Source organism: Empidonax traillii, unplaced genomic scaffold (assembly GCF_003031625.1).
Source record: "Empidonax traillii isolate 1590-97213 ecotype Southwest subspecies unplaced genomic scaffold, ASM303162v1 scaffold275:size1536655, whole genome shotgun sequence".
Taxonomy (NCBI): domain Eukaryota; kingdom Metazoa; phylum Chordata; class Aves; order Passeriformes; family Tyrannidae; genus Empidonax; species Empidonax traillii.
In genome coordinates, this window is record NW_020955468.1 from 964,132 (window position 1) to 1,036,220 (window position 72,089).

The window sequence follows — 72,089 nt, forward strand, 5'->3', positions numbered from 1 at the left end:
GAAGTGTCAGAACCTGACCCCAACATCTTTCCTCGGGAATTACATCCCGCTAAAGTCTTCTGCCTTGGAAATTCAGGCCTGATGTCAAAAGTGTATTTATGGTCTCCCATAAACAACAGAGTCTTCTGCCTCCCCTCAGGACACATCCAACCTCTTAGCAGAGGGGACCAGAGGATCAATACTTCCTGTTTTCCAAAAATGCCAGGAAATTATAAATACTTTCCAATTTCTCTATTTTCTACATACTCCCAAATGAGTCCTTCAGACTCTCACGTACTCCTGCACAACAGTCAATAAAACCTTTTCCCCATGTAGCTTCTACATTAGCCCTTCCTAATGGTTTTCAAGTGGGAAGGGTATTCATTTCTCATATCTCCTTTTCAAAGTCAGCATGTCTAAACAGAGATCAGATTTTTTCTTTGTTGAGACAAGTGTATACACTTTCAAGACAAGTCTGTTCTTCTCCAGAAAATTCTATCACTTTCTCTTCCTCCAAAATAATTCCATGCAATAGAATTCAAGCTTCAGTGAAACACTGAAACTGAAATTTAGAAGTCCTTAATATAATTTGACTTTAATGAATAGCATATAGAAAATGGATTAGAAGTATTAAAATTATCAGTACTGTAAATACAACTTGAAGAGCACTTCACATACAGTATTATATATTGCTACAGGCAGTTATTAAACTCATTCAACATTTTACAATGCTAACAAATTCAGTTTACATTGCTGACTATATTTAAGTTGATCTTAACATGATTTGCAATATATTACCCTTTGTATAAAATGTTTACTGTCTATGACTATTTTGTCAAAACTGAAACCTGTCAGTTCATGCCTGGCTAAAACAAAATATAACTGGAGACAGAAGAATACTTGTTTTTAGACTTATATTAGCTCTTTGTTCTACTAGTTTGCCTTTTATTTTAGCAAGCACTTTCAGCAGAAGTTCATCTTAACTGAGAATTACTATTGTGTTTTGGTTTGAAAAAGCAAATTCCTTTCCTCCTCCTATTTAATAAATTAATTTTTCACTTAGCTCAACTGCTATTTAAAATTTATAAGCTTTGTATATTCACTATTTAAATAATATATATTTACTACATATAAATTGGTTATAGAAATTTAGCATATTTTTGTGAGAAATTGAATGCATGTTGGATTCAGGTGCTCTTGATCTCCTGGGCTAGATCGATAATCCAAGAGAAACTTTTCCTGCCTACTTCTTTGGGCTAAAAATAAACCAGACTTTCCAGACTTCAAAAGAAACCTTTGGTACAGTTGATTTGCCCCTCCCAGGGTGTATATTTTCTGTCCAGCCCTGCTTATGCTATATTCAATTTGAAAGTCGCTAAATGGAAGTACATTATAGGTGTTCCTTATGCCAAAGGCTGCAGTTAATGAAACTGCCCTGAAGTTCTCAGTTCAGACTTCTTTAACCTCATAACTTCATTAAAATAATCTTTCCTGGATAAAATATTCTGCATTTACAATTTCAGCACAAACTGAAATCTTTTAAGCTGGAGAAAAAAGAAATTTGAAGTTTTAGTGGGAGGGCAGAAAAGGATGAAGACTCTCTTTGTAGTAGAAAGGGGAGTGTGTGGAGATTTGAGGTGTTCTCATATTTATTTAAGAAGCAAAGAATGTTATACAGAGAAAGTCTCCAAGAAGCTACATTTCACCACAGATTGAGTTCCAAGTCAATTCATCAAAGAATCCATAGTGCTAAAAAAAACCTGGAAATTACCTAGACTCTTAAATTTTGTGGGTTTAACTTTTCTCAGGACCAAGCTGTGTTGTTTATGGGAGACCACAAGGACAATTTTGACAGCAGGCCTGGATTTCAAAGGTTTCTTCATTAGTTAAGACCTCATCAGCTTATAAAGCTTCAAGCTCCCAGGGTGAATTAGACTTAAACTCAGTACAGATAAATCATGATCTTTCCTGTACCTTTGCTGTTTCACAAATAAGAAGTTTTTAACTGGAATTCTTTTAGGGCTCTTAACATGCAAATTAGGCCCAACAAGAATCACATTTCTCCTGCAGCAGCTCAGCTGTGTAACCTCAGCATTGCAGCAATACAAGTGTTTGCTTCTGTAAGAAGCTGAGTGAATTAGCATTGACATGCCTAAAGCTGCCTACACACAGAGCAGAGGCAGATAATGAAAACTGCCCCGGGCAAGTTTCCATGTGGTTTAGTACACAGCCCCAGTCAACCAGTAAACCTGGTTTACAAAGGTCCCCAAAAGCTCTTCTCTGTCCCCGTCTGTAACCAAGCCAGCAGTTCCGCACACACAATTACAGTTGAAGCAAGTTTCTGACTCTCTGATTAGAAGAAATCTTCAGGAATTCAGGCAAACATGGCCCCTTCTAAACAAACATGGTTTTAATTCACAGCTGAGCAATTCTGCAAGTAGTAACAGAGGCAGAAAATGCAGAATAAGACAGAACAAGCATTCTTAATCGAGCGGCATCCAGCCTTTGTGGGAGGAAATAATCAGACCTCTGGCAACAATTACCTTTTTTTACTGCACTAAGCTTTATTTTTATTATGACCCTGCTGTTGCTACGACAGTGCTCTCAAATTACTTTACATACAGACTGTATTGAATAACAGGTTTGCCCAGGTTACAGGGCCAGATGGTTTTCCGAACTTTAATATATCAGTGGATTTATATTATTACAAAACCCCACAGCCTTCACATTGCTCACCTAACCCAGTAAATAACTTCTCCAGTCTAGGCAATATGTGGATACAAAATTTATTTCCTTTCCTGTTTGCAACTGATGCTTTGTATGTCCAAGCAAATCTGTTCTTTGGAGTCCTAGTGAACACTGTTAAACAGTGTGATCACTGTGTCCAAAGTCAGCATCCAGAAAACATGCTGGGCCAAACACCTTCACACCAAAACTTCAACTCATCTGTCAGTGAGGGAAGGCAGAGTACGTGGAGCAGTATCATCACAAGTACAAGAAATGGAGCTGGCTTGGGAAAAAGAGAAAATAATCCAGATAAACAGACAGAGTATTTCAACAAAGATGGGAAAACCAAATACTTCAATCTCAACACTGATGCTGCTTGTAGTGCTGCTAGATCAAATCCATCGTGAAGATCCCCTCCACTATTACTGAAATGTTGAGCTGGTTCTGAATGAATCTGAAGGAAGTAACAAAAGACACGACAAACACCACCATTTTTAAACCCACACTTTAGATGATCGCTGTTCAAATCACAGATGAATAACTACGTAACAAAATAAGCACATGATTGTTTAAACGGCAATGAGATGAGGCCCTTACACAGCTTACAATGTCAGACTAAGAGTCCTCTTTTAGAATTTAATCTTTCAGGCAGGGAAACCTCTGATCTGTAAGAGCTTAAGGTCTTTAAAAATAGCCAATGTATTTGGTGCTTCTTGGGTATTTTCATGACTCACGAAGCAGAAGCTCTTAAAAGGGCAATTCTGAAGTTGAACTCATTCGTGATTATAGCAAATATTTACTTTGAGCACACAGAATAGTTACTGGGGATGTGTTTTCAGAAATCTAGGATAGCTGAACATGTTAAAATCTTTAAATATGTTAGTATAGCTTCAAAAACAAAGTTCAGAGAGAACTTCTGAATATCCAGTTATTAAAACCATTAAAGTAATGATGTTTTCTGAATTATTCACTTATGCATGAGTGTGAGACATTACTCATGAGGTGCCCAACATTATGCAGACATGAATTAAACACTCTAAAGCTTTTAAAACTTGTGTATTACAGTGAACTGTCCATTAAAAAAGTTAACTGCCATTAGGGTCTTTCTTTTACCTTAGCTTTACACTGTAATGTTCTAAATTCTTTTCCAGTTTGCAACATTTTGTCATTAATTTCCCAATTAATAAACTAGTAAGACAAGCATTCACACTGTACACTTTAGAGGATTAATTTCAGTATTAGTAACATTTCTTTGCCTAAATTTTGTACATTCCATGATAATCTGCACATGCTATTTCATATACACAAAGTAGCTCAAATTCCTATTTCTGGACAACTTTGCCTCAAAGATGAATTCTTCACTGCCATAATGAGTCAGACTTCAGTTGCAATAGTGTGCAGTAGCAATTGAAACATTTAACAGCATTTGAGCTATTTAGAAACAGATTCAGAATCACCTGGTTAGCAGATAATAAGCACAAGCTAGTTGGGCATTTCCACTTGATCCAGTTTCTAAGGCCACTGAGTTAAATGTAACGTACTATGTCCCTTTACAACATTACTATAACAGTATCCAAAATAGTTTTCAATTTTTTTTCCAGATTCTGTTTTTGAGTATTGGTAGTTTACAGTTGTCTAGAGCTTAACTCAAAACATTTTCTTGAAAAACTCAAGGGAGCTTGAGTGATCAAAATCATCTCTCCCTAAGCAAGTTTACTGCTGTTCGGTGAGTGGCACACACAAATACATTCCAAAATAATATTGCAAAGAAAAAATGCTGATAAAACTAATGAGCATTTGAATTGTACCTAAATGCCTATATATTCTGTATGAATTCCAGTTTGGATGTTGAGATATACTCTGTTGTAAAACAAGTTTGATGTAACATTTTATGCAAACTCTAAACACACTATCTTCAAAGCATATGTTTTAATTAGACATGCCAAAAATGCCTGAGCAAAACCTTTTTCTGAATGCAGCCACCTATGAAAAGTAGCATCAGTAACACATCCAGTAATTCGATTCAGAGAATTAAAATAACTGAATTAGCACCTTCACTGCAAAAGTCCTCAGACAAGGCAGCTTCAAAAGAATTGGAAGGAAGCACCTTCCAACCCTAAATGAAACAGGAGAAGCTGTTATCTGCTTCCATAAAATGGTCTGAGAGAAAGCAAACACTTCCCAACCCTCGTTAGCACCAGTATGGAGTTTTAAATTCAACACTGTGCTCACAATAAACCCTGCAGGCTCTCCTCATCTCCTCTCCCTTTTCCTAACCACATCTATTTTCCATTTCTAAAAAGGAAAAAACAACAGAACAGTTCCACAGTGGTGATCAGGCAGATCAGGTGAGTTGTACTCTCTACAGCTACCTGAGAGGAGGTTGTAGCCAGGTGGGGGTCAGACTCTTCTCCCAGGCAACCAGCAAAAGGACAAGGGGGCACAGGCTTAAGCTGTGCCAGGGGAGGTTTAGGTTGGATATTAGGAAGAAGTTCTTTACAGAGAGAGTGATCAGGCATTGGAATGGCCTGCCCAGAGAGGTGGTGGATTCACCCTCCCTGGAGGTTTTTAAGACGAGGCTGGATGTGGCACTGAGTGCCATGATCTGGTAATCACAGTGGGGCTGGATCAAGGGTTGGACTTGATGATCTCGGAGGTCTCTTCGAACCCAGTTAATTCTACGATTCTATGAAATGCTAATGTGGGCTCGATATACTCTGCACACACAGCAGCACCAGGTACAGAAATGCAGCCTGGCCTAAAGAGGAGCACTATTAAGAGTAACTGGACTGATGTAATTACCTCAGCTCACCTCACCAGCAAAGGCTGTTTACACCCCACCACAATACCACAGCGTGCAACCTGGGCACAGCCAGAATTAAGAAAAAAGTCAGGCTGGTTTCATGTAGTTGATTTTATTAATACATACTGATAATACATATCAACACTTTCGATATCAGAGTAAACCCTTAGGGGAAAGTAAGTGCCAAATGCAAATTATGGAACAGCAGATCAGTGAAAAGTGTGGAGCAGCACAGCATCTGATTTCAAAAAAACAAAACAGAAAACCCCAACCAACAGACCAATGCTGTGAAAACTTGTGGTATTAAACTTCACTTAAGAAAAAAAAAAAAAGTCCTAGGAGAGGCCAAAAGTTCACAAACTTCTGAGAACACAAGAAAAGCCATGTACATCCCCTCAGTGAATCCATCAGGACTTAATCCCATGAAGACCTTTTGCAAATTCAGTGTTTAAATCTTTTACATATTTTGTATTCTTCTTTACTGTAAGAGAGCACAGTAAGCTGATCTATTCTACACACGCTGTTTCACTCTTTTGGGGTAAATGACAATCACAGTTTCCTCTAGCTTTAAACAGCTGTTTCAACCAATATATATATACATATATGTGTAAACAAAATCTTATTGTAAGGGCTTAAAGCAGTTTCATAGAAGTATCCCAATTCAGCTGTTTGTGCTCTTTATTTCAATATCCAAAGTGCCAAATGCAAGCAGGAAAAGTTTCCACTGTTGCAGTCTAAAATAATGATCCCATTTACTTGAGTGAATTCATAAAAATCCTTTCAAGCCACAATTCCAATAATTCAAAAGGGGTGAGAATATGAATAATACACTTACTGTAACTGCACAGCTTGCATGGCCAAAAAAATTCTCAAAACTCATTTTTAAACTGTTATTAACAAGTAATGGAATGTACACATGTTGACAATGAAATGTATAACTCAAAAATAGACAACTACTGCACGGATCCAAATTTGTTAATACAGACACATATTTGAAAATATACAAAATCTGAAGTTATTACATGAAATCAAAACCTGGTTTTAAAAAGTGCACAGTAAAAACTGAAGGTAATTACTATATAAATTATCTACAGAGTGTGTATTTCCTGGTTTAGAGCCAGCATTAAGTTCTGTTTTATCTGTTACAAGTTCTAAATATTTTAAAGCCATTTACAGCACCAATTCAGTTTTTACTAGACCCAATACCACCCTCTGCTTCCTGGAACAAACAGGAACTGGATAATGAATGGTCACTCTCTGCATCCTGTGCAGCAGCAGCTTCCAGAGACTCAGCTGTAAACTATCGACTTTTGTTCTTTTTAGAATTTCCCTGCAACAAGAAACAAGTGAATAGAACATGTAACTCAGATAAGAAAATTTAGACAGGTAACATACAAAACCTGGTGTCTGATAATTTGTGCCCACAGCAAGCAAAGTCAAGCTGAAAACAGACTACAGACTTCTAATATGGGCAGCTCGTAGCTGCTTGCTCTGAAAATCCCACTATTTCTCTAAGCATAACAGAGGCAAACACCAGATATTTCAAATGAAGTAAGGTACTTCAACTGAAACCTGTGAAAGAAACACTTGAGGCACGTCTCAAGACACTCAACTGTATTAACACCAATATTGTAAGGGCAGTGAAGGCAAGCCAAATCACAATTCACCTTTAAGTCTTATTTCAAATATATCCTATAAGGATAATTGCCTCAAATGGAAAAATCAATCCCCCATCCTATAAGTTTTCTCCATAACAAATGTTATTTTAATTTGGTCTGTGCAAATATAGAAAAGAAATTGTTCCACAGCTAAACAACTCACATTTGACTTGCAATAATTTCTTAAAGGAAACATGTAGCTTAAAATAAAACTTTACTGCAATAGTTACTTGCTGGCAATTCTCCACCTTCCTATTTCCTTAAGATAACATTTGTTTTTAATCTAACCAACAACTCTCTCCAAGTGATAAAGGTTTTAACTGCATCATTTTGATTTCAACTGAATCGCCTTCTACGTTGGGTAACATTTGAAAACCTGTGTGGCTTCTGTTGTGAGATTCTGAGGTACTTCCTTACAGACAGAGTACTATTTCAAGTCCTAGAAGTATAGCAAGTGAAAAATTCCAGAAAATGTTTTATAAAAACATGAAGTGCTGTGGCCAGTATGCAGCCAACAGCCTCCTTCAAAAACACAAGAGCTTATTACATCAAGAAGTAATTTTAAAGAATACAATGCCAAGTTAAAACACTTAGATATATGAAGAAAAACATTTCTATAAAAGGGGGAGGAAGAGCTTACTCTAAAAAAACAAAAATCACCATCATGGGATCTTTAACCAAAACATGGATTTTTTATTCATTTTTTTGACCCTTCAGTAAAACCTCCTTCCATGCATTCCATGATTAAGGAGAATAATGCTAATTTATTCATTTCACAGCCAGGCAAGTGAAGGGCAAAGGCCTTCACAACATCTGTCCACCCCTAGAAGCACCAGAGTAAGATATACCATGGTTTAATCACTGATTGCTCAAAACAGCAGACCTCTGTATTTTTCATCACTAAGATAAGTCAGAAATTTATTTCTGATAAGTGGGTAGACTCCTTGCTTGGAAAAGGATTTAAGTGTGCACTTCAAGCTCACAGAAGAATGTAAGCAGCAACTTTCTCATTCCTCCATGAGAGACAGACAGGCTGGAATATGGAAATAAAACAGAGAAAGAGACTAGCTGCCAAAACTAGAGTGTGCTGTGACCAACAGAAGTGCAAAAGGGATGCTCCAACCCAGAAGTTAATCATAACCACCTGGTGTCACCAGCTGGATTTACAAATAGTTCTATTTTCACCACGTTTAAACAAAAAAAGTGCTGATCTGCCATCAGAGGGTACACTTTGAAAGCCTAATCTGAAGCAGTGACACGAAGGGTTTGTTCTTTCCCATATATATGTTTTGCAAGAATTTTTTCTTCGCTGCAAAGTGCAGGGGCAGGTTTGGAGTTTCCTTCCCAAGCTGTAGTTATTACTCTCAGCCAAGTGGAAACTGGATGGTTAAAGGGCAGCACTGCAGGAACACCAAATGCAACCAATGCCTAAGGCCAGCACTATCAACTTACCTTACTAGCCATCTTTAGAGTATCAATTTCTTCCCTTTGTTTAGTTAAGGTTTCATTCATGCTGCAGAGATGGTCACTCATCATACTTAACTGATCCTCATAACTTCTCTTTGTTGTCATCAATTCATCCTAAGAGAAAAATAAAACAACCAGAAGCTTTTGCTAAATATTAGTGACAACTGGCAAAGCAGCCAACTTCTACTTCCACTTGTGATGCTGAATGTGTGCAATTCAACTAAAAAAAAAAATTGCTTTATGGAAGAAAGTCAATAGCTATTTTTCTTTTACCTGAAGTCTCATGCATGGTTTGTTCCCCTTACTGCTGTTTCTGTTAGATTTTTTTCCCCACTTTTTATGGCTTACATAAAAGAGTAACAGCCAAGTTTTCCAACACTGCCTCCAGCCAGGAAACAAGTAACATTTATAGGGTTAAAGCATGGCCTGTACATGAACACACATGGCATACAAAGCTGAAGGAATTCACATGCAGTTACAGAGCTATGACCTCCCTTGGATTAGAGACATGGGGGATAGTGTGCATGACTAGAACACAGCAGTGATGGGGTACACACACTTTAGGGAAGACAGGATATAGAAGGGAAGAAATCATGCTTTATGTGAAGGAGTCTCTTGAAGACAATTCAGATCTCAAAAGTAGGGATTACAGGAGAACAACAGGGTGATGTGGCAGGCATCTGCTACAAGCAGATAAAAACCTCTCATCCACAGACCCTGATCCTCATTAGGGATTTTAACTACTCTGACATCTCCTGGAAGGGCAGCAAGGTGGAACACAAGCAACTCAGGAGTTGTCTTGAGTGTGGCAAAGAACTTCTTGATACCAGTGATCAATAGGACTAAGAGATGCTCTCTGCTGGACCTGTTACTCACAAATAAGGAAAAGCTGGTCAGGGATGTGAAAGCCAGTGGTGGCCTTGGCTGCAGCAACCATGAGTTAGTGGAATTTAAGATCCTGAGGGAAGCAAGCAAGATGAATAGTAGAATTACAGCAACCCTAGATTTAAGAAGAGTAGATTTTGGCTTTTTTTCAATGTCTGCTTGGTAAGCTCCCAGGTAAAACTGCCCTGGAAATTACAGGGGCCCAGGAAAGCTGAATGATCAAGGGACAAAGCAAGCAACAGTCCAACGTTTAAGAAGTGGCACAAGGAAAGCATGGCTGCACAGGAAATATCCCATTCAACAGCTTGGCCTGAACTCTCTCTGCTCTGACCAAAGGAGGGGACCAAGTGACCTTCAGGGGACCCTTCCAGCCTAAACAGGTCTGTGATTCAGTATTAAGCAGACTAGTAAACATACAAATACTGTGACTGCTATCTTTTCTTAGCAAGTTTAATATGTACTTGGAGATTACCATCCCATGCCGAGTTAGATTTTGATTGTGGAATTTTGTAGAGGAGCAGATCACGAGAGTGTTTGAAAGAACTGTTCGTGGATACAACTGCTCAAAGTTTGTAACATTATGTTCACTGCCTGTATGGAGCAATTGCAGTATTCATCATCACAGACAGGTGAGCAATAAAGTTATGAACTAAATGTAAAGAGAACATGAGGGAATTTAGAAACTGAGTATTTATATATATACTTTATTTAATATTGGCTCCTTTCTCAGCTGTGTGGACAGGAAGGACAAAGGGATAGGACACACATAAGATCTGGCATAAAAGCTGACTATTGTTAACAACAGCTTCTTAAAAATTAGCCCAAAGTTATCATTGCTTAAGGTATCTATCTCAAAAAGGAAAAAAAAAATCAACTTGGCATCTTTTAAAACTTTTAGGCCCAGCTACAAGAAAAGATTAAGAATTTCTCATATAATCTGAAAGCAGTCACACAACCACACCTTTTGACGTTAAACCCCCTCATTTCCATGAAAATCCTTGATGTGGAATGTGCTAAAACACAGGTTTGGTTACTATAGCCTTTTCCTTGCAAGAATGTTCCACTTCAGCTTTATACCTGGGATTTAGAATGTATCATCATTTAAGGCTCTTCTCTACATGCCATTAGAGATTTTACATCCCATAACTAAGGACCTAGTAATGGCATGGCTGTGCTAGATGGCTGTAATTTTTCTCCTCCAACTTCACCTCACATGTGATTACAAAAAGCATCTATTACATTCTTACATTATACAACAATTTACTTGCCTGTAATCTGCTGATGTTTTGACTGGCTACCTTCAGCTCTTCGGTGAGCGATTCCTTGGATTTCTCTGCTAAGGACAGTCTTTTGGCAAGTGCTCGACACTGTCAAGAGGAACAGGATAGGGAGGGTAGAGGGGAGGAAACTTAGTTCCAGAGTATTGCCTTGTGGCAACTTTAGGAGACTACTTTGATTTTTCCATCTTTCTGTAACATTTAGATTTCAAGAAACTTACGCAGAGCTTGTGCACATTTTTAAATGCAAAGGTAGTGTAATAGTTAAGATGAAATGTTTCACTTTAAAGAATTACCATATTGCCAATCCTCTAAATATCATATTTTCCCCAGAATTGCTGGGAAATTTTTCGTAAGTAAAAAGCAACACAAACAACTCACTTCATACATTGCTCAAATATCACAGGAAAGATGTTTCCTCCATACTGTGTGATCTACCATTAAAAAATATTTAAGGTGATTTGCTCTGTTAACCTGGAGTTTTGTTATATTTCACATCAGTTAATTACACAAATCAAAACGGCCACTGCTTTGAAGAAAAGTTACCTCAAAATTCAAAATGAAAACAGGAAACTATGGATACAGTGAATAATTTTGTTAATTCTTGAAGTATAACTTATGCCTAAGAATCAATTTTCTCTGAAGAGAGTTGCTTTCATCATTTCATGATACACACATACACTTAAGAATGACATCAGCATCACTTTAGAATTAAGTCTAAACTATTTAGGTAACTAAAGCCAGCTACTTCAGCTTACATGAACAAACCTATACATTATACTTCTTAATATAACCAAGACAAGGCTACCAAAGAAATTATTTTAAACAAATCCCTCTACAGTATCCATTTTTATACATACTAGACAACAGTCAAAAAATAAAATACTCCAGGAATAGATTTTTAAAAACACTATGCTCCACGTATTTAAACTCACTATTACAGCACTTGCCTGGGGAAAGCTGAAAAAGAGATTTACTGTTTTCAGCAGAGCCACTGCCTGAATGCTCACCTCAGCATGGAAGTGCACTGATTTGCTGTCAGCAAGCTGCAGATGAGAGGTAAGTTCTGCTATCCTTGCCATATAGTGGCTTTTTATCAGGTCTTCACGAGACTCAACATCTGGAGCCTGGCAAAGCAAAAATTTAAGCAGACAATATTTATGCTTAATAGACTGAACACTTGCATCACAACATTGTTTTTTACAGACTTCTTCTCCCCTCCTGAGGCCTGGCTGCCTCTACCCAAAAGTATTAAATTGCCCAAACACAAGAGACACATAACAGCAGGTCACACTGCAACCTGCCACTCTGATGGTGACTCTTAACATCAGACTTCCTTGAAGGACAAATAGCTGACTGGAGAGGTAAGAATTTAGCTTGATTTAACATATCAAGTGTCTGATGAAGACAAAAATCCACTGCAGAAGTGGACTGCTTTCACCTACATAAAAACGCACTGTCCTTTACCAACAAGGAAAAATTCCTTGACATAACTAAATTTCAGAAGCTCGCAAAAGTCAAAACTATTTCTAACACTGCATGTTCCAGAAGTTTCTTTAAGCATTTGAATTTAAAAAAGAAAATAAAAAACAAAGAAGCCAAACAACTCACTAGTTAACTTAAGTGAGAGTTGCCCACTGGAGGCAGCTTTCACATGATCTGTCATTCATTATCTTCAAGTCCAGCACCATGCTGAAGCTTTTAAGAGCTTGTATGGGTTATTCCCTGCTCCCCTAACCCTTTTTAATCACACCAGAAGAAAAGGAAGTGTAAACTGAAACACACATCACTTCCTTCAGATTCAGAAAAGGGAAAGCACTGAATCTTACTCTGCCAAGTTCTTGTTGGGGCAAGTGTTACATTATAGCAGTGCTAAATAAAGTGACAGCAGGTTCCCAGTTTCTTTCAGTATGACCTCTGATTTGGGATGGCCTGTACACCAAGCACTGCAGTCAGGGACTTGTTAGCAGCTTGAGCCCTTCCTCAAGAGTTAAGAATTGAGGCTTGGAATGCAGTGTGGGCTACTGAAGCACAAACATACCAATGCTTTCCTCAAATTACAGAGAACAGATCTGGATCACAGCTTGCACTGCTCCAAAATGTTTAAATGGGTAAAATAACAGTTCAGTAACAGAAGAAGAAAATTAAGAAATACGTGGATTTCAGAAATTTGATCATATATTATATAGAGACTACACAGGTGACTCGTGCCATTATATGACAGTATTCTTGGTAATTAGACCTCTGGAATGGGTTTAACAGCATCAGAATTGAAGTATTTAGCAGATGTACTTTGATAATGCTCAAAACAGATTACCTTTTCATTAGCAGTAGTTATAGTCAACATTCCAATCTAGAACAAGGAAGAAAATACACTTAATGAGAACTGCAAAAATAGATACCGTAACTGCAAGTCATTATGGTTTCAGTCAAAGGAGAACTTTCAATTTAAAAAATCTTGCAGCAGTTCAAACTGAAACCAAATTTAAGTATTTCCACCTGTAACATAAACAAGAGTGATTATACGGATGCCTTGAACAGAATTAAAGCTGACACCAACCCTCCAGATATATCCCCTGCCTTACTATGCACAGAGGAAAAGGCAATAAAAGCAACAAGATGCAGCTGGGCTTGTATGATTATGCAACTGCTTGATCATATGAAACTAATTCAGAGGAACGTTAGTGAATTGAAACGTTACATGTCTTGTTTAAGGGCAAGGAAAGCCAACTTGGATTTATTGAGTACCTTCTGAATTCCTTCCTTTCCACTTAGACAAAACTCTATAGGAGGGGTGTATGCCAATAACTAGTTTCATGGAAGAATAGCTTCACAGAGAATCAAAGGAGTTTTTTCTCCTCCATCTCAAGAGGACTAGAGATTCAGGTTTATGGGACATATTTATACAATGTTGACCCATAATTTACATTAAGCATTGTGCCTGGAAAAATTCTCCTCAAACTCCTAACGATTCAAATAGAGAAAAACTTAAGATGCCAGTTTACTTCTAAACTGAGGACTCTGAAACAATCCACTGCTTATTTTTATCCTAGAGTGGGACAGTGGGAGGAAAAAAAAAATTCTGTTGAATGCTGAGCTGAGTAGATTGATTATTTCTTACAGATGACATTCCTGCTAATACCACTTCAGAAGTCATAGTTCAGGGGAACAGCCAACCCATTTTAAATACTTGTAGTAAACAGGAAAAAGCCATTTCCCAACACAAAAGAGCAAGGACCGAATCCACGCTATATCCAAAAGCAACTGCTGAACCCCACCCGAAGTGCAGTAAATCTTATCACCCATTTACAAACACTAGTTACCTACTTCCATTTGCTTTAACATGCCTAGAGATGAATAAAAGTATTGGGAACTCAGAGCCAAGCCAAGATATGCACCAATTGCAAGGCTTCCCAACTGCTTAGTCAGAAAAATCTAGAGGTTAAGCACCTAATACTTTCCCCTCAGTCACACAAGTACAGAGCTACAAAAATATCTCCATGATAGTTATAACAGGGAACAAAGTCTCAAAATGCAAGAAGTTCCAAACTCTGCAGAAAGTATTCACGGGCAGCTTTGCAAATACGAGGACCCCAAGCATGAAAGCTCTTCAGCACAGTCAAAAGGCTTTCATTATTAGTGTTCCACTGATCAAACAGCACTACTGCTAAAGAAAATGCATTTTTCTCTATTGAACTAAAAAGGTCACTTACCAGACTGGTACTCTTAATAGGTTCCTTCTTTTCTGTGTTTTCCTTCTTTTGTTCTGTTACATTTGGCAAAATGGAATGGTCCTGTATAGTTTCAGTTAAGTGTCCACTAAGAGAGTTCTTCAGTTTCTGGTTTTCTTTCTCTAGCTTTATTTTAGCTAGCTGGGCCTCCAACATCCAGTGTTCTTTTTCTTGTTCAAGTTTTGCAATTTTCTCCAAACTCTGCTGAACCTTTAGGAGGGAAAGTTTACAGTCCAGGTTATTGAACCCAAGGGGAAAAAAGCCACACACAGGAAATGTTTGAGGACAGTATTATTTTAAACCATTACATAACTGAGCTAACAAAGAGCAGGTAAACAACTACTGTCTCGAGCTGTACGAGTAACTGCAGTTCACTGTCAAAAATGACCATGTTTTTTAATTAGTTTGAAACTTGGATCACAAAGTTATAGCTCATAAAACTGGCAGCATTGTATGAGATGAAAAATCAAAGCAGGGAAGAATTTTATAAAAAACCTGAAAGATGTGCACCTGGCACCAGCATTATTATATATATATATATATATATACACACACAGACAAACTCTCCCCTCCAGCTGCAACACCTCACTCAGACAGAACCACCCACTTTGTCTAGTTAAGAAAACAACTATGAAACAGAACACATTCAATCATTCCATACATTTGTGCTGAAATTCATTTCACCTCTACTAACACAATTTGAATACTAGCCACTGCAAAAACAAACCCAGAAAAAAACCCACACCAAACCAACAAACAAACAAAAACAGCCCCAACAAAACACAGAAAAGAAAAACCAAAACAACAAAAAAACCCACACACAAAGTATTTTTTTAAAGTTCAATGACAATGAGTAAAGCACAGTCTGAGCATTCAAGCTAATAAAGAAGTTTCAGTATTAATCAGTCTCATTCATACGAGGAGATGTGCAAACTGTGTCGGCCTTTTAAATACCATGAAACCTCCCCCTGCTTCAGCTTCCAGAAAAAAAGAAAAGAAAAAAAATATATATGCACACTGGAAGACAGAAACTGGATTCTATTACTCTAACTGAATAGAAAAATCATGTTCTAAACCAGTGCTAATAAATCCTGCATAGCCCAAAAAAAAGGACTCAAAACAGAAATTAATCCTTCAGTACGCCTTATTTGTCTTTATTTTGCATTTATTTGAATAATTAAAGATTGTTTGACTTCTTGTACTTACAAATAAAGATACCAATGGCATAATCCTGTCTCTTTTAACTGCATGTACATACTGCAGGTACAGGAGATAATCCTGACAAGGATAAACTTTACTTTCAAAACTCCACAATACATCTACAGCCTAATTTTAAGCTCCAAATCATGCATATGTACCTACAAATGACCACAGACATAAAATATGTGGAGATTGTTTGATATTACTTTACTCCTACAAAATACACTATGATATGTTAGTAAAATTTATACCAGAATACCTGTTGTGCAAGACCTTCTCTACTTTCCGTAGAACTCAGGAGAACTCTGCGATTGGCTAAAGCCTCTTCATAAGGCACTGAATCTGCACAAGGCTGCAGAAGAATAAAAGAAACCTCAAAACACATTACACAGTGGATCTGAATATGTATTCCACATTTATTTTCCAAGTGCTTACCAGACAGCAGGAAAAAATGGTTTGAGCTCACAAGAAATACTGCCCCAAAAGTTGTTTAAAGTGCTCAGAAAACTCCAAGTGTTAATTAATCATCATATACATCTTTATAGACATCGCAGTACAGTGATTTAGTAACAACTGTTAATCACACCATCACTTAATTGTTAATTTTAACGGAGACTACAGAGAGATCTGGCAGCATTCAATCCTTTGGTTCAGCACATTTTTTCCAGTGCTTCTCCTTCTCAGCTGCCTTTTTTTTCCCCACTGCTCTCCACTGTGTTCCAGTGAATGCAAGTGTAAGAATATGATATCATTTGCTCCATATTCCTGGTGAATACGGGAAGAAAATTAAATAAGCAGCTACTCTCTTCTCCTCGGAGTCCTGGCACAGAAATAATTAGTGGAAATGGGTAATGGCAGAACTGGCACACACCCTGTGTTGTGAGGACAACTATGCTCTCTAGTTTTCAATAGCATTATTGCTCTAAGGGTTCCATTTCCTCAGCCAAAGTTCTCATTCAGAGAATCTAATCCATTCCAAATACTGAAAACCCTTAGTTTGTATTCTCTTTGGCATAACCTACTATCAACAGAACTGCCCTTTCTCTGTGCGAGCACAGTAGCTGAACAAACCTTCTTCAAAGACTTCATGTAAGCAGCTGCCTTTTTCTTGTACTGCAGCATACACTCAGCTGAGAGAGGGTTGATGAACTCTGTTCCTCCTTTAGGGCCATAGCTCAGTGAAGCAGTGAAGTGATCCAAGTTGTTGCTGAAGAATGAGGCGATCTACACACATCGAGAGAAGTCACTTTTTGAATTAAGTTGACCAGAAAGATTCATCAGAGCAATTACTCTTTCAAAAGACAAGTATTCAGTGAAACTGGATTTCGCAACAAGAATTTGAAACAAGCTACAGGCTCTTCCACATAACCTAGGCCTTACTAACACAAAGCATCCTCTTCACAGTACCTACTTTTAACACTCATTTATTAGGGTTTTTTTAACTCGCAGCCTGAAAATACCTTAAGAACAAACCTGATACTATAGATTATTAATATCAGAGGCACACACAGATTTTCCAAATCATTCAACTAAAGGTTACTTTTTTTTCTTGAAAACCTGCACAAGTTAGGGCATTACAGTGAAATCAAAATATCCAGTACCTTGCCTGCTCCATTTGTTAAAGCTGCAACAGAGGATAAAATACAGTCATTTGTAGTTATGAGTTTCTGTGTGGCAGTTGGGACATCTTGTTCTAAAGTAGCTTTCTGACTGTAGTGTTTGGAAATATCTGGAAAAGGAAAAAAAAACAAACACATTTATGTCAAATTATGATTCTGGTTTATTTCAGCAACCATTTTCAAATTCAGCTTCTGACCTCAGGCTTCAAACGCTTCTCCCCTCTCTAAGTTGTATAAAAGTTTAGTCTGGCTGCTCTTAGTTCTTCAGTATGGTGCCTTAGACAACTGTCTGTGATCATAAGGAACAGACATTATGGCTGTTACACAAGGCAGAATAAAGGTGTATATTTAAGTGTGCCAAAACTCAGAGCTATATAGGGGATCCAAGGTCACAGTGACCTAGTGTTTCATCTCACAAATACACTTTTCACTTCCACGTGTTTACATCAGGACACTCAAAAGTAGAATTTTTTGTCACATTCAATACTCAGGTGTTAAGCTCACATGACTTCTAAAGGAAGAGTATTTTAATTCTGTCAGAGCAAATCTAAAAGACTATCAGAAGTTTAGACTGTTACTTTCTAACATTCTTTCAGGTAAAACTAACAGAACTGTCTTCAAGAGGGAGTCAGGTGGGGGAGCACAGAGAGGAACACACAGAACTTTTATGAAGTCATTAACAATAACATCTTAGCCTAGATATATTGATTGATTTCAACAGAACCAAAATTTAAAAAGAATCAAATCTATATGATGCAAAAGCAAACATTCTCAACTTGGCTTAATTAAAAAAAAAAAAGTAACTGTTTGATAGGTGAACGTTTTGCAGCTATTTTACAATAAAGTACTATTGATACAGAATGAAGAAGTCCCAGCTCATCAACACCACAAGTTATAATCTTAGGCAAGCTTAAGCAGTTGGAAATTAGTATGGATCAAAAAAGAAGAGAGAAGTGGCAAATCAAGCATTCTAGAGCATGAGAGTGTGAAATGTTAAGCACAACATTTCTGTGGACAGCTAATGAGTTCCGCTGACAGTTTTCTTCAGTACTTCTATTTTCCTTATTTCTTTTAAAGTGTAAGTTGGGTTGATTTTACATTGCAGTAAACCTACTAAGAAGTAGACAGTATTTTCAATAAACTTATCTATTCTCCAAAACTCTAGGTTTAAGTTCTCATTTTGTTTGAGGTACAATCTTAAATATAATTTTTTTTAAAAAAGGACTCTGCAGAATGAGGCCATGATATTGTTGTTATTAAAAAAAATGGGTTAAAATTATAAAAGCTTAATGTTTAAACAGCTGACTAGCAATAAAACAGCTCATCTGTATGGATTATTTTCTCCTTGGGAACAGTTTCATGGTAAAGAAATTCTAGAACATACAGAAACATTAGTTTTTTAAAACTCTTGAGTTTTAACTAAACATCACTTCATTGAAAACGTAACATATTTATGTTCTTCTGAAAAAAGGAAAGTAAGCCATTTTCCAGGAGGAAATACAGTTTCAAAAAAAACCCAGACTTCTTTGTAAACTTTGGTAATGTTAAAAATAGTGACCAACCTAAAAATAGTAAGGAAAAATTCCACTTTGAAGGCAGGTACTAGGTCAATGGACTGTATGCAGGGTATACAATAGGTATATTTAACAGCCTTTCAGTCTATGCTAGTTTCAATAGAGCAGTGAAGTTCAGAAAGTAAAGTGATACCGCTCAGAAAGATGTGGTGAGCCACAATTAAATAATCCAGCAACTTCAACTAACAAAGCCAACAGAATGGAGGAATGAAAACCACATGTGAATGTTTGAAACAAATGGTTAGTATGTTTAGTTTCTCATCTTCACTTTTAAAGGTAAAACAAAACACATTTACCGTATATTATATATTCAACACTGTTACAGAGAGAGTACACGTGTGCTACGTTAAACAGAAAGAAGCAGAGCTGAAACATAACAACATTCCTGTACTCTCACCTTTTAAAACGTCATGAAATCCATGAAGAGTTGCAGCAATGTTTGTAAACACGAAGTTATAATTTGTCCTAAGTAGCCCTTCCGGTTTTGTACCTAAGAGTACCACATAAAAGGGAAGAGAAAACCACAACACCAAGATTTGACTATGAATGAAAAAATCCATCTTTGAAAATAATTCCATTTCCACCTGCTAGAACCATTTGCATTGGGTGTGTGTCATAACAGATTAATTTACTTAAATTTCCCCTTCAATATCAAATGTATATACATATATATCAAGTTTTGCAAGAGTAGACAGGTAAAAGACTTTCCAGTTCCCTAAATTTTATTCATATTTTACAGGTATCAACTATTTTGTTCTCAAAAACCACTTACACATGTGTAAATACTTACAGGTTCACTGCTGTAGGAAGGAGCATCTGGGCTCTTCTAAAGAGTGCAGACTGAAACAACCTGAAGCTACACAACAACCATTTCCTCTTGTTACTTACGGCTGCATTTGGAGACAGTTTCCCCATACACATAAAAGTTTTAACTGATTTTATTTAGTCATTACCATGACAGTTGCAATAATCTTATGAACAGGAGGGCTTGGAAGTGATGATTTGTAATAAAATGTAGTTTATTAACAATTTCCTAATTAAAGGATGACAAAAGACACACTGTCAATCCCACTATAAGAACCCTCAGTCATTTCTTCTCCTCTACAGCCAACTATGACTACCTAAAATCTGGTACACATGACTGCTTGGTAATTTCCAGGCCTGCAACCATGTCCATGTCTGTCCAGGAGGAGGAGTGTGGAGCAATAAACACTCTACAGCACACTCAGCTTCCCAGCCTGGATAAAAGAGGGTCATGACAGAGCACACTGCAGAACTCCTTCGCCCAGAGTTCAGACCGCACCAAATGAGCAGCGTTCATCTTGTTTTCTTCTATCATAGAACTGGCATTTGGAGTGTATGTGTTCAGCTTAAAAAAACCCAAACCAAACCAAACCAAAAAAAACCAACCAACCAAACAAACAAACAAAAAAAAAACCCACCCAACATTGATCCAAAAATAAAACCAGTACCTTCCAGTCACAGTGTAACCAACCAAGCCAAAACTGACACTTACTCGGCAAGGCCAGAAGACTGACATACGTATGTAGCTTCTCAAAGACTGCAGTCAACCTTTTCATGTCTCTGTGTAGCTCCATATTTCTAGCTCTTAAAGCAGCTGTGCAAAGAGAAGACTCACACTCTTCTTCCAAACTAGGAATATATGAATTATTTTTTTTAAAAAATGAGCAGTTAGCTTAAAAAACAAGTTCACGAGTTTTGGAATAGATGAGTGTTCTCTACATCCCCAGTCTAAAAGAACGAGAGACTAGGAATTTACTTTAGAATGGTTAACATAGCAGAGTGACTTAGCAATACATGAAAATTACTGTGTGCACCCCCACTCTTATGCATTTTAGTCACAAGCCAGGAATGGTTTACGCTCACGGCAAGGAATTGATTGCATCCGTTTAAAGACTTTTTCCTCCACTACATAAATTATTTTATCTTTTGCTTCCTAAGGAGCATGAGAACAGGTGTAAAGAAGACATAAATAAAGCTTTTTCTTCTTCCTTAGTCCAAACCCACTTTTTAAGCAGTTCTTTACATCTATAATTCACCTCCCTTCGACCAACTCAGGAACAAAGATTTTCAAAGCAGAAGGGATGTGCATCTGGCCAAGTTCTACTACATGTACTGAATGATAAATTATCCTCAGACAAGCTCAAGGCATTAATAATTTCAGTGTACCATGCCTGAATAATATCAATGCTACTAAATAACATTAAGAAATACTAATGAAAGCTGCATAGACTTTTTAAAGTTTTATCTGTAAGGGGGGAAAAAGAGCTTTAAAATACATGGATTTAGCTCTAGTGCTTTAAAAGAAACATGCCTAACCTCAAGGTTCAGAAACCAGCATTTAGGAAAAAAAAATTTCTGCCTTTTAAGCCAGATTTTGTTTTAAGGGTTGACTTAATATTTAAGTTGTAGGTGTTGACAACGCTGCATACCTGACACTTACTGCACCTTTAAATGGGATCTATCAAATCAAAAGTACCTTTTTAACTGATAAGGAAGAATCTTTCTTAAAAAGCATAAGTAGGAAGCTAAATGTTCTGAGAAGGCCTTCAATTTCACTGTTGTTTCCTGAAAGGAAAAACAACATATAAGGGGTTTTGCTCTGTAAAAATGTTTTTCAATTCTAAAAGTAAGAAATCTTACCAGGACTGTCACAGTATCCTCTGTGATGCTCTCAAACAAGTGCAGCATTCCTTCCTCCAGAGGGCGAACGTACGAAGCGTTTTCATGGAGATATTGTGAGAACTGAGAATGGAGAGATTTGAAAATGGTGCTTGTTGAAGGCTCTTGTAAAATCTTTCAAGTTAACAACCGAACAGTTCATTTTAGCAAAGCACCTGTCATCTTAAACGATGCCCAAGATGTCATTAATAAGACACAACAGTCATGTGATGTACAGCAACCACTTATACAGGACACACAAACACACCTTGAGGGAAAGTGAGAAGTAGTGGAAATCCAGGCAAAACCACATCCAGGGCTTTGCCACTGCACCCTATCCCATTTTAATTGCCATGCACAGCACACCAAGCCCTTACTTTTTAAGTTTAAACATTCTTGCATTCCTTTCTCAACTCCACCAAATTCAGGCTAGATCCATGCACCCTTAAGCCACCAGAATAAAGTATCCCACCTTCCTCCCAGCTGTTGTTTGCCTCTCATCCCTGTGCAAAGTACTGAAGAACTAAACTGAGTTAAAACTGAGAGCAAGAGATGGGGTTTTATCTTTATCTGTGTCCAGTCCAGTTTTCAAAATGACTCGAAGCATGCTTATGCCAAAGCTAAGGATGGAGCACTTACTAATCAAAGGAGAATTCTCGCTTCCAAAAACTACAACAGATCTGAGTAACAACGAAACTTCAGTCTCATGGAACTGCCTGACTTTGCTGAAAATTGCTTAAGTAAATTCTTTGGCTAATTTTGCCCTCAAAAAAGCATACCTGAGAATGTAGGTGTGTACAGTTACTCACAACCAAAACAGACCAACACCATCAGCTTTCCATGCTGATACCTCATTATCATAAAAACCTTCTTTCACAGACTGATACAGGTAGTGAAAAGCGATCTTGGTTTTTATTTTGCCCCACAGAAAGACACCTTCACCTTTGATTATTTAAACCACAATAGCAGCTAAAGATCCCAGGCAAATAGGGTACAAGAGATTTTAATTATTTCTTGTATTATTATAGTGCAGTAACACAGTGTTAACAAGAGTGAGATGCCAAGCCCTCATTCATGCATGCACAAATCTGGACAGAATTAGGGAAAATTCCTAAATATAAGGAGGAAGAAATGACACATGCAGAATGCTCCTGGCTTGTGCTGCAAGAGAGAGGACTTGAGTTTTCTGGCATGATGCTGAAGACCCAGCAGAACCCAGCAATTCAGTACTTAAAGACAAAAGGAATACTTGAACCTGGAAGGGAATTGTCGACATCTATTTTGAGTGTTTGGTGGGGAAAATAGCTCGAAAGCACCAGACAAGACCTGGAGTTGGGGAAAAATAAATCAGTGCAAATCTGCTAAGCCATTCCCTGACACTTGTCTCATTTTCTGTACCATATTAAAGGGGAGGTTTTGACCCATTCAGTGGAGTAGCTAAAAATCACACTGAGAACACTTGCCAAGCAAACAGGTAAATTAATCAAAAATATAGGATCATCTACAGTTTCAGTCAGTTATAAAAGACCACTGGACAGTCACAGCAAGAGACCTGAGAAGTAGCATGCACTGAGGGAATTAGGTCATGAATACACAATGGGACAGACTAAAAGAGACATAATTATGAAAACAAAGCCTGAACTATTGAATCAGAGTCAATTATCAGAAAAGAATCAAACTACGGTTCTAAATAAGTTGCATATTTCAGCTGTGCTGAAAAGCAACAAGGAAATGTTAACAAAGGATGTTAGGGAGGAAAAGAAAATAATCAGTGAGAAGTGATGTCTAAGCAACTTGATTTTATTCCCTTGGTGTAAACTGCAGTAGTGTCTGTAGAATCCAGTCACCACACTGGGCCATAGAAACAAAGAGACACAGTTCCTGGCCCAAAGCATTTGGAAGACGACAAAGTCACATAGTTTTCCCAGGAAGGAGATGCCATTTTGAGTGCATTTGGTGGCAGAAGCAAGAAAATGTTCTCAAGCTCATATCTATGCTGACTCTCTGTAAAAGTGTATTCTTGACTGACTGAGAAGGCAAATAGAATGGGGTTTCTCTAGTGGATAAACACCTTCACAAGCATATTTGTTACCTGCAAAGAGATAAAAAGGAGGTTTTCCCAAGAGCAAGAAAGTTTTGTGATAGTTACCATTGACACTATATGCATTGCAGCCATTTGGTCAATGCAAACCACATTCATCTCAGTAGTTTAAGTCTGAGCCCTACCAACTACTAAATTGACATTAAAGTCTGAATCACAAAATACTGTCATCTAGCAACTTAAATCCACATAGGTCCACTTACACTATGAAGTCAACTCTGATGTTAATGCAATTTTATTCGAAAGCATACACATATGCATCTCCACACAAATCCTTGTGCACAAAGTTCTTTTCCGTGCCTCATGGCATAAAAAGTCAAAATATGCAGCTGAACAGCTCTGAATGACTTTCAGAAAGCCTTCCCACAGAGTTGAGCTAAAAGAGATGGGTCAGATTCTTCATATTGATTTCAACATCCTTTACAGACTTGCAGCTTCAGCATACTTATAGGAAAGATCTTTTTGCAAGTAGCCCAAAATCAGATTATAAAGTTGGTTTTTTGATAAGGGAACAGAGTCCAGGTTTTCTCCTTAAGAAGTCTACCTTCCATCCAGTTTACTTAAAGGTAAACACTTTATACAGAAAACCAGATTCTGTCTCAACATCTCCCATGCCCCAGTGCATTGGCTAAAACAAGCTCCATTTAGCAGTGCAGTATTTGAGTATTATTATTTTAAAACAAGTCAGCTGAACTTTTAACAAATGCACTTCAGTTTAGCATTTAAAAAGCAAAGCTTTGATTTGATTATCATATATTTCTTGTAGCAGAGGCACAGGGGAAAAAGATTCTCTGCAGCTATACCTTTGCCCACATTCCCAGAATTCACCCAACAGAAAAGACTTCTCATGCAGGAGGGGCTGGCTCTCAGGAACACACTCACAGCATTCCAGTAAAGTGGTAGAAGTTTGCATGACTAAGATTAATCACTCATGAAAGTCTACATAATTGAATATACCTGTAGATGAAATCTGTAAGCTTTACCTTCTGATTTAACGGTGATATAGTGTCTGTTGCAGAATCAATGGGAAAGATCTGTACCTTCTGCTCAGTGTAGGTGTGGAAATTCAAGAGAGCTGTTACGAGTTCTTGAACAAAAGCCAGTGCCTTGCCAGCAAGGTCTCGCAACTTCAGCTGTAAAGACAGTTAAAAAGGTATCTTATTTGATATGTATCTATTTAAATATTAAAAAAAACCCCTGCATTTTGATACAAAAAGTTGTTATTAGTGATTTCTTTCTTGTAACTATTCCAGCCTAAAAGCAGCAGCAATTATTTTAACTTAATTTTCAAAATTTATTCATAAACTACAATGCCACACAGAGGAGCACACTGTATGTCTGAATTTCACACAACTAGTGATGCTTTGCCTCTACCTCATTTTTCCAACTACAGGTCAACACAGTTACAGAAATCATCTCTGACAACAGCAACCTGGTTGCAAGGAAACCTAAATTTACTTAGTAAAAACCAATGAGGTTTTCTCCCATAATTCAAGGTGACTGCTTTCTAACCAGTAACACTCAATTCTTATTCTCCCACCCTGGACAGAACTGAGCTTTTGCTCATGAATAAGGCTGTTCTCTGGCTTTAATACAGTAGAAAGGCATCCCAGAAATTAATCCGAAATGGAGCATAGTCAAGAGAGAAAAAAACCACAGTCTGTCGTGACTTATGAAGGAGATAATAAGGTTAGAATGACATTTCAGTCAAGAATGACTTATCCTTCAGAGATGCATTCCTAATGCTTCAATGAACTGTTAAATCAAGTCAATTTTGATTATGGATCTGGGATGGTGGTAATTAATGTATTCATTAAACTCAGTTTCTGTATGTTAATTAGCTATGCAAAGAAGGAAAACAGACACTATTACTGTTTTGCTGTCCTTTACACTGCATCCTGTGCTAATATAACAGCATTTTGCCTTCACTGGCAAAGTCAGTCATCAAAATCTGTCCTGGAACGTTTTCAAGACCGCAGATCTTAAAGTATGAGACTGACATAATTCTAGCAGAAAACAGTAAAGGGAGAAACTCTCCATGCAGTTATTCAGATTTTTCTTGGAACTCAGCAGCAACAACCTGAAATTTAAGGCAACTTTCATCACAAACTGAACAGCAGGACACCTGTTCTCACAGCAGATGTATTAGGAACAAGGTCTCTTTATAGGCACTTCTGAAGAATGGAGAAAGCAACATTTGAAATCTTTCTGCAGTGGTATTCAAATGCATTCATTAGAGTGAGTTCAAGACATCTCATACAAGCAAAGAGAAAAACCACATTGCTGTGGAGACCATCCTCAGTGGAAGCAACACAGGAAAATTTTGACTGCATCCAGGTATCTGATTTGCTACTGTAAAAACCCTTAATATATTTAGCTGTTCACAGAAAATTAATGCTCATTTTTGAATACTGACCGAAAAAGCTCAGTTTGAGGGAAAAGGAATTTAGGATACCAAACCTACCTTTTTTTTTTTCACCTCAACAAAAGGCCTCTAAACTAACACAGTTTTAATCAACTTCAAAAATTAAATGTTCAAGTTCTAGCTTACTGCAGGTTGACTGCTGGTAGTACAGGTTGGCAGTGATGAGACTGATAAAAGAGGTACCAGGGCAATTAAAAAGGACTTAAAGGCTTCAGGTCCACTAGTTGATGGGACAGGAGCACAGGTGGTGTTTGCCTCAATTCCTGCAGTAGCAGGGATGAATGAGAAGCAGGAAAACCCATCTTATGAATACATGGCTAAAAGATTGGTGCCACCAGCAGAATTTTGGCTTTTTTGATCATTAGCAGACTTGGTAACATAAAATTTGCCCAGAGTCAGATGGGCTTCACCTATCTCTCAAGGGCAAAAGAACCCTACCATATAAATTGTCAGGGCTGATCAGGAGGGCTTTAAACTAGGTTTGAAGGAGGAAGGGATTGAAACCAGGCTCTCCAGAGATGAACCTGAGGGTGGAAAGCCTGAGTTAGGAGTGAAACCAACAACTCAGCTGAAGTGCATGTACACCAATGCACGCAGTATGGGTGACAAACAAGAGGAGCTGGAAGCCATCGTGCTGCAGGAAAGCAATGAGGTAGTCGCCATCACAGAAACGTGGTGGGATGAGCGGCATGACTGGAGTGCTGCCAGGGATGGCTACAAACTCTTCAGGAGGGACAGGCAAGGTAGGAGAGGTGTAGGGGTGGCTCTGTATGTTGGAGAGTCTCTTGACTCTGTAAAACTTGAGGACAGTGACAATAATGTTGAGTGCCTGTGGATCAGAATCAGGGGGCCAACAAGGCTGACATCCTGGTTGGAGTCTGTTATAGACCACCCAACCAGGATGAAGAGGGTGATGAATTATTCTACAAGCAGCTGGTGGAGGTTTCAAGATCACCAGCCCTTGCTCTTGTGGACGAATTTAACCTGCTGGATGTCTGCTGGAAACTCCACACAGTGGAGAAGAGGTAGTCTAGGAGATTCCTAGAGTGTATAGAGGAAAATTTTCTGTTGCAACTGATAAATGAACCTACCAGGGCTGGGGCCCCATTAGACCTGCTGTTTATAAGCAGAGAAGTGTTGGTGGGTGGTGGTTGGAGGCCATCTGAGGCACAGTGACCACAAAATGAGAGAGTTTTCAATACTTGGTGAAGTAAGGAAGGGCATCAACAAAACCTCTACTTCTGGAGGGCAGACTTCGGTGGATGCTGGTTTGGAGAGTACCTTGGGAAACAGCCCTTAAAAACAAAGGGGTTCTGGAAGGATGGGCATACTTCAAGAAAGAAATCTTGAAGGCACAGGAGCAGGCTGTCCCTATGTGCCGAAAGGCGAGCCAGTGGGGAAAACGACCAGCCTGGCTGAACAGGGAGATTTTGCAGGAAATTAGGAAAAAAAGAGACTCTATTGCCTTTGGCAAAAAGGGCAGGCAACCCATGAAGTGTTTAGGAATGTAGTTAGGTCATGTTGAAAGAAAATTAGAGAGGCAAAAGCACAATCTAAACTTAATCTGGCCACTTCTGTCAAGGACAACAAGAAGTGTTTTTATAAACACATCAATAGCAAAAGGAGGGGCAAGGAAAACCTCCATTCTTTGTTCGACATGGAGGGGAACATAGTTACTAAAGACGAGGATAAGGCTGAGGTATTTAACACCTTCTTTACCTCAGTTTTTAACAAGAAGACAGGTTGTCTTCAGGACAACTGGTTTCTGGAACTGGTAGACAGTGACTGGAAGCTGAATAGCCTCCATTATCCAGGAAGAAGAAGATAGTGACCTGCTAGACTTGGATCCTCACAAGTCTATGGGACCAGATAGGATCCACCCAAGAGTGATGAGGGAGCTGGTGTAAGAGCTCACCAAGCAAGCCGCTCTCCATCATTTACCAACAGTCTTGGCTCACTGGGGAGGTCCCAGATGATTGGAAGTTGGTGAATGTCACGCCAATCCACAAGAAGGGCCAGAAGGAAGACCCAGGAAACTCCAGGCCTGTCAGCATGAAGTCAGTACCTGTTAAGGTTATGGAGCAGATCATCCTGAGTGCAATCACACGGCACCTACAGGATGGAAAAGGGATCAGACCCAGCCAGCACAGGCTTAGGAAGGGCAGGTTTGTCTGACCAACCTGATCTCCTTTTATCACCAGATAACCCGCCTGGTGGATGAAGGGAAGGCTGTGGATGTCTGTACCTGGATTTCAGCAAAGTCTTTGACACCATCTCCCACAGCACACTCCTGGAAAAGCTGCAGCCCAGGGCTTGGACAGGGGCACTCTGTGTTGGGTTAAGAACTGGCTGGAGGGCCAGGCCCAGAGAGTGCTGGTGAACGGGGCTGCATCCAGCTGGTAGCCGGTCACCAGGGGTGACCCCCAGGGGTCACCAGGGGTGTCCCCCAGGGGTCAGTGCTGGGGCCAGTCCCGTCTAATGATGATCTGGACGAGGGGATTGAGTGTACCATTAGCAAATTTGCAGATGACACCAAGTTGGGGGGAAGTGTCAATCTGCTAGAGGGTAGGAGGGCTCTAAAGAGGGACCTGGACAGGCTGGATAAATGGGCTGAATCCAATGGTATGATGTTTAACAAGGCCAAGTGCCGGGTCCTGCACTTTGGCCACAACAACCCCCTGCAGCGCTACAGGCTGAGTGGATGGAGAGTAGCCAGGTAGAAAAGGACCTGGGAGTCTGGATCGACAGGAAGCTGAACATGAGCCAGCAGTGTGCCCAGGTGGCCAAGAAGGCCAATGGCATCCTGGCCTGCATCAGGAACAGTGTGGCCAGCAGGACCAAGGCACTGTACTTGCACTAGTTAGGCAACACCTTGAGTACTGTGTCCAGTTTTGGGCCCCTCAGTTTAGGAGAACATTGAGGTGCTGGAGAGTGTCCAACGAAGGGCAACAAGGCTGGTGAAGGGACTTGAGCACAAGTCCTGTGAGGAGAGGCTGAGGGAGATGGGGGTGTTTAGTCTGGAGAAGAGGAGGCTCAGGGGTAACCTCATCACTCTCCAGCTACCTGAAAGGAGGTTGTAGCCACATGGGCGTCGGTCTCTTCTCCCAGGCAACCAGCAGTAGGACAAAATGGCACGGTCTTAAGTTGTGCCACGGGAGATTTAGGTTAGACATTAGAGAGAAATTCTTTACAGAGAGAGTGATTAGACCTTGGAATGGGCTGCCCAGGGAGGTGATGGAATCACCATCCCTGGAGGTGTTCAAGAAAAGACTGGATGTGGCACTTATTGCCATGGTCTAGTTGATAGGGTGGTGTTGGGTCATAGTTTGGACTCCATGATCTCAGAGGTCTTTTCCAACCTGGCTGACTCTGTGATTCTGTTGATACAGTAAAAGATATTTCATATAACCTTAGTAAGACATAGGCATTAAACCTTTTTGCCATTCTTTTTAGAAAGGGGTATCTGAGTTAATACCTACAGTGACCATGAGCCAGAAGTCAATGGATTAGCTCTAGTGAGGTAAGCAGACAACTTGGCTCCTTGGCATAAGAACAATATACACTACCTTCGGAAAAGTGCAGAGGCTCTGTGGACAGAAATGCCCTTAGAATATCATTACAGCAGTAAGGTAGGCTATCTTCTTCTGTTTCAGTCACTGAAATGACTGGTTTTATTTCAGTATCTGTGTGGAAAGTTGAATACGAAACCACAAAAAGCGCTTACCTGATATCTTCTGTTGTGTAACGGTACATTCAGAGCATTGTATCGATTAGACCCTACAGGACAAAAATTGAATTTGCACTTATTAAATTGTGGGGATTTTTAAGAGACTTACTGGTATATAGTGATTTAAAAAAAAAATAAAAAATTTCATTGCAGTAATCTTACAGTTCATGTAAGCAATATTAACTAAAGAGATATAAACAATTGACTTCAATAAGGTAGGTCCAAATATTCTCACTTAAAATTGTAAATCAAATTTAATCATCTGAATGTCCTGAATTCGATAGCCACGAGCAGAATCCCCTTGCCCAAAGAACAGTAGTCATGACAAACAAGAGTGAAAAAATATTTTAAAAGAAATTACACTTAAAGAATTCAAGATTATCTTCACATTTCAATTACATTCCAGGGAGTGCAAAGTAAGACTAATCTATTGTTTAATGGTTTGAACATTTTCTAAAAAAGCTCCTGTATATTCTTGATAATTTAGACTAAGATGTACCCTCCATGTATTTCAGCATTCTGCTCCAGTCATGAAATAACCAGATTGATTATTCAACTACAAGCAGGCACAGTTTTTAGAGAGACAGAGGAACACTTGTACCTACAGAAAAGCTTACAAAGTCTTATAGATTTAAAAGGGATCACATCCATCCTCAATTGAAACTGAACAACTACTTCACTTTAAAATTTGCACTCAAAGGAAACTTACAGCTTTTTATTCCTTTTCCATCATTCACATTTGGTTATTAACACATGGGAAGAGGTAGTTATATTCAGAGGGCAAAAAACTCTGTCTGAAATTACCAAATCTTTCTACTCTGGAAATCATGCATAGCAGTTGAGAAGTCATTTGATTGTTACTGAAACTAGTCAGCTGGTAGTTACACCTAAAGCCAGCTACAGAGCCTATAAGAAGACAGCTGGAATCCACAGCAAACAAACATCTCCTGACTTCCTCTCATTCTCTTATCACTAAAGATCTGTCCACTATTTGTAGTGTTTTCCACACAAGTAAAAACATGCTACAGCAGCTCAGTGACCAGATAAATTATGTCCAAAGTTATTATTTGCTACAATGATAACCATCTATTTAAAAAAATGGAGCTAAAGAAGCCAGAGAAATAGAAACAGGCAGTAGATGCTGGGCAAGGTGACCTTTGTGAGAGGAAAGAAGTGAAAAGGATATCAATTCAAGGCACCAACACCTCAGCATGATGTGCTCTATGGGAGTCAACACTTCCTAAAGAGAAGATGATCTGGTATTCCTAAGCCAAGACTCACTGAACTGCCAACCCAGTGGAGAACTTGGAAGGCTCACCCCTGCAGCACCTGCCAGATCAGCTTTTAGAGAACCCAAGGCTACTTAAAACATCATCAAGTTTTACAGTGAATGAAAAATGCAAAAGTTACCAGTAAAATATACAGGAAACTCAAAAGCCTGGTTTCACTTCTCTGCTCCTCCTTCACTACTGTCAGCTTTTTCACTATTCCAGGTCCTCCTGGTGTCCCTGCCAGAAGAGTGCAAGCAGTACCTGCCCGACCTTGCATTCAGCTATTTAGAAAGCATACAGGGCACAGCACTGACCTGGCACATACTAACCCATCCTTGCACCACAGCAAGAGCATTCCTAAATTCATCATGGTATCCTCTGCACTTCAGTTTTTCTAGCAGCAGTTGGAAAGGAACACTGCTTCAGGTAAAAATCCCCAAATTCAAAGGGTTTTTTTAATTGAAAAGACAAACAAGTCTGAGACAAACTACAGACAAGAACAAGTCTGGGTGTTTCCTGATCAGAACTGAGACACACTGACAGATTTCCCACTAAGTACAGATCATTGCTGATCCAATGCCTCTAAGTCAACATCTCTGCAGCTACCAGTTTATCCCCACCTTACTCCAACTTGAGAATATATCCTGTCAAAAAATACTCTTTGAGATGAGGAACTATTTTTTACAGAGAAACCATTAAATTGACAGGGTTCCTTCATCTTTTACAATATTCTGTTAATAATAAGCAAAACAAGTGGCAAATTACTCAAAGACTTCAAAAGTTTTAACTTCCATTATATATATAAAAGCTTAATATTTTCAGATTAGTAAGCAAGACTATGACAAGAATTGTGAATACTTACTACAGTTACCTCCAAGTGTCTGTTCAGATGTCCAACATTTCTTACAGCTAATACATTTTAATTCATAAGGTGTACTTCCTCCAGATGGATACCCAAAAATCAAACAAGAAACCCAGACCAAGGCAATACGTACTTGTGTCATTAAAAGGTACTTTTTCATTAATTATGCATAGTGATTCTTCCAGTCTACTGCCCAAAGCTGCTTGAAGATTCTTTAGCTGTTGCTGGCTAAATAACAAAGAGACAAACGAAAAACCACACACACACACACGGTAAACCTTTAAAATTTCATCTGATCCCCAACACCATATCTCACCATAAGCGTCCCTTGAGTGTATAGCTATCCGTCTCCTTCTAGCCATTAGACAGAAACAATACAGTAGGAATTATGTGTCCTCCTTTCTGTCATATTTAATAAACGACATTGTATTCTAATCCCTAACAAATGCAGTGAAAAATGCAATAAACTTGTAAATCAGAAGTTCCATTCCTGAGAAGTTCAACTTACTTCAGAGTTGAAATTTACCTTGTTTTCCTATTCTGCAAATATTATATAAACTATAGGAAGGCATTCTTTTCTACTAGAATTTGAGTGAGAATGTGAAAGGGCCTTCAAATTAAGTTACTATATATCAGATGTGTTATTCTGATATGCAGGTAATGAGTTGTCAATAATTCAGTTAACTATGTCACATCACTATTTGAAATACATAAGAAGCTCTTTAAAATCCCATACTTAAACACTGCTATGATACAGCCTCTTCTGACAAGAATTGGCAATTATGCTTCTGATGCACTCTAAAGTGATTTTTCTCTAGATCTGCTTCACTTGCGTTTGACTGCGTATGTAGATGTGAACCTAAGTAATTACGATTACTAAGATAATTAGATTCCTGAGATGAAGAGTAACATATCCCAGCATTATATACATATTTCAACAAAGATCACTGCATATTGATTCAGACTAAATTCCACACCTTACCCAACTTAGGCCCCCAAATTCTTCACTGTTTTGCTTCCTGTTTGACATCTAGAACTCCTGCACATATAGTGGAGGGGGAGGGGGGGAAGGTGTCAAAGTGACAGTTTTTTCCTTTTTTATAATATTTGATACACAGAAATTTATCAGGACTAACAAGGAAAAATAATCCAAAATAGACAAGCAATATAGGAAGAAACTAGTCAATAAGTAGCTCATGCACATTAACAAACATTTTTCTTGGAAAGCAGCTCCAAAATTGCATAGAAACGGTACAGCATGTACTACAGTAGTGTTGGGCATGATAGAAAATAAAGACAAACTGCAAATGTACAGATGTTTCCTTTTTGTACTATAAAGGAATGATAAACAAGTAGTATGATATGTTTTGTTTTACATTCTGCCCTTAAATTTTCAAGGCATGCAGGCTATCAAGTCTCACATGCCCTGGCTTTTCTTAAGAAAGAGTGGGTGTCAGAGGCAAATGGATCTCTTCCTCTGAAAGAGTGAGGAAAACAGAAGAGCAGTATTCTCAGAGACATATTCTGTCATGTGCTCAACAGATACTGATTTCAGTATTTAAAATTAAGAGGTGTCAGGTTTTATTATTTTTAAAAGCTTCCCTTCTTAAATAGTAGGGACAATTTCTTACAATGACATTAATTACCCAGTCATCATAGAATGTGATAGACAAGGTCTGAGCTGAATAGTTGCAGATTAAAACTACAGATTTTCAAACACCACAAAAAAAGCAAACGGCAGCAAAACACAGCTTTCATCCTCTTTCACAAGTGATTTTTAGTGAAACCCTGACCTGTATTAGAGGAGAGTTATTGGATTCAAGTATCTTCGGATCTATCAAAATAATTAAAATACATACTTCAAGGTTACCAGGTGAAAGAAGGAACTCTGCATCTGAAAATTCACTATGCATCTTACTCATTAGATTAAAGAACTATACTGCACATATAAAATGCACCTTAAAAATGAACTTCAGAGAAATGCACCCTAATTTGATTTGGGCCACAGTCCTCAACTTCCCATTTTCTACAACTTGTGTTCAAGGCAATGAAAGTATTCCAAAACTAACAATATAATTCTTCAACAAAAACTTTAAAATATTCTAGCTGAGAATGTTGTGCCTGAAACAAAAACAATTGTTCAAAAAGCTTTTGCAGTGGAGGGGGATTTTTGAATCTTTTCAGTCAGTTATCTCAGTGTTCCTTAACCAAGCTTTGTTTTCAGAAGTAGTTTTTACAAACTCACAGATCTGTGTTTCATTCAAGTACTTTACTTTCTATAGCTTCCCAATACAAATAAATTTGTCAAGCTTTCATCAACATCCCTGCTACTTAAAACAGCCTGGAGACAAAACTGCTACTACTGAAAGCAAAATTTGTGGAATGGTCTCATTCCATACACAGCTAAAGAAAAAGGGGGTTGACCTGCACAGGTCAGGCTTGTCTTCAAACTATCATTTGAGTTTCATCAAAGTATTTTTTTTCTCCCCCTTTCTTTAAAGGTATTATTAAAATGATTAAAAATAATTACTAAAAATAATCCAGTTAATGTTTTACAGCAGGTATTTTTTTCAATTGAATTTTCATATTAAATAAAAACACTTACCATTCTTCAGTTCGAAGCCTACAGTCCTTAGCTTCTCTTTCTAGTGTCTGAGACTTGATCTTTATGCAAGAAGATAATCTCACAATGTAAGTACTGACACAGCAAGACATTGCATTTCAAAACTTTTCAAACTTGCAAGTAAGAGGAAAAGCTCCTTACTTCTAATTTGGCTTTATCATTCTGCAGCTTTTCTATGGCATCTGTGTATTTCTTCGTTAAACTGTCCACCACAGCTTGGTGCTGGGCAGCATCAATTTCCAAAACCTCAAGTCTGGTTCTCAGCTCCGCTTCTAAACGTTTGTGCTGCTCATCTGCTTCAAAGAACTAGAGGAGGAAAAGGAAAGCTCTTAAGAAATCTTCACGTTATTATTGAATCCAGTCCTGTGAGTTACACCGACCTCATTAGCCAGTTCGGGTTAATAATTGCTAGTTCTCAGACAAATAGAAATTTTAGTTTATTTGCTTAGAAAAGATTCAGGAACAAAGTACTTTATTAAAAACAAGTTTTGTAGTACTACCAAGGACTCCTTAAATATATTGCTGACTAATAGCAGACACCTGAAAAACTGAACTTCAGCCACAAGTTTTTTTCAAGTTTTCTTAACTGAAATGCATTCCATTTTGGTAAAGTAATTCCTGACTTAATTACAACAACTTGCAGAAAATATCTTCAACTTAAAAGCAATTCTGAAACAGTTAGTGAATTAATAATAGATTTCTACTCAGTACCAACCTATTTTCAGTACAGTAGCTGTAACCAAAAAGTTAAAAATCTAAGTGAGAAAATATGTATTATGTGAATGACTCCACATACTGTCTTGAGAATCTGAAGTAAAAATACTTTTTTATTTGCCCAGTGAACATCTTTATAAACAAGTTATCTGATCTAATCTACTGTTTTGCATACAACTAAGCCTCTAAACCCACTAGTTTTCAGACAGCATTTTACTTTCCCTGTCTTTGTGTGATCAGTTTTCTGATTGAAAAAAAAAAGGTTAAAAAAGTTTCACTCACCAGTATATGTAGTCGTTCATTCTCTTCTATTTTCTTCTGAAGATCTTCATTGAAGACACTTTTCTGTTCTTGACTCAACTGAGATGAGGATTCCACACTTTTCTAGAAGAAAGAAAATACCCTCATTGGCTCTGGGGACATCCCAAAGCCCATCCCCAGGTATGTGAGAACATTCCCACTGCTAATTCCCAAAAGAGGCACATGAGCACATATCCTGCCTCCACTGACTAATATACCAAAAGGTAGTCATGTTGGCCACAGCACAAGCCTAAAAGCAGCACTCTTTCCTTCACACTGTTGTTACTGCACAGTGGTACAACACTGAGTGTTGACAGCCCCTACTCAGATGTCACATTCACACAACAGAACCAGTCCTACGGGCAGCTGCCCACCTGAATTCATTGGAATCCTGCACAATTCCATGCAGTCAGCAACACAAAACCCTATGCACAGAGGCTCATTTGGTTGGGCAGCTGTGAGTAAGGTACATCTGCCCCCAGCAAGTGTCCAAGTGTGAGCCAGGCTGGTCTCAGCAGGCTACAGCACAAGGTGGCACTGGAAATCACGGGGTGCTCCCTGCCCACCAACCCCCCTGAGAGTACAGACATCTCTCTGCCAACTGTCTCTTCATTTTTCACCCATTTAATCCAAAAGACCCAGAGACCACCAGTGAATTCCATGGTGCTGCTCTGCTTTACCACACTGATGAAGAATGGTAGCATCATCACCAAAAAAAAAGGGAGACTCCTCAAATTTAAACTTAACACCAAACTTCAAGTGCTCAGGACAGACAGGTCAGCTAAGCCACATCTGCATTTGATGCCAGCCTGTGAACTACATCTGAGATGGGCACATGTTCTCTTCCTTCTACAAGCAGTGCACTCTGATGCAGATATACCTATCTGAATCTTAATCTAATTAATTTTAGATGCAATTTACATGGTCTCCTGATGACAAGTCACCGAAGTAAGGGTAACATGGAATTTAGTATGTAAGTACTTGGTGAGGCCCTGTAGGTAAAACTAAAGGGAACATATTTAAAAGATAGTACACTTCCTTAAAAAAAAAAAAAAAAAAAAAGCTGCGCATTCTGACAGTTGAAAGAAACTCAGTAGCGATGGTTTAGTAAAGCTACTCAAGATAGGGTGACATCCTTCAAAATTTGGAAACACATCTAGTGAAACAATGATTTACATAATATGAAATAAAAGAACTGAAGGGTCAAACTACATTTAGAAGAATGACCTACTATGGTGCATGAATAATGCAGTCAGAAGTACTATGCCTGTCAAGGAACTGGAGAGCAGAAAAATAGACAAAAGTTTAGGGAAAAAGTAAGGAAGACAACTGTATTACTAATAAGTTGAAAGATTTCTTTAATGTCAGGTTTGATAGCTTCAGCATATGGAGAGCTAACCAAAAAGAAAAGATGACAGCAATTAAGAGGGATTTCCTCATAAGGAAGTTGGCAAGAGGTGCTTGACAACTAGTTAAGTCCAAGCACACCACCCCGGAATTGTGCTGTTACCTACAGAAGGCACAGTTGATCTCAGAATATGGTATTACCAGGTTTAATCAGCAAGCATTTTGGCAGAGAAAGATCACAGAACTGAAATTTGTCTGTTATTCTGAAATGCATAAGGAACACTAGCTAAAGATTGAGATTTCAGAGCATCTGACAAGATTCACAAGCTACAACCACAGACTGAAGAGTTAATCATCAGCATCAAAATTACAAAGCAAGGAGGTGGGTATATGAAATGAGGAGTGGTCAGCCTTCTTCATAGCAGTTGACTAATCACAGAGCTCCAAGATATTTCCCAGCTGTTTGAACACTTAATAAATATCCAAAAAGGGATATAGTAATTCAGTATCAGATGACAGACTAGACGAACAGAGAACTACTTAGCACATATTATATGCATTAATACCTGTTTTATGGGTATTTTCACTAAAGGATAAGGCACTGACAAGTGAGGAGCAGACACCTGCTAAGCAAGTTTTTTTGCCTTTAGCACATACCTTGCTCTTTTTGCCCCTGGCTTCACTTAATGCCAGTTCATCCTGAAGTAACTCCACCCGTTTGGCAAGCTGCTGATTTCTAAAGGTCAAGCTGTCCATTTCTTGTTGCAGCTTTCTCAGTGATTGATCCTTCATCTTCAGTTGCTCCTGAAGGAACAAAAAATTTATTTTTAAAACTTCCACACTCACTTTTAATAAGTAGCATCACATTAAAAAAAGGAGAACAAATTATAAAAAGAGGCAAAAAAGTATAATTTTTAAACTGAAAACCAGATTTCACTTCCTTGAGCTGCCCACAGATCACATTCAAGTAGGTACTTCATTCTCTAGGCTAATCATCAAGAAGCAACCTTCCACTATTACAAAGCCAGCACTTACAGAGAACTATAAAGACTAGTTGCTAAACAGAAATTCTTCTAGGAAATCAAGTTCCTTCTTTATTCTCTTAATTACAGTAATTTTGAGTAAAAAGTACTCCTGTTTACCTATTTTGCCACAGCTTTATACATCTGACATGAGCAGGTTTTAAAGATTACCTTCAGTGAAGCAGAGTTTGCTTGCTCATCTACAACTCCTTTTTTCAGTACTTGGTTCTGAGCTCGAAGCTGAAAAATAAGAGATGCCAGTAACTGTGCAAGACAATGGAATAAATAAGAGCACTGTGTTCTCCCTGAAGACCACCAGATATGAATGCTTTTTCATGTATTCTTTTCAGGTAGATAGCAGTGGTACCAGGTTGGAAAAAAACTATCCAATTCATATCCTTAATTGCCAAGAAACAGAAAGTTACTTTACCACTTGAATATTTTGGTCAAATAGACCATAATTCTTACTTAATAAATACCTTTTAAGATTAGTAACCTAAATGCAGTGAAAGCTTGAAGAACAGTGAATAAATATGAAAAAGTTGCAACGTCTTCCTTTACTGCTCAAGTTCTTGGTCACATTCAGTGCTATTCCTGTCTCTCCCCTCCCAAAACTGTTCATAACCAGTTCTGGAACATAAGCAGGGCTCATAAAGTCCATGTTTGTATCAATTCAAGAGGAGCTTAACTATACTCTAATGCAAAAATACTTACTACCTCTGGCAGCAGATCCTCCAGAGATGATCTGCCCAACAGATGATGAGCCTGACATGGAAATGCATAAAAAGCATAGAGAGAAAAGCCCTTATTTATATAGTCCACAAATCTGAGCTAAAATCACTACAGTGAAAAGTGATACTCGAGAAATCTATTTCCCAGTCACTTCACAGAGTACCTCTACCCTGCAGCAATGAGGATACCCACAGTTCCATCTTCCCATTCCTTGATAATTGCTTGAGTCTTGGTATCTTCAACGGCAGTTTGTATTCGTTTGGCATGTCTGAGTCCAGCTGTTGCAGATATAAATTAAAAGGGTTTGTATGGTGTTTGGGAATAGCCCTGTCAGATGCATAACAGGCAAGATTCAGTGCAAAACAGCAATGGCTGATGGTTTCAGTCTGATGGCTGATGTATTTGAAAGGTCAGAGGTCAGCTGGCACTGCCAAGCACAGGCCTTTCCCCTGTAGTATTCCCACTGTGCTGCTCAGGCATCACAAAGGCAAGAGAAGAAACTGCCAAGAATACCACAGAAAGACTTCCAAGCACAGGGTTTCCCCTAGCAAGAAAAAGCAGTGCAGTAGTTTTCCACACCTGTTGTTCTGCCACAGCTATTAACACAGGACCACGTCAGCTGCAGTGGATGAACTCTTCACGGATACCCAAGCTGAAGGGTGATCCCCCCACGGGCTGCCACAAACTGAAAGAGCCTTTTCACTGCTCCTTCATGAGAGCTGCAGGAGAGAGCCAGAAGCTGCAACTTGTGTGTTTTCAGATTCTCTTCTTCACCTCATCCTTCTCCTGGACTGCTCCGCGAACCGGGAGGGAAAGCAATCCAATGGCAGGTACTTTCCCTGGCACTCCTTGAGCCTGTCAAGCAGGCAAACAGCTTCCCAAGGCTACCCTCTGTTTCCACCTGCACACAACAAGCAGCCAACTGAACAACTGACCGTGTACACACAGAGAAGAGGTGTCTGCAGAGGGGACTCCCACGACGACCCGCATTGCACAAGAAATGGGATGAGATGAAAAAAACAGCTCCCGCAAAGAACCAGCGAAACATCCCAGGCTGAGAAGAGCACGGTGAAGGTCAAAGAAAGCTTTTTGGATGCCATGATAATAAAAGAAAGAGGATCCACATTTTGAAGTTTCATTCAGGAATCAAGCACCAAAATCCCTGAATTACCTTATCCTCAGCAACCTTTAATTTCCAAGGCATAGCAGACCCCACTGTATAAAGCAACAAGAAATAGGGACTCTGGGACCAACAAAGCCGCACAGTGAATTAAGTTTTCTTAAAACGATTTTGTGGAAACATTAGAGAAATAGGTATCTGTGAGCAATTTAGACTGGATACAGGGGGGTTTTAACAGCATTTTCAAGAAGAATAGTAATTAAAGACACACGGTTCTGTAGCATATACAGTCAAGCACCTTGTGCCTGTCACTCTGATGCTGGACTACACAATGATGCTTTCCTCCCCAAGGCTGTTGAAGGACCGTGCCATTCAAAACCCTCTCCTCTTCCTTTTAGTTAAGAAGAAAGAATGAAGAACTCCACTATTTCAAAGAGCATCTCAGGCACCTTGGAAAGGAAAGGCATTCTCCACCACGGGCTGCACGTCTGCGCAAACACTGTGCTAAGCGGCACCAGAAAGTCACCTGTGGTAGAGCAATGGGAACAGGTACAAGTGTGGAATCCAGTGCCCTCACTTCCAAGACACTACAAACACCACCGACACCGCTGAACTCCCATCACAGCCCATTCGCACGGGTGAGGTACAAGACCAAGACCGAGCCTGGCACCCAACTGGGAAGTGCAGAGCAAGGGAAAACACGGCCACTTTCGCTTCCCTGGCACAGCCGAGCCCGCTATTTGTATTCCAGGATGTTCTGCAGCCGAGGCCGCTCCGCTCCTCGCCGCGTTCCCCCGGCACCGGCAAATCCAAACCCTGCTCCGCGCGGGTCCGCCCCTGCCTCACCCCCGGGAGGCATCTCTGGGCCCCAAACCCCCCGCGCCGCCACAGGAACCAGCGCCGAGGGCTCCGGGCCCTCGGGCAGGGTGGCACCACCGGGGCAGCCCCGTGGCGGGGCTCCGCTGCCTCGTACCTTGGAGTACTCCTGGGCCAACTTCTGGTACTTGCCCTGCAGCTCCGCCGCGCCCGCCGCCATCCCCGCCGCCGTGGGTGCGCTGGGCTGGGCTTGGCCCGGTTCGGAAAGGCTGGGCTGGGCTGGGCTCGGCCCGGTTCGCTTCGGTTCGGAAAGGCCGGGCCGGGCTGGGCCGGGCTGGGCTGGGCTGGGCTGGTCTCGGCTCGGCTGGGCCGGCCCCGCCGCACGCCCGCCAATGGGCAGACGCACTTCCGGGTTCAGGCGGTGAGAGAGCGCGATAACGTCATCACGCCGAGGAGCGGGGGGCGGAGCTTTTCACCCCACCGGCGCCGCCGCCATCTTGACGCAACTTCCAAGAGATGGCGGCGCGGAGGGAGGAGGGGCCGCGCAGGGCAGGGTCACGTGACGCCGGCGAGGCGCCCCCCGTTGCCATGGCAATGAGCCCCCCCCCGCCCACTAAGCCCGGCCTTGGGGCGGGAGCGGGGGGTTATGTCGCGACTGTCGCGACGCGGGGAGCGGCGGGCAGCGCTCCGGTGGTGCCCCGCCGTCCCTGCAGATCTCGCGGGTCCCCGGCCCGGGCAGCGCTGTCACCAGGGGGAGCCCCGGGCCGAGCACCGCGGGCACGGGAAACGCGGGTTTGGCGGATCCGCGGGGGAGGAAACGGGACAAAAGGCGGTCGAGGCACCGCTCGTGGCTCACAGTGCGTGTCAGTCCAGCGCTCTGCTCTTCCTGCACCGTTCAGCCCTCACATCCGTGTTGGAGGAGATACTGCATAAATGCATTTTATCCCAGTGAAGGGAACTCGGGCAGTCCCGTGTCACTGCGGTGCTCTCGGTTTGCTCCCAGGGTGCAGGAGCTCAATTCCATGGTCTCAGAGATCGCTGAGACCGGATCTATCAACACATTTAAATACCTCAAAGGCGGCTGTTAAGAGGACGGTGCCAGACTTTTTTTGGTGGTCCCCAGTGAGGGGTGGAGGAGCGATGGCCATAGACTAAAACACAAGGAGTTCCACCTCAGCATGAGGAAGAACTTCTTCAACTGAGGGTGGGAGAGCACTGGGACAGGCTGCCCAGGGAGGTCGTGGAGTCTCCCTCTCTAGGAGATGTTCAGAACCCACCTGGATGCATCTCTGTGTCACTTTCTCCAGGTGACCCTGCCTTGGCGGGGGTTGGGCTGGATGATCTCCAGAGGCACCTTCCAACCCTAAAGATTCTGCGATTTGGAGTATCTGCACCCCATGTTTTCTGGGGAGGAGGGGTCCTTCTCTGATGCCTCCACGTGCAGGAGTTTGTTTCAGAGCCACCTTTGATGGCTCCAGCATTCAGCCATCCTCCTTTAGAGATTGCTGAGGCTCTGCTAATTATCTTCTATTTGCTTCTTCTTTATCCTCAGATTTGCCAAACGTTTAAATGTGTATATGCCATCAGCACTCCTCGAGCAGAAACTGAAAATATCATAATAGGTGTGTTTGGGCCTGCCAGATACTCAGCCAATGCAGGATTTTGTTTCTGAAAATGACTGGAAACAGATGTGTAAGGAAAATAATAAGGCAAAAATGTGATGAGATTTCACCAGCTGAGCATCTGGTAATTTGCAGGTTAAGGGCTTCCTGGTCTAGGATAGAGATGTAACAGAAAATTATTATTTTTGTTCAGTTTCCATGGTATCATTTTTTCCACTTGATTTCAGCACAGTGTCTTCACAGCCCTTCCTCAGTAGTGGGTAGTGCTAGAGGCGCTAAATCATCATTTTCTTCCCTCCTTTTGTCTTTGTTCCCCTTTAAGTAGGAGTAGATAGTAGGTGCCTGTAATGGAAGCTTAATCTTTTTCCTTAGGCTTGATGGTGTGTGTGCTATTCTTCTGCTTATTACAGTAGTGGAGTTGGCAAGCCCTAAATATGATATGGTGACCAGATTAGTAAATATGTTTGTATCTCCACAGGAAGTCTTGCTGTTGGAGGACATGTTGCTGATCCATAGTGGCAACAACAGCACTGCGCATTTTTAGGAAGTCTGAAAGGGGAAATAAGCAAAACAAATAGTCATTACTCATCTGCTTGACCAGAAGAGCTAAAATAGCAATACTGGGATAAGAAATCAGGAAGCTCTAGTTTTTAACAATTACAGCCACAATATACTACTACTTCCACTCCATTTTGCATTCCCTACAGCAGTTATTAGCAAAGTAAATGGAGTTTGGAATTGTTGTTCAGTACATCGGGATTAACAGCAGCATGCCTTCCATGGTCTGTCCTTACATGTAGTAAATTACATGCAATAAATTTTATACTGGACAATTATTAAAAGCCTTTACAATTGATTCCAACCTGTATTTTTAGGTTTGTATTTTCTAGGGTGTGTCTTTCATGAAATGTTATGTTGAAATACTTTGAACACACTTTGCAAGACACCATACTCCTGTTTGTGCTGCATTCAAAGATGCTTCTGTGATACAATTTTATCCTTCTGTGTGTGCAGTGGACGCTAGCAGAGAGGTTTCACAGCTGAAAGCTGGGAGAGAGAGCTCAGAGAATTACAGTGCCTAGTTGTAGCAGAATGAATTGCTTTCCCACTGACAACAACAGTGTTTCTGACTGGGCAGCGAGCATTCAGAGTGGAGGAGCACAGAATTTATTTGCCTGCATCCATCCAGAGTGGCAAGATAGGTCATAGGAGGTGGTGCCAGTTTTTTAAAACACGAGTGAATGGAGTGAATCAAAAACTGTGTGCTTTTATTGCTTTAAGGCTGAGAGCTGACTGTGGGATTTTTAGGCTCATCAGAACAGCTCTACCTCAGTGCATTTAAGCATCAGGCCAGCCTCTGGTATTTTAAAGTGGTACTGCCTCTTGCCCAGTTTCTCATGGATCCTGGAGTCCCTATAATGCTAGGAACACGCAGTGTTGTAATTTATCACTGCTCTATGGTGCTACTTGGTGAACAGCTTCAGACAAAGCTCCCCAAACATACAGGTGACAGAAGTTATGTGGTTTGTTTGCTGGTGGGTTTTTTTTAACTTTCTCACAGGAAATTCTCAGATTCGTCCTTTTGATTTGCCATTGCAGCTGCAGTGGTACTTCCCCAAACTTCAGCTGTGAAAAAATGTCTGTCTTGTTCTGTTTCCTCGCAAGCACGTTCTTAATTCTCCTCTCTCCCTGGAGATCAAGGTTGTCCAGGCTCTGCCTCCCAGAGCCACAAAGCAGATGTGGCAGCCGCCGGTGTCATAGGGAATGACTCACTGATTGCAAAGGACTGACCCTGTTGGCAGAACTTCGGAGTGAGAGAGGTCATGGGAGTGGAATGCCAGACAGTGTCGAGTGTTGGCCACGGGACCCCCAAAACACCACCTTCTGCAAACCCATCCACATGAATATAAGCACAGGTTGTGGCAGCAGAACTTAATGCAAGCTGAAACATGATGTGTCAAGCAAAGAAATCCCTTTTACGAGGGTCATGGCATTTTTGTTTGTCCTGTTGGTTTTCATGAGGGAGAACGGAGAGCAAAGGGTAGGCAGTGTAATAGAGGCTGTGCTTTCCTTCTTTATGTGCTCAGCAGCTACTATAATGGGTGTTGAATTTTAGATGATGTTTCAAGACAGCTAATCTATTTAAGAATTACAGTGATTGTTTCAAAATGTCCTATTTTCAAGCTCGTTTATCCTCCCTTCCCTGCTCAAACAGTGCCTCCCCCTCTATCCGATTAGTCAGAACTTGTGCTCACAGACACCATGAATAGGTGCAGGTAAAGAAATAAACAAAGAATAATATTTCAAATTATCCAGAATGTTTCCTGTGCCTTGCAAAAATAAACTCCATTGTCATCACTTACATGCTTACAAGTATTCACAACAAAAGGGTTTCTAAGAGACAGACAAAAATTCAAAAATGATTGGAAGGGAGCCATCTTCAGTCATCAGACTATCACAGGCAGCACATAAACCACATCCTCGGAAGCTGCAAACACCCTAAACTGGTGTTTTGTTTCTGTTATCGTAGCAACGGCAAGTACGAACAGCAGGATATGTGCTCACAATACAGGCTCGTTATTTCTCGTGGTGACTCTAACAAACTGCTTGTTATATGTAACCTTTCACCTCTTCAAAGTCTGATTGTGCTGATAAAAGTAAAAAAAAAAAAAAAGCCAAGTATTAAAAAAAAAAGTATATGCATGTAGAGATATGCACTTCACAGAAGAGTTTATTTTAATAATTATTATGTTCATTATCATAATTTCAGTATTTCCATAGCAGTTAAAAATAGAAATGAGAACAAGTCTTTCTCTCTCACGTCCCTTCCCAGCCCATAGGATAAATAGCTTGAGTCATCTATAGGGTGTGTGCAAGGCCGAGGGAGCGGTGCCTTTGTACAGTAAGAAATTGCCGAGAACGAGAAGATGGAAAAACTGAGCTGGCAGCTGCCTGCGATAAGTCAGAGCTGAATTTTGCAGCTCACGTTCCACTTGGGCACAACACGTACCAGCCCTGAGTGCAACAGCAGGAGCGTCTGTACCTGCACAGCAAATCCTGATACTCCATAAAACAGCAGAACTTAGTAACAGCTAAAAAGGTTTGATTCTTACTTTTGTTTATGAGTGTGGAATTACCCCTCTTCCGGGGAAATGAAACATCTTCCCCAGCTCTACCATCTTTTGTTGAAGGTCAACACATCATCTACAGCCTCATTCCTTGATTTTCTTCACACTTGCAGGAGCCACGGGTGAGAAACCTTGGCCCAGCTCAAACTGCCTGCACTCAGATTCCACAGTCTTGCATGTTTGCTGGAGAAAGAAAAATAAAAGCCATATACATTAAATTCTGAGAGACAAATTGCCTGATTTCATAGAGAAAGAGAGAAGACTGAATTGAGGAGCATTGTGAAGATCGTACAGTGAGAAGTGGATGCTCTTTCACATACACCAGTTGTGGACACAGACCTGTGAGCCTCGGAAAGAAGTCCCAAGTCACCCATGCAAGTAACATCCACAAAAAACAGGAGCTGTTATCCAAAGCAAAGATGACGTGGGTTTGCCTTGATTTTCTCATATCCAGACACGTGAGCAGAGAAAGGAGAGAGATCTGAAAGATTTGCCAGTAGTTTAGGAAACATTTTTATCAGAACCATTACCATTCATGATTTTTTTTTTTTTTTAATTTTTAAAAATATTGTGGTGCCTCTGGAAATAATTTGGGCTTTCGGAAAGGGCTAAAGGCAGGTCTTTGATGTGCAAAGGCTGTCATGGAAAAAGCAGAGGGATGGAGGAGATGTGGGCAGGGTTCCTCACTGACAAAGCACAGGGAGAAGCCACACCACCACAAAGGAGACAGTGATAAACAGTTATTTGTACAGCACCAGCCCGGTGGGAAAGGGAACTGGAAGCAGTGGAAGGGGAAATACCTCAGGAGGATTGAAAGGCAGAAGGGGAGTATTCCAATAAACAGATTACTGGAAAAAGTGCCTTGTTGGGGACAGGTTTGTCTTAGTGGATTAGTATGAACCGGGAAGGAGAAACAACATGAGGAGCAACACAGCGTTCATTTTGAATCCTAATAATGGAAGAAGGAAGAATCTTAGGGGGCTTTATGAGACTGAAATAAACTATATTAATGTTTTTAAAACTATGAATACTTTTTTTTTTTTTTATTAGACTGCATTTTGGGGGCAGGGGAGTTGTGCAGTTCTCAGTGTTTTGTTTTGTTTTTTTTTTTTTTTTTTTTTTTTTGTGGCTATGATACTGACCAGTAAAAGCAGTTATTTCAGCTGAGTGAGATATCACATACCGTTAAGAAGGTAGCATTGAATGCACTTACAGGGATGTGTGTAGTAATTAATCACAGAGTGACACAGTTGGTCAGAAGTTTTTGTTGGGTTTTTGTTTGTTTGTTTGTTTGTTTTTGTAAAATATGTGAATAGGCTTCCGGGCCTTTACATTTTAGAAAGAAATGAAAGGTAGATAACTATAAAAAACCTGACAACAACAAACAAAACAACAAAAAACAAACAACAAACCAAATAAAAAATAATCCCCTCCCCCCAAAAAAACCTGTGAACAAAAATTCTCTCTCTAGGACTTCATAATAATCTGTAAATATTCTTTTTAATAATTTAAGAGATAGAGTTTTGTGGTATTAAAAAACCCTTAAATTTCAAAATTACATCCGCTTTTGTTGAATGGCCATAAACAATATGGCAAGCTTCTTGACCTAAATGAAATTCAGCAAGAAACAACAGGATACGTAATATTACTAAAAATTGAAGCTTAATTGTTATTGCCAGCTTCCCATCCACTAGCATCCATTCACTTGAAATCCAGCATTCCTTAGAAGGAAAGCAGGGATGAGCCACTTGCACAAAGCCAGCAAAGAAAGGAAGATTCACAGAACAGTGAACGATTTTCACCTCTAGTTGCATCCCATATTTCTGTGTATGGGTCGGTGCTAGAAGGAAATTTGGTACTCAGCTCTACCTGGGGCACTTGGGCTTCCCCTCTTTTTATGAGACATTATGTACAATAAACAAAACAGCAACACTGCGAGGATTGCGGTATCTGTGAAGTTGGACACCACGAACAAGTAGGGATTAACAACCACATCGGAAATAATGAACCTTGACAGATCTAGGGTTAAATTCTTTAAAATTAGATCCTGCTGAAAGCCGAATCTTGTTGCTTAGCAACGGCTGCATGGGATGCTGCTGTCACTCAGCAGATGCTTCTCTGGGGAGTTAACATCATGCTCACAGAAAATGGGTTATGATTGGGTCAAGGTGACATCATGCAGCACGACAGCATCATATTTTAAGGTAGCATCCACCACAATCACACCCAGAATTGTGTAGCCACTCAGAGATTTAAGGAAACATCTTTTGTTTTGGAAGGGCTCAGCTCTGCCTATACCTTACCTGGCCCACGAAAGGGCTCGCAGAGTCTGTGTGAAAGGGCAGGTTGTGTCAGCCAGCACAACACAGCCAAACTCAACAGGTGGATTTGTCATCTTTTCAAATTCCTCAGTACCAAAAGCAATGCAAAATGCAGGCTGCTATTTGGGGAGCTCTGACTGTATTCAGAGCATGGAAACCTCCATCAGCAGTTCAGAAAACACGCACAAAGCTTATGAGAGAATAAAATGTACCCTTACTGAAAATAACTGGAAATTTACTTTGCTAATTTTAGCATTTAAAACAACTGGGAACCTACTGGATCTTAGTAAGAAATCAAGATACCAAGTTAATTAAATTTAAAAAAAGCCTTTGAGGCAAAATATCTTTTTTTCGAAGCGATGCTATGTTAAAGGTCCATACAGGCATCTACAGAATTTTTCTGAGTGCCTGCCTGCCAACTTCAGAGCACATAAGTGTGAGTGCTTCTGGTCTGATAGGGACCAACCTGCATTTCTAGGCACAAAAATATTCAAATGCTTAACTCCTACCAGTGTCTTTGGATACAGAAACTGGGTCTTCAGTCCAAGCTAGTATGCTGACCATTAAGGCTTGCACAGTCAAGATACCATGGAAAAGGAGATTATAGCAACCAGCATAAAAGCAGCACGAGGTAGACATACCTAGTTTTAAGTTACAGAATGTCCTTCTCTGATCATTGAAAGAGCACAGACCTTCTTCCTTTTTTGGGACAGGCTGCATTAAAAAGGAGCCCCTGGTGAGCAGGAAGGTTACCAGGAGGGATCAGAGAGAGTCAGGATCATGACAGATCTCATTAAATCAACTTCCAGGTCATGAACTAAGAACTTTTTATGCTGACTGGGGCCTCACCACTTGGCAGTGATGGAGCAGAACAAAGATAAGGACATATTAGTTGATAACAGGATTAGTCAACTGCATGTGACAGGGTAAAGGCCATGCCAAGCCTAGGACATACAGCCAAGAGTGCTGCAAAGGCAGGGACTTATTAAGGCCAGATTTCAAAGAAAAGCACTCGAGAAGGGTGGTTTTCACTCTTCTCATGCACGTGCTGGCAGGCTGAATTAAAACTGGAATTGATGTACAGAAAAGTGGTTTAGAGGAATGAAGATCATGTCTTCCAAAAGGAAAACAAATAGTCTTGGTTTGTTTAATAAGTCAAGAGTCTAAGGAGGGAAATGATTGCTTTTGTACTGATGCAATAGGAAAACAAACACACTGGTGTTTAACGAAGACCTGTTTAAACTAACACTGGCGGACAGCAGTTAATAATTTTACATTAGCTCTAAGTAGTTTATAATGGTAAGAGCAATCAGCTTTCAGGAGAGCCTTCTAGAAGAAAAGAGAGAAGAAATCCAACTGACCCAAAGACTGAAAATTCAAGCAGAGGTGATATTGCTTTGCCATCTCAGAGGCAAGAATAAACCTCAAGGATAAAAACAGGGAAGAGTTTTTATGTCTAAATATGCTGGGAAAGTTCACAATAACATTGTTGGACTGTGATGTGATTGCCTCTAAGCACACCAGATGTTCACAGGTACATGTATTTACTCAGACTGCTCAAACTAAGAACACTTACAGGTACCTGTAAGCTCAAAATCTGTGAAAGAGTAACCATATTCTGTGTCAAATTTAGACAGCCATTTTTTCAAAATAAATCTATCTAAGAAGTATATCCTCAACAACTGTCCTGAAAATACAGCTGGTGTAAGTGCATAATTGCTTCAGTTAATGCTTTATTTTGAGAGTTGTGGGTAATTTTCAGCAAAGCCAGAACAGAGGAAAACACTCTTGGGAAATTTAACAACGAGCTCAAGGTTCTCAGCATAATACAGAGAATAACAATTAGAGAGATATCATTAACATATGATACATAGCTGTGATTTTGTCCAAACTAATTAGAGCAGTTGTTCTCTTATCAGTATATTAGCACTAAATAAAAAATATTAATAGCACATATGTATTCTGTAATGTGTGATTTAAATTCTATTTGATATGGCAACGAAAGCAAGTGTTTGTTAACATCTACTCTATCACTTCAATTATTGAGAAAGTTGTATTGTCATCAGATCCTACAGAGCAAGCTTAACTCAGTGATACTAGTAGGTTAAACAAATAAAAATAGAGAAGGTGGACCAATGTCTGCTTCTAACAGATAAACACCAGGTCACATCTTGTTTCCCCTCTCTGGTCTTTCTGCCTCTCAGGCACTGGAAGGGCACACGTGTGTGCATTTCAGGGGAAAGCTGGCCCAGGAGCAGTAAGCTGAGGCATGAATAAAGTGGGATGGGAAATGTTTCATCCCTGCTAGTGAAGAGGGGGTGTTCCCACCTCTGTGCTTTCCATAAGGCCTTCTGGATAAAGACCTGACAGACATCAAACATCATATCTAGGGAAAGTAAACACTGAAAAAACCCCAAACAAGATGTATGAAGCTTTGTCCAGGGACACATTTCTTAAATTATCTGTCTTGTATTAGGTTGTCGATCTTTTGAGTATCATCCATAGCAGTATGGACACAGAACAGTAAATAATCACAGTTTCATCAGCAAAAGATTCAAGTTATTTCTATTTAAACGAATGCTTTGCACAGGAGGGTAAAATATTACGCAGTAGTGTTTCAGCAATTTCCAAGATGTCAAAACATTCTTTAAGTTCCAGGCTAAAATCCTGGCCTTAAAAAGATGTTCTTCAAATATTATGGGCCAGCTATGGATGAATCTGACTGTAAGCAAATCCTGCTACGGACTGGTAGGTATTTTACAGATGACTTCCAAATGCATGCAACAGTCTTAACTAACCTACAGTGAAACACACATTTGGCTTTTTACACTGGTCCAGTCTCATGGAAGAAGTTTAAATGGGAAGGTGGAATACTCAGCACCGTCTGAGATCAGAACCAGGGTCTGGAGACAAAGAGAGAACACAGCGCTTTGTGTTTGCAATGCTGTTTATTTTAGAAAAGCCCCTTTGATCATCTGAATGAAAAATGTGGGCAGAAAAGTCACAAATGTTATAAAACAAAGTTTATTCTGCAATATTTTGTCATAATGAATTGCATCTCTTTGGTAAAAATAAAATTTATAAACCTTTTAATTAAAAGAGATTAGCATACAAAAAACTAAACTTCTGTAAATCGTCTTTAAAACGGGTAAAGGACTAAACCGGAGGAAAAACGGTTAGAATTGGTCACCTACTGGCAAAATTATTCTAAACGAACCCAAGGACATTGTTTATGCTACATTAGAAACAAGCTAACGGGAATGGTTTAAAAACAACTCTGGTTCATTTGATCAGAAAGCATTCTTACAATTCACTTTTAAATAAATAATAGTTACAATGAATTGGCAATTATAAAACGTTTTATATCACTATATGGCAGTAACATAATACTTTTAATTATGAACTTTTTAATTTGAAGAAATGTACACTTATAAAACAGACTTGATAATGGCAATGGCAGTTAGGTGTGAAGAATGTGCTTTAAGATAAAAAAGCAGGTGCAACATTTAAAATATCTACCTTTTCTTTTCAATAAATATTCTGACCACACCATTATTACCGTGTATGAGTGTACTTTGCTTTAATTAAAGCTTGTACTTTTCAGGCTGATGAAAAGTTGCAAACCACACAACTTCCATTTTACAGTTGGATTTTAAAACATTTGATGTGACTTCTGCCAATCAGAAATTTAGGACTGGAATCTGGAAGGCCAATATAGGTTTGTACAGTATTCACATCAGATTTACCCTGAACAGAGCAACTTCCCAGGTACAAAAGCCTCATACACTTCTTCACTGCATTTAAAGAATTGAATGTGGTTCACTAATACTTTTCTTGCCAAAATGTATCCAAGTCAACCATTGGCATCAACGTTTTACATATGTCACTAAAAAAACCCAAAGCCCAACAATCAAAATAACTTTTAATTATACTCCATTTATACTATATACACCAGGGTCTCTAGCTGAGGTGGCAAACAAACCCAAATCCAATAGATATGTAAGAGAAGGGAAGGGCAGCTCTTCTCCCACTCCCAAGAGGGGTGCTCTGTATCTAAGCTTTCAGCCTTTCCCTCCCAAACGTGCAGGCAGAGGTGTGGGACAACACAATGGAACAGGTCAGGGGCACAGACTGTCTGCCTTCTCCTTTGGAAGGAGAGAGGGAAAACAGCAAAGCATGAAGAGCTTTGCTCTGTGTCCCAGGGAAAGGCTCCAATTGCTTCCCCACTTCCAGAACTCCAGTTCTCCCAGGCTGAAAGCTGTAAGGATGGATGCAGCTTTCACTGCTGACTTTGATTAGTAATTGGTTTTTACTGGTCATTGCATACGGTAATTAAATGCACTGTTAGCATCCCAACTCCATCCCCTCAGATATGCTGAAGTCATTATCACCAGCTTCAGGGTTAACAGTAGCACCACCACACTCCCAAGTAAGTATTATCCTTCTTCAGTTTTATCTGAGGTATAAAATAAATGCAGAACCAAATCAAAACATGGAGCCAACTACGACCGCAGAATTTCCACAATACTTGGACTTTGATCCAGCTTTCACTGGAAGCTACAGAAAAGCTGCAACCACCTTCAGCAGGAGCCAGGCAGCACCCCTTTCCAACAGCGTGAAACTGAAATCATGGCACTGAGCAAAATCCCAGGCTGCTACACAGTATTAATGTGCATCTGAATCCTGGTTTTCACATTGACACAAACTCTGCCCTTTGCAGTTTTCCATCAAAGTTCAAAAGCAACCCATGAGCAAAAAGCGGTTCCACCAAGCATTCACATCTTCACACCCTGAAATCCAAAGAACCACTGTGTTGGTAATTCACTTTCCTTTAAATGGCGAGTTTTACCCCTACTACCCGTCACTAACACATCCAAAATCACATCTAATTGGCTAATGCAGCACTTGTGATAGCCAGAAGACATACACATCTGCACACGTTGCTCTGTTACAGGCATAGCCTAACAGGTGTTCACACAATGCAGCAATGAAGCAGAGTATTTTCCTTCCCTTTCCAGAAATAAACCAAATAATTATTAAAACTGAAGTAATTGGAAAAAGAAAAAAAAAATGTTTTTTTCTCCTAGTGTTTGTGCTTTAAATTCTAAAACACAAATATTTCAGGCTTGATCCAACAGCCATTGAGTCAGCAGGAGCACCACCGTTGTCTTCAAGAGGCACTGGAATGGGCCCTCAGAGCAACAGACCTTCAGCAGCATGGCTGTGTTTGCATTTAAAATAGTTTATGACAGTATTCATGAAGAGACTGACAAATACGAAGAAAAAGGAAAAAGGGGTAAACTCCCCCCCCCACTAATCTAAGAAAGGCATCCAAATAGCCAGGAAAATACCCCCTTAGGGAAAGGTTAACTTTTGGCTGAATCAAGCACTGTTCTCCACAGTGGACATTGGTTTCCTAGGTGGCTCTGCTCCTAATTTTCAACCAGCTTGCCCAACACCTGCTGGAAGCAACAGCTTCACCTTGGTGAGAACGTTTATGGCACATCGTGCTACCTTTTAGCAACAGGAAAGATGACGTTGGATAGCTGTATACAATTCTGCAACATACTTAAGGCATCCTTGTATGTACAGTACTGTTAAAAGCCACTCCAACTGAACTGCTTACCCATTTTTGAACAGAAAATTAAAAGAAAAAAAGAAATAAAAAAGGCCATTATCTAAAGGAAGATGTAAGCAATCACCACTGATTTTAAAAGGAAAAAAAAAAAAACAAGGATAAAGTTCAACATACCACTAAACATTTTTGGCTGAAGGACATCTAGGAATTATAAAGAGATTTTCTTATTGCAAAATGAATTGTGAAGGAATTTCTTCCCAAAACAGAGGTCCTCCTGAGCCTCAATGCACGTCCAAAGGCAAAGGCCTTGCCCGTTGGATGCCCCATATGTGGCAGGAAGCTGATGGGGTTCACACAGCACAAGGCACAGTGATCTGGGAAACAAAAGGTATGGATGGACAGTCCATGTGACAAAACCAGCAAACACTGGGTGAAGAGGCAAAAACCCCCAACAACACTAAACTGGGATGAGCTGTCGCCTCCCTTGAGGGCAGGGGGGCCTGCAGAGAGACCTCAACAAATCAGAGATGGGCAAGCACCAACTGCATGAAGTTTAAAAGGGCAAGTGCCAGATTCTGCACCTGGGATAGGCAACCCTGTGTGTATGGACTGGGGAATGAGAGGCTGGAGAGCAGTGCCGTGGAAAGGGCCCTAGGGGTCCTGTGCAGGGCCAGGAGTCGGACTCGGTGATCCTGATGAATCCCTTCTAACTCACCACATCCTATGATTCTATTGATTCAGGGTTCAGAGATCCAAAAGGAAGTGATTCCATTTTGTCTCAGATTAGGCAGCAACATTCCCTTTTCAGCAGCTGTTTGCCAGCTAAAGCCTCCACCTTATCTGCACTGTCACCACCACCAACTGCTGGGCTCTTTTTTCCCTCCCAAACCGGTACAGGGGAGCAGAAGGGTAGACGTAGCAGGACTGTGTGTGTAGGTACTACATATTCAATAGTGGTGGTAACACAAAGACAACATCTGACTTGGACGGCAGCAGCTGTCACTGTTGGCCACATCCAAAGCATATGTAGGAATGCACGTATCTGCATGAAAAGGACAACCCCCTGCCCCAAAAAACCCCACAACGTGTCTTAAGATAAAACAACAAACCATGTTCCTTCAGGAATCTGAGCTGCACACAGCAGATTTGGGGGAAGGAGGGACAAAAAAAGAAATTGTGGGTGGTACCCACCTCAGCTACCCCTTATCCCACTCCTCCAGGGGGTGTTTATTATCTTGCTGAAAGCAGCTCCTGAGGGTTTTCAGCTACTGTGTCAGAAAGGCCAAAAACCGCAGCAACTCAGAGTTGCTTCACCAGTGTTTTCACTAGGACCTGTCTAAAAAGTGAAGAGAGGACAGGTGGGAGGAGTCAACCAAGGCCAGGACCTTTTCTTTCCCTCTTTTTCTTTTTTCTCCTCCTTTTTAATCCTTTACATGGAAGTCAGAGCCCTTAGAACAAAATTCACCTCTGCAGATGGGGCCAGCAGAGATGTAAATATGATCCACAGTGTGCATCTGAACAAACATATCTCTAAAATAAAAATAAAGTCAGCTATTAAAAAGAAAAAAAATAAACAGTGATCACTAAGAAGTATGCTTTCAGGTTTTCACAAGTCATGCATCTCTAATTTGAGAAGATTAAATATTCTATTTCTCTTTTTAGGTGGTGATTTAAAAATAAATGGCTAAATTATAGTTTGCGTCAAAAATAAAAAAAGCAGTGAGTCCTCTTATGGCTTTGATCTCCCTTGTGAAGGGTAAAAGTAGAAGAGTATTGCCACAATTAAAAAAAATATATGTATATATTCAACACTGACAAACATATTATTTTTTCCTTTGCTTGTGACAGTGGGTCTTTGCAGTACTTATTAAGGAACTCAAGCACGTCTGGATGCCAGCAAGGTGGAGCAGAGACCCCGCGGCTTCTTTCAACTCCTCATCGATTTCTTGACATAATTCCTCGAATGATTTCTTGCTAGACTGACTTTCCTTAGAGGTATCCACACAAGGTTGTGATGCATAGCCACTGTCTCCAAGAGGATCATCTTCATAGTCAACGTCTGTATCCACTTCACTGTGAAATCCTTCACTGCCATCGCTCCCGTCATGGCTGGTCTTGGAAATAAATTCATACACCTCGTCGAGGGAGGACAAGGAAGACACGCTGGACCTGGATGCACAGCGCTGGGAACCCATGCTGCTGGCACTGTAGTTGTGATCCTCGTTCGGATCAATATTGGTGGCTGCGGAATCGTTTTCCTGCAAATTTATGGAACTCGGAGGATTGAATGCACTGCCATAGCTCCTCTTCTTGGGTGCCTTCAGAGGCTGAGGTTTCTCACCTATTAAAAACAAGATGTGTCAGTAAGCAAATACTCTAATGATATCACGTGCACAATGGGCTGGCTGACTGCAAGGTGAGCTGAATGTCAGCAGTTAAGAGTTGTGGTCTGTTGTGCACATTTATTGTCATCCACAGAGGACAACAACCCTCAGCTAATTGCAACTAAGAGCTACAGAGAAGGAGCCAAGAAGCTCTTCTTACCATTTAACACAGAGAGGGCAAAGGACAAAACTTTGCAGAGAAACCCTAAAATTAACTGGGAAAAGAAAATGAAGGTGGTTCTAATAAAACCCTTGCAATGCTAGCTGAAAGAACAATCAAACCAGAATTACTTCTTGACCGCTCTTATTATTTGGAAACTAGACCATGCTTGTTTCCTGAAATTTTATAGAGAAAGTCTTTAGCTATTGAGTAGAGAAGAAAAACAGAGTAAAATGGTTTATGCTTACAGTCCAACATCCCTTGCTGAATGGAAGTATTTAACAGCATCATTGCGGTAGCAGCATCAATATCAGATTCTGTGAAGCAGAAGCAGCAAAATGTTAAATCTCAGGTAAGCCTGACAAGATGAGGTCCCTAAAACATACAAAGGACATATACATTTCTGCCTATTCTGGCCTACAATAAAAAGTGGAGGCAGGGGGAATGTACAAACTCAGACCAAGCATGATTTGAACATCACAACACTGTTACAGATCAGTCTCATACCTTAACTAGGCTATTCAAAAGCTGAATTCTCACGTTGCACTTACTGAAGCCAAGAATCAGTGACATAATTAGACATTCATGTGACAATGCTGTTGCTATACTTAACAAGTGCCTTTTGTTTGTATCGACTGAGAGAGAAAGATTAGACACATGGCACAGCAAAACATCTCAGCAGCTTCATACCCTGGCTATGTGATTGTGCAAGGCTGAGAACAACCATGCCTGTTAACACAGCACTAATTCAGGACATCTCCCTCCCCCAGCAATGTTTTTCACACTAATAAGTCAAACGGAAGAAACTGAGAATACGAGGGGGGAAAGGGCACTGAACTGCTTGATCTAGAAAGCATGGGGATCTAAATAATAAATAGGCACGTAAAAAGGCTTAGGTGAACCGCAGCACTGTCAGCTGGGGTGACAACCGCTGCTGTAAAATGCCGTCCTTTGCTGCCCAGAGAGGATTGCTTACATCTCTGAAAGGCACCTTGAGGATATTAGGGCCAAGAGTGACATTTCTAACCAGAATCAGGTGAAAAGGAAAAGAAACAAGCATGCCTTTCCCACTCATTTCAGGATATGCTCATGCACTTTTAAAAAGTGGAAATCCAAGGTCTTCCTTGGCTCACTTCAGCAATGGATGATGACTGCTCCTTATACAGGACAGAAATATACATGGTGGACTAACCAGGCAAAAGAAGAGCAAAGAGACAGTGAGCTCTCACAAGGGCCTTGGTGTCTGAGAACAAAAAATCACATCCGAGGTGTATCTAGGTATGTACATATGCATAAGCAGTGAGTGGAAAAGAGAGGCTGGAAGACAATGTGCTGGAAGGGACCAGCAGCAAGCAAAACAGGCTCTCAGTTCTGCTGAACTGGAAATGGGATAGGAACTGTTAAAGTGAACCATCAGCAATGTCATTTCTGATGGCATTTGTTTTCCCCCCTTACATTACAGGCATTAGCTATATTACTGAATTTGAGGAGAGGGTTAGTATTGGGAAGGGGACTGCAGAGTTGTCATTGTGGCTTCCTTATCTTGACAACTATCCCTACCTTCATCCTTGGCCAGGGAGAAATCTGAAGAACATGACACCTTGTGTTATTGCATCAACACAGGAAGGGGACTGGCCTGCTGTTTCCAGCACAGGTTATAAAACATACACATTCCCCTGTTGTTTTCAATGTCTTTCATTTTAAACCCACTATACTTTAAGGTATTGTGCTCATGAGATTATTTTTGTTATTGTTTTGTCTTTCTTTGGCAGAAATAGAGCCCCTGAATTTATAGGCCACGTGTATCCAACTGAAAAAAAGAAGTGAAAAAAACCCATGAAGAGTTACTTTGCTCCGCTAGTGTAACCAGAAAGTAAAATATTTCCATTCCTTACTTGCTATCACAGACATTTTATTTTATCATCTGACGTTGGTACATAAGCACCATTTGTTAAGATGGCAAGTAACTGGAGGCATTAATGCAACACAGGATTACTACCTGCAAAGAGTATTCTGCACCTTAATACTCCCAAAGAAAGAGGAGAGACACTTCTGCAGTGACTTCTTAGCAGTACTCTGTGTCACTGTTAAGGTGCTTTGGCTTCATTTGTGATTGCTCTCCTCAACAGAGCAGTATTTCCCAAATTTATTCTTCTCCAGCAGAACAGCTGAGGAAGCACCTTATTACAAGGAATTCTTTCATCTGCACAAGAGCTGACCTATGTGACCCCAGGAACATTAATAGCTTCCCTCTAATTCCAGAGAAATGCTGAGCAGGTTCCCTGAGATGCAGAAATTAAATGGTAACAGACACAAATCATTATTTCGGCACCTCCAGTGTAGCTAATTGGAACAGTTAGCATCAGGCTGGCAATCTCCATACCTGTCACAGGACACACCAGCAAAATCATCAGGAGGAGGGGGATTTCTTGTATCCTCTAACGAGCCCTGAGAATCCCAGATCTTGCAGCCAGCCAGCCAAGGAAGCTTCCTTGCCACTCACGTACAACCATAAAGCCTCCTTCTGGATGCACGATGGTTATCATCTGTGGGTCAGGCACCTGCCTGGTCTCTAAAAAGCCTTGGCTTTGCTGCCTAACCAAAGCTGCTGGCTTGTGTCCAAAACTAAAAGCAACCTTCCTCCCTCTAAGCCCACCATGCTATCAAAACCAGGGAGCTGGGTGTCTGCTGTGCTGCTCAGGACCCACTGTCGGTGGCCTTTCACTGTCGTTTTGAAAGAGCTTTAACAACACTCCTGTACAACACACGCTCACTTTCTGTTAGATTCAACTTTTGTGGCCACATCCCACAAGTTTTATACATTAAAATTTGCTGCCTTTGGTTCTCAGTCCTTGGTCTTCAATAAAACTAGTACAGAGATGTGCAGCTTTTCAGATTTGTTTTCTACTAAACTATTCATTCTTTAAGTAGGTCATATTTGGGAGTGATGCATGTGCTGAATACTTTGCTGTCAGAACAAGATGGCTCCAATTACACCTTGAAATTCACCTTATGGATTTAAAATTAAAGCACCAGTGGCTGATATAATACGCATACGCTGTAATTACATCTGTTTTTTCTGTCCTCTAGGAGACCCTTCAGAGCAGGTCCACAGACAACATCAGCTGGGCTGCAGTACATGCTTGTGACTAAAACCAGGGGAGCAGAGTGAAGGAAAACTAAATGTTTACCTTTGAGAGATCGGCCGTGATTCTGCTGAAGGACTGAAGTCAGGTAGTGAGGGGACGACGACCTACTGAAAAGAAATTCAACAACTCAAAGCCAAGCCCTAATTTAGGCAAATGATTTGTACAAAGTGAAGTAGACACTGTATTATGATCACAGAAGGGTAAAACCAAAACCAACCCTACTGCCAGAGGTAGGCAAGCAATTCCTGTTGCCCTCAGTAAATGGCTTGACACTTTGGTTGACAGTTTATGTAGAACTATTTAAAGCCATCATCAGCATTTGGAAAACACCTCCAACCACACACAATTAAAGCAAAAATCTTGTTGGCAAGACATACTGACTTCTACAGATTTTATATAGTTGCCTAAAGGCTGGATTTTAAGCAAAACCATGTATTTTTTTGTACGTAAAACCTATATGTGAACTAAACTTCAGCTTACACAGGGATGCTTAGAGCCCTGGAGCAACACAGCAGGTAAGGAGTTGTGTCTGCCTGCTCTTCCAAACAGCGGTGGGCAACTAACAAAAATGAAAAGTAACGTGCAAAAAGCTGGGGAAGAACAAAAAAAAAAAAAAACCCAACCAAGATACCTGATGATTTTAAATTTATCTGAAGCTCGGCTGTTTTGGTGATGCTATCCAGGGTTTTTTCCTAATCAGACCAGCTTTGCACCTGGCAAAGCACCACTAAATCCCTTACAGAATAAAAGGGCAAGTTAAAGCTGTTGCATGTGTTTGGTTTTTTTTGCTACACACCCAGTCCTAATTATTCAGTTCATTATAAATATACTAGCAAGCAGTTAGAAAAAAAAGCACATTGCTACATTTCATGCAATTTTAATAGCGTGTACTATTTTTATTGTGTCTTTTGTAGTGTTGCTGGAAGAATGAAGGGTGATGAGCAGAATTATCAAACCCACTCTTTAACAAAAACCTCACAGGATTAAGGGGGTGATTTTCATCCTTAAGGTGTGTTTACCTTTTATATTTATCATATTTAGGCAGCTCTGTTTTCCAAAATAAAGCGCAGCCACAACGCCCCCCAAAATCACAAAGCTGCTAAATGTTTAAGATTGTAATTATTTGTCTAGATCATTCATTAAAACTCAAATAAATACTTCAGGTTTAAAAATGCCTTTTTTAAACTAAAATCCTCAGTCTTTACATTCAAGTTTGAAGAAAATACTTTTCACTGGTGACTGGCTGGTGCTGAGACTGTACACATCTCAGCCACCCTGAGATGAGCTGTCCTGCACAGATGTTAACAAATGTGCCCATTTAATACCCTCACTGCTCCACGTGCTACCGTATTATCCAAACTCAGCTAGCCATTGGTAACAGCTCCAAAGGCTGCTACAGCGTAGGAGGGAAAAAAAAAAAAAATCAGAGCAAGGTGGCTTGAAATGCACCATCTGGGCTACACAAGGAGCTCTCGCTGCACCACAGCCTGCCTGGCACTGGTAACCAAAGCTACTGAAAAGGAGAGTAATATTTGAGCACCTCCCAGTGTTGTAACCAAGGGGAAAAAGTTCCAGCTCAGCTGGATGGGAACAAGTGGAAAACTACAGTTCACTGTCTGGTATGTTTTCTTGGAGCAGCACTGGAGAGAAAGGGAACTCTAAAAATGGGGTGAAAAACAAACAAAAAAAAGAATTAAAACTAAAATAAAAGCAATGGTCCAACCCCAACAGGCTGGCTTTGCAGATCCACTGTACAGAGAGATGCTAAACATCTTCATCCTTTTGTTCTAAGCTCACATCCTTCAAAAATCACATCCACATGGAGCTTCCCCAGAGCAAATTAATGCCCAGTATTGATTTAGACAAGCTATGCACAAGGTATGTGCAAGATGAGGACTGTGGCCATCCCCAGAGCCCAGGGCTGTAATACATGTAGTACTAGAAACAAAATGCAGCCGGGGGCTTTGCATCAACTTGTTGAACAAGCTGTGCAGAAATAAAACGCATCAGGGATGCCAAAATCATCTATGATGATACAAATTTCAGTGTCACTAGACACAGATTACAGTTTTGGAAAGCTTCTGCTCAAAGTAACAGCTTAAATTTTATTTTAAAATCCTGCTGAATGATAGGCATACTCCCCACAAACACACTGTGAAATAATTATGAACACTAGCCTTCCCACAGAACAATTCAGAGACTCTCACAGTCGAATTTTAGGATCACCCTGTAGATAAATTTGGATAGTACTTCCAGACTCTCTCCAGCTGTACCTCTGGGCTTTCTCTCTCTCTTCAACAAGGCAGACCCTGGAGGGGCCCTTCCCTGAAATTAGGCCAGAATTTAAATCAAATCCAAGAATCTTTAAATGTGGAAGGGGAAAAAAAAAATCTGGTTTTCTGTGTGTGATGGAAAGTCATATATATGGGGTTTTTTTACTATTAAAGGAAAATAAACCAGCTTTCATTAGGAAAAAGTCTGGTATCTTAAAATGTTGTTTCTTATTTTCTTGTACTCATAACTATAAGCACTGCAAAACCCTTCCCATATTGAAGACAGTGGGAATTCTGCCATGTGGCTTCACTGGAACCAGGATTTCCTTGTAATCGTGATTGCTGGCAAGCGTGACTAGTCCTTCAGTGAAGGGGGGAAAAAAAGTTACCAAAAACAACAGCTTGAAATTAAGTCATGATCTTCTAAGTACTTCAGCGTTCAGATAAAATCTCTCCTTCCCTACACTGAATTTCAGTATGTTGCATTTAGACAAGCTAAGTAAACCACACTGCAACATAACTTCAGTTGGACTAATCTTGAAGACCTTGGAGACACTAAAAGCTTTAATGAACTCCCTGCCCTAGGCTGAGCCTGTCTGGATCCTCTGTGCCTCTGACTGGACAGACAGCATCCAGAGGTCCCTCTCCATCTCCATTATTCTCTACATTTTAATGTCTGACTGTGTTAACACAGACATGGTATTAAAGCTTTCAAGGACTAAACCTTCACTTGAGTTGTAGCAAAAAACAGAAGTCTCTGCCCTTACATAGAAACATTAAAGCCTGTAAAAGCATTATCCTCTAGAGCCTGATTACAGCCATTTCAATAATCTTTATTCCCATAAAACCAAGCAATACCACCAGTCATCCCATACTTTCCAAGCTGACTATTTCTTAATACTTAAATGCTTTGGGATTATTTTAGTACTGCTCCCATTCCAGCAGAAAGCTGGAAAACAGGATACTTCTGCCTGGCTTGTTCCAACCCAAGGTGGCCCTGGGTTGGAGAGAGACCGGAGATAACTGGTTATATCTTGTAGGTTACAAGCTCAACTGAAAAAGCTGCTGCCACACAAAAATCTTCAGCCAGACAGCTAAGGCTTGCATGGGACTGCCAGCTCCCAGAGTCGGTGTCCTGTTGGACCCTGAGAAACGCCTGCTCAATGTTACCAGTCCAGTAATCCCAGTTCCTCCTGTTTGTTAAGGAAGCTCCTTGCAGTAAGGTGAAGGCATAGGTCAATGTACAGAGACCTTAATTATCTCTTATCTCACCCAAATTCTTTGCTGAACTAGACAAACCGGCCACATGCCTACCTAAGAACTGAGCTCACTCAATGCTTTGTTCCTCTGCTTTGTGCTCCTCCTCTCTGTCCCACCTCTATAGCCTGACCCAGCCCCCCTTCCTCCACTGAGGATGCATGAGATTGACTTCAAATTCCCCCAAATCTATTGCCTGAGCTTAAAAAGTACTGGTAAGGAAGCCCTGGTTTTAGAAGTCTTGCATGCTCCACCTCAGAGTATATTTATGGCAAAGACTGTTTTTTCCATCCCTGCTGCAAAATCCTTTTAACAGCCTTGGAGAAAAACAGCCCTTGCAGACCAGCCTTTCTAAGCACTTCAGACTGTAGAAAAGTTGATTGTTTTTGACAACAGCATGGAGTATATACATTTTATAACCAGACAAGTGACTTATAGTAGAAGACGCCCACCTCCTCCAAAGCCAACAGCACCAGGCACACCTGATTCAGTCCTGGTGAAATGTGCTTGAAGGAGGATTTTGCTCCAATTCCCAGGACTGCTTGCCCCTAGAGAAACTGGGATTACCCATAAGCACCCAGCACACCCCTGACCTTCTTCTTTGAAACTCTCCCGCAGTTAAGGAGACAACTTGGACACGCACCTCAGATGTGCTACCTGGAAGCCCAAGCTCATTAAATCTCCCCACCCCATCTCGCTGCTCTCACCTAAGCCCCACTCAAATTCTTCTCTCGGGTGGCAAATGGAAACAACAGATCAACAGCCATGTGGGCATTTCCTCTGCCAGGCGGAGAAACGTGACTGAGCGCCCTTCTCGGATCAGAGGATTCACCTACCTTGGTGGTGATGCCGGCGGAGTATAAAATGCAAGTGCTGAGGAAAAAGGCTGTTTTTTCAGTGCTTGGACAAGATTAGGTTTATATTTGGGGTCAACGCACCACAACGACCCTTTTCCATTCACCTGCAAGAAAGAAGCACGGCAAATCAGAAAACCTGGGGCCAGACTGTTGCAGCCCTTTCTAATTTAATACTCCCAAACTGCAGCCCAGTGCCATGACTGTACATAGGCATTCACCCCCTTACAGCTGATGCACAACATCCACAGGCAGCTCCATCACCTGCATGGAAAGTGCATGCTCCCAAATTAAGAAAGTGGTTATTATGTACTATGGAAGCACCCATCTTGCAGCTTGGGATAGCACCTCCAAAGCCCCATTTCCATTCGCATTTGTCCCCCAAAAGCTGTAAACCTTATTTTAGCATTTGGTGAACACAGCTGGCAGTTTAAAGATCTATCCAAGCACCGGCAAACTAATCATCAGTCTTTTCATTAATAGGTTTCTAAGCAAAAAACCTAAGCACCCTTTTGCTTAAATATGGCCACATACTCATTTAACTTTACAGCATCCTGTAAAATGATCTTGATGGATGCCCAGCATTTTTCCACATTTTCAAAACCTGAAAACTTAATTAATGTATTTTTGATGCACCTAACAAGGTAAGCACCACCATGCTAGTCATTCTTGATATTAAATTTGATATGTTGAAACTTAAGCAAGATTAGGCACCTCTTGCCCCTCTCAAAGCTTTCCTCAAAAATCTACTAAAGAAAGAAAAAAAACAGGTTTTTTTAGCCTGCTAGTTCTTGCAACATGAAGGAAATTAAATAGGAAAGTTAAAACCTGATAGATCAGCTAAAAACTCTGCAGGTAGCAGCACCAGATTTTTCTGGGAAAACAAGTATTACAGAAATGGTCATGTACCTAGCTGAAGGGTGGGGCAGCTCTACATCTGAGCAGGAAGAAATTTTTAGAAGATTTGAGGGGGCTGATTCTCAGAGCAGAAACCCAAGCTTCATGGAGCACCTCCTGTGAGCCCACAAAGGACAGCTGGCCTCCTCCTGCCAGTACCACAGGGGGCAATAATACCCTTCCAAGGTCAGATGCTCCATAACTTACTCAAGACTGAAAAGGACTCATCAAGCATATAAGTCTGTAGTTCTATTTAAGTAATGTTTTGGGTTTTTTTTCTGGAGAAGAGGAAATACCTTGCTATCAACAGAGAAGAGAGCCCCAGCTGAGAAAGAGATGCAGCTCCACAATTTTAGTTGGAAGTCACTGCCTTTCACAAAGATCTCTGAGCTGTCACATCTCTCAAAGTTATTTTTTTAACCTGAATCTTTCTTACATTCATCTTTTCACACCAAAACTGAGCAAAGCCTGTAAGATACTTATCAAGAAGTTTACCTTTAATTATTAAACATCCATGGTGGCTGGGAGGATGATGTAGCCACCCTAAGTACTAACAGGGGGTATCCTCCCAACTGGCTCAATCCATCATCTCGATGACACTTAAACCCTGATCCATTTCCTGCACCTTTACCAGACTCCTTTCCCCACCATCCCAACCCTACCCAACTGATTTTTTTGTTTTTTTTCCCCTCCCTTTGGTAGCTTTGAGGCTGTTGCCCTCAGAGAGCAGCAGGAACTCCTCTGACCGGCAAACCACTGCTCTGCAGGGTTTTTATCTGCTACTTTAGGTGAGCACTTTCTCTTCATGTCTAATTCAGTTCAGCTGCTGGGGATTAGTTTCCCTCTTTCATCTTCACAGCCAGGTATTCCCGCCAGTTTGCTGCTATGACAACTTAAAACAAGGATTTTGGGTGGGTACTGCAAGCTGAACCAGGCACACCCTGAAGCCATACAGATACCGACAGACACAATGCAAGAGGCAGTAAAACAGGGTGACTTCTTCTGTGGGTTATGTGTAATGTGAAACCACACTTCCACCCACCATTACAGATACTAAAAGCAGACACTGAGCAAAGGAGGTGAAGCCCATGGAGCTGCTCCTGTGCACTGCTTCGCCTGGACCGTCTGCCCAGCAAAGGCATGGTAGAAGTCCAGCCCTGGTCTGAAAATTAAGTGGCATTAATTTCATGTCTGAAAATAGGCCAGCCACAACTGGACCTGGAAATTCCTGAGAACCAATACATCCAGCTTTAAAACAAGACTAAACAGACTGTGCTATTTCTCCCAGCAAAGACTAATCCTAGGATGCTCTTAAATGCCAAACTGCCTTTGGAGGTTGCTATTTCACATCAACAGTGATGCAAGTGTTGATGTGCTATCTGAAATGTAGGTGTAACTTTCATTTCAGATCTAGAGAAACACCCCTCCAGAGCCAGTGCAGAGAGGCCACCAGTCTCTTCTTACTCTGCATCTCAGAACATGTGGAGCAGTCATGGTTCTGAGATTATTTTTTGGCCTATCATCTTTTTTGCATCTTTCTAATGTTTCTAATTTGACTTGCAGGACTTCATCTAGGCAAAAACAAGGGAAGGAAAGTAATCCCTATGTTTTGAAGCACTGGAGCTATTTTGTAAAGACAGTAAGCTTCCAGCCCCTAACATTTTGGGACTGGATCATAGAAACATTTAAAGAAACAAGATGCCTCCCATGATCCAGCCTCATCCTTTACCACCACCCCATCACCAGTCCAGTGAGTAAAGCCCAAGGAGCAACCAAAGCAGAGCAAGCCAGATGGTACTGGTGGCTCAGGCTCCCTGCAGAGGCAGACACATGTCCCCTGTCCTCCAAAGAGCTCTCCACAAGCTTCAGCCATGGGCATCATCCCCAGCTCCACCGGGTATGGACAGTGCTTACCAGCTGCTTCCACTTGGGCAAGGTGAATCACTGGAAAATACTGTCTGTGTGCACAGGGGTGTATCATATATTCACCAACAGTTTTATCAGGTAATATGCAACTCTCTCCTGTCTCTACAGCCTTATGGATGAGACCTGCCCTGCTCCTTGCCTAAATATTTGAAGAGCTACACAGACCGCATACCACCACTACTTGTCAAAGAATAAAAATAAAAATAAATAAATAAAAATAAATAAATAAATAAATAAATAAAAAAAAAAAAAAAAAAAAAAAAAAAAAAAAAAAAAAAAAAAAAAAAAAAAAAAAAAAAAAAAAAAAAAAAAAAAAAAAAAAAAAAAAAAAAAAAAAAAAAAAAAAAAAAAAAAAAAAAAAAAAAAAAAAAAAAAAAAAAAAAAAAAAAAAAAAAAAAAAAAAAAAAAAAGACAAACCCTAAAAGAAAAAAACCTAAACCACATATTTACCTAGAAAACAGAGAGATTTGCTGAAGATATTCAAGCCCTGCACCCCATCCTGCAGAGGAGTCAGTGGCAGGGCCACCCACATTCATGCAAACAGTGGCCCGCCAAATTGATACGAATGCTGCTCCTGCCTCCTCACACATTTTCAGCCCAGTGGTACTGATTACTGAATAATCCCCAATGCCACAGCTGTAAAACCAAGTCCAGAAAAGAGCAGGGAGGCTCTTCAGGACTTCAGCTCCAAAATGCCTTTCATTTCAGTTTCTCCTGTGCTGTATAGCAAATGCTGCTCCCTCAAAAAAAAGCAATTTCACACTGTAGGCACCTCTCTTCCCAACCCCAGGGCAGCACAACAGTGCTTAAGATGCAAAGAGCATTAGCTGTATCTTCTGAAGATCACTAGCCCACAGTTGCACCTCCACATCTTCAGGGACACCAGGGCCACAGCAGGTACATTGGAAGGCAAGCAGGAGTCCCTAAGACTGGCTCCAGCATTATCCCCTTGCTGTTCATCAGCCCCACCTCCCAACCACCATCACCCAGAGATGGAAATCTCATGTGCCTGGATGACTGCAGACATGTGCTCAACCACAGTTTTAACACAAAAGGGCATTTCAGCTTGTAGGTCTGTTACCTGGGGTAAATCTCGACAAACCACTCAGATACAGCAGCGTCGTGCAATGTGCATTCAGAACAGGTAATGTGTGTTTTAGCAGAGATGTGACATACATACAAGAAGTTCCTCCTCTTGTCTGCAGTGCTGGCTCATAGGGCATCTCAAACCAGTTAACTTCCCCTTCAGCACCCTTCAAATCATCAAAAGAAAACTGTAACATACAATTTTTTCCAGCGGTCCAAGCAACAAGAGCCTTCACAGCAGGGAAGCTCCAGCAGGGTCTTGTGGACAACGTCCAGAGCCATCAGGGCACAGTAAGTATGCTACTACAGCAACTCTTCCTGGTCACAGCACAAATGAATCCAGTTTAAGTGTTCTGAAACTGCCCTTCAGCGCCAGCTCAGGGGGGTAAGTGGGGAAAAATCAGCAGATTCATTTCAATGTGACTCCCAATCCAAACCAAAATATCAGCACTACGGCAAAGATGAGGACAGGCTCTTCCTACTTTTGCTGCCAGACCTCCAAGAGATGATTTCATAGCTGACAGACAGCAGCAACAGCCAGGTAGGTGTCAGACAGCAGCCTGCCCAGGAATGTGGGGTCACAGACTGTCCCCTCCTGTCAGACATTTACACTCTTCCAACGCAAGAGCCCAGAGTCATTTGAAAGGCTTTAAAACCCTTCTTACCCTGACATTACAAAAAACCCCATGGTCCTTCAATACAACGTGCCATGGATCTCTCTGCTTCCAGAGGCACTGGGGACAGAAGAAAGCTGACTGTGTTCTCCCTTTGAGATACAGAATGCCATTAACAAAGGAAAAAAGTGGGGAAAAATACAAAATTACCTTTCCCTCTCAAGGAAGCACCCAGAGGCATGGCTAGCACAAGGCTACCAACAACCACTAAAATAAGCTTGCTCCAAGAAGTGACACCAGAGGAGCTTATACAAAGGGGTCTGCAGCATTTCCATCATTTATCAGATCAACTCCATGGAGTCTGTGCATGATGCTCTGTCTGATGCCACAGACTTACTTTGCAGGAAGAATCTGGAGCAGTACCCTCATCCGGTCCTTTTCTAAGCAGGGCAGAGGTTTAACTGCTGTTTGCTGGAAATGGGGAAGCTTCATTTAAGTTTCAGGAGGGGCTTTTTTGGGTTTTTTTTGTAAATGCAGTTTCTGTTCTTTAGAATTAGAGAGCTATGCGGTCTCTGGAGCCCTGGGAAAACACTGACAGAGCACATCAGCATCACCTTGCTGGTAGCAGTGGTAGCTGTGCTGCATTTTGCTCTTCCTACTAGAGATGTCACATTGAGCAGCAAGCCATCCTCTGAGCCCAGCAATACCAGTGGAGATGCCAGGGCAAGCAGGGGACCATGCCAGTCTCAAGCTCCTGCCACCCAAATGCCAAGACGAGGTTTGACTGGTAACTCCTAACCGATGGGGGTTTCCAGGCTAGAAACAGCTGAGCATTAAAGGGCAGATCTACAGACAGCAGGAACTCATATACTGATTTAGATTTCCCTTTCCTGCCCTAATTTTTCTGAAACTCATGTCACCATTCCTGGAGAGAGTCCACACAGTCCTTTAAGGGCACCTCTGTGACCTGCAGCAGCATGTAGTTCCTGCTCAGATACAGTCCTCCTCACAGGCACACCTGGAGTCACATTAAGAGCCCATCCTAAATCTCAGCAGGACTTGACAATGGGGGTGTTACTGGACTTGTCACATTGCAATAAAAAGTCACTTTTTCCAGAGCAAAGCTGCTGCTTGGGCAAACAGTAGCTATCAATTAAATGTAAAAGCAGGAATATTGAGAAGCAGTGGTGTTCAGTCCTATCAGTACAAGGCAGTCCTTCCTAATGCCCACTCAGCTCCAGGACCACTATTTACAGCAAGAGGTTGTCAAGCACGCCAGGCATCACAGACATTTTTGGTAACAAGACTTTAACCACTGAGGCTGACCTCCAAACACAGGGCTCCAAGATTTGTTTGCTGACTTCTAGTATGTGGTTTGTTAGTTTATTTAAGTCAGAGTCAGCTCTTTGAGGAACAGGATGAGAAACGAGAGAGGGAGGAAAAAAAAGTCACTAGTAAAACCATGGAAGTCAAAAGAAAGAACTTGTACAGAAAAGAGTACCCTTGACTTCAAGAACTGTGTCTGCACAATGCAGACACACACTGTTATGCTATGACAGAGGTTAAAGCACTGCAGTACATTAAATGCAGGAATTAAGATGGCTGTTGGAAAGCTAGAGCTGTGCTAAGTGTAACAGGAGATAACAAGTGAAGGAGTCAGTTTAATATTTAAGAAAGCTGTCTGGACTGAGAAACACTCAGCCACATACATACAGTGTGCCCCCAAGCAAGAGGACCTTGCAGAGCAGCACATCTAGCTAAGCGGGGAAGCTGGTTGGCATCCCACAATCTGTTCTGCTTGCCAGGGCAATCATAGCCATGGCTGTGGTGGAAAAGAGGGGAAGGAGGAACATATTCCAGAGTTTCAGCACTGGAGAACAGAGAGCACTGGTTTAAGAAGCTTCATCAAGAACACAGTCTAAGAGAGACATCTAAAATTTCAGTCTGGCTATTGCAGGCTAACAAAATTGTATATGGAAACGAGGTCCTTTACAATTGTGTCTTTGACAGATTTAAAAATGATGCATGACAGCAAGATCTACCCAGGTCAGCAATAAATAACAAAACCAAGTGACTTTTGTCATCCTGTGATGTCTCAGAAGCAGCAGTTCCAAACCATCTCCAGCTGCAAATAAAGTGTTAGAGGACATGTAGGGGGAAAAACCCCAAACAAAACATCCTTGAGAACAACAGAATCTTCTCCATTTCCCTCTGAATTTCAAACTTGCTCCACCTCCCTCCTGCCATGTCTCACCTTGCCATGGCTTTTCTCCACCTTTCGGAAACACTTGTTCAAGGAGAGGTTGTGTCGGACCGAGTTCTTCCAGCCGGTGGGGGCCGTGGCGAAGTAGGGGAAGCGGTCCAGGATCCAGCTGTAGATTTCTTTGACTGGCAGGCTCTTGTTGGGGGACTGCTCGATTGCCATGTAAATGAGAAGGCTGAAAGAGTAAGGAGGTTTGGAAGTGGAGGATTTTTTTTCAGGGTTCTGGTAACAGGATGGTGAGAAGGATGGCACGCTGTCCCCCTCGATGTCATACAAGGGGCTAACGATCGGAAGGCCCTCACTTCCGAGGCTGAAGTTTGTTAGAAGGTTTGTACTTTCGTGCAGCCAGTTCAAATTTGTGAGCTCATCGTCTGCTGCATCTCTGTCCACCACGGTGGCCTTTGGCTTGCCGGCATCGCCTGCGTCAGGCAAGCTGCCCATCCCATGACACTGCCGTAGTCCTGCAGCTTTTTCTGCTCCTGGCGTTTCAGCTTTCTTATCCGGAGTCATTCCAGTCACTGGACCCATTTAGCTTTATTGGTCTGCAAGAGAGAAGATGGTCAGAAATCATTCCAAACCAACAAAATCACGTTCAGCCCACCAAACCCAAATACAGGGCTGCACCATCCCTATGCTGTGCAGGAACACCGTAGTCACTGATGAGAGCCAGGGTCCAGCAGGAGCCTCCCAGTAATCTCATGAGCTAACTCCCCTCAGTTTGTAATCAGAGCTTATGGTAAGCACTTGGAAACTGCTGTATCTATCTAGAAACACCAATTAAGACACAAAAATAATAGCTATTTTCATGTCAACATCTGAATCTGGAAAAGACCTTAACAGGTAGGATCTAATCCATTCAGATCTCACATTAAGTCTTCAGTTATACTCATTATATTGTGAATTGACCCTGCTTAGAAGTGTTTGCCTTTGGTGCAATGCCCAAAGAGTGAAAAAATTTGCAAAACTTACATCGGCATAAAGTGCATTTGTGGTTTCCGTGCAAATGAAGCCTTTACAACTTCCTACAAGTCACAGTCATTCCCAACTGCTGTCACACTTTTGTACTAGGGAGAGATCTGGCCAGCCTATCAGTTCATCAGCTGGGTCCCACAGAGCTGCCTGGGTCCAAAAGATCTTTTTCCCCTCCTCCAAGAGCTTACTGCCCTAATCTGAGCTCTCCTGCAGAGCAGAGGGTGGTGGGACCAGCTCTTAATAGGAAGGGATCATCTGCTGGGGTGGCAGCTCAGACCTGGTGCAGGAACAATGGCTGACCACTTCGATTAAAAAAAAAAAAAAACACTAAAAACCTAACCATAAAATTATTATCTATAAAAAACTGCCACCCAGAATGCATGGGCTAACATGCTTTAGAGGCATTACACTAACAAAAACCACCTTGCTTGTAGGATTTTAAGTGGGATCCTCTAGCAAACTATGTTATGGGAAGAGCTGCTTTTTCCCCGCTGATATGACCATGTTAGAACTTCACTGCACCCACAGCTCTGGCCAACACAGCTACACCAGAAGTACAGACCAACAAAACCACTCCACAGATGTGGGCTGTGTACATGTACACGCACACACTACAGACATAAGACACGCCAACTGTGGATGCCATTCACCAGCAAATCTGAGGTTCACATTAACTGTAAACAAACCACCAAAAATCAAACATACAAAACCCCAAACCCCAACCCCGTTCCTTGTCCCAGTACGTGCTATCATTCTGGTGACATGCTCCAGCCCCCACTGCAAGAGCTCCATGGCAAGACAAGGAGTTTCCATATTACGCCTCACCAGACAGCTCTGTGCAGTTACTGGATGCTTTCTTACAACAGCTTTCAGTAAATATGTGGCTCCAAGCACTTCCATCTTCTCCTACAAAGCAGAGGCAAGGAGTTGTCCAGAACTGTGT

The 72,089-nt window shown here is 40.8% G+C and overlaps 2 protein-coding genes across 9 annotated transcripts in view; both read right to left on the reverse strand.

The window, feature by feature from the left end:
- Positions 1-5,601: 5,601 nt before the first annotated feature.
- Positions 5,602-40,905, reverse strand: PPP1R21 (protein phosphatase 1 regulatory subunit 21). Of its 5 annotated transcripts, none has more exons than XM_027889919.1 (22): positions 40,820-40,905; positions 38,166-38,234; positions 37,630-37,776; positions 35,608-35,709; positions 34,753-34,917; positions 34,594-34,652; positions 32,122-32,216; positions 29,853-29,905; positions 24,687-24,836; positions 21,585-21,686; positions 21,421-21,509; positions 20,437-20,573; positions 19,318-19,410; positions 17,329-17,456; positions 16,799-16,951; positions 15,987-16,079; positions 14,510-14,737; positions 13,114-13,149; positions 11,807-11,923; positions 10,788-10,886; positions 8,620-8,748; positions 5,602-6,839 (listed from the first exon to the last, which is right to left on the reverse strand). In XM_027889919.1, exons 1-22 carry the CDS (start codon positions 40,880-40,882, stop codon positions 6,810-6,812), a joined length of 2,337 nt encoding a protein of 778 aa, XP_027745720.1. In that variant the 5' UTR covers positions 40,883-40,905; the 3' UTR covers positions 5,602-6,809. The 5 variants fall into 5 exon arrangements, with proteins under 5 accessions (XP_027745720.1, XP_027745722.1, XP_027745721.1 ...); XM_027889921.1 differs by lacking the exon at positions 40,820-40,905 and adding an exon at positions 39,306-39,605; XM_027889920.1 differs by lacking the exon at positions 13,114-13,149.
- Positions 40,906-50,666: 9,761 nt separating this feature from the next.
- The window catches only part of FOXN2 (forkhead box N2), a 33,682-nt gene continuing 12,259 nt past the window's right edge, over positions 50,667-72,089 (reverse strand). For 3 of the 4 annotated variants that reach the window (XM_027889891.1, XM_027889893.1, XM_027889892.1), the window contains exons 2-6: positions 70,166-70,716; positions 63,371-63,495; positions 59,047-59,111; positions 56,104-56,172; positions 50,667-55,652 (exon numbers count right to left, since the gene is read on the reverse strand). In XM_027889891.1, the coding sequence (XP_027745692.1) occupies positions 55,135-55,652; positions 56,104-56,172; positions 59,047-59,111; positions 63,371-63,495; positions 70,166-70,702 (1,314 nt within the window). In that variant the 5' untranslated portion in view covers positions 70,703-70,716 and the 3' untranslated portion in view covers positions 50,667-55,134. The remainder of the gene's footprint in view (positions 55,653-56,103; positions 56,173-59,046; positions 59,112-63,370; positions 63,496-70,165; positions 70,717-72,089) is intronic. The other variant, XM_027889894.1, reaches the window with a different exon arrangement.

Excerpts from the sequence above, each read along its gene's own strand:
- PPP1R21 (XM_027889919.1), bottom strand. The coding sequence starts at position 40,882 with ATGGCGGCGGGCGCGGCGGAGCTGCAGGGCAAGTACCAGAAGTTGGCC. Across the intron at positions 35,710-37,629 it reads CCAGGGGCAAAAAGAGCAAG|AAAAGTGTGGAATCCTCATC; the intron begins GTATGTGCTAAA and ends TCTTTCTTCTAG. Across the intron at positions 10,887-11,806 it reads CAGTGCACTTCCATGCTGAG|TGTCGAGCACTTGCCAAAAG; the intron begins GTGAGCATTCAG and ends TCCTCTTGACAG.